Raw genomic sequence first — 72,089 nt, 5'->3', positions numbered from 1 at the left:
AATTTGGGTAGAGAATTCAGGATCACATCCTTCCCAAGCTGTTCGTGCAAGAGAAAGCCAAACTTACTTAGATGCTTGATCTGTTCGATCATGTACAATACATGATTGATGACCGATGCTCCCTCCCTCATCTGAGCATTGAAAATGGCACAACTGGTCTTGTGCCACTCAACATCATCGGGAGTACCAAAAGACTCTTTCAATATCTTAAGCATATTTTCTGACTGAGCTTCTTTAAACTTTCGGCTGAACTCGTCGTTCATGGTAGTCTGCATTATGTAATGCACTGTGGTCCGATCGTTGAGCCACTTCAAGTAAGTGTCTCGAACCACACCACGAGCATTAGGAGTAGGTTTCTCAACTGTCGGATCTATAATGACGTACAAGATTCGCTCGTGCTCTAGGACTATTTTTAATTTTTGATACCATTTATCAAAGTTGGATCTCGTCAACTTTTCACTGTTCAACAGTGATCGGAGTGACAAGATTAAGGTCATAACTGTACAAAAAAAAATCAAAACCTAATCAGTATATAAATTAATTAAGTCTAAAGATATAAACTTTAGTCTAAAGGTTCTCCTACTATTTTATACAAATTGATAGCCTCTACCTCTAATTTGAGAAATTACTTTAATTTCTTAGCGGGTACTAGAATCCACACAGACTGCACATGAGTCCGACTTTGGCTCGCTTACCCATGTGTATCCATGGGTAGGTTCTTTAACCAATTATTTCATCAATTAATTTTTAATAATTGATTTAGCTTCAGATAATTTTTCAGTTGACTTTGGTTGTCTCTGCAAGTCCTAGTTAGGTCCTACCATTAACATGATCATACATAAAAATTTAACTACCAAATGATCAAGCTCGATTTTGACCGACTAACCTGACCACTTGCTAGAGAGACTCGACTGAGTCATCATATTATGAATGATAATTTCAATAGCAGATAAGCACCAGGCCTTTGGGCCTCCAATGACCATCATACTATTGGACCCATTATCACCCAACTTAATGGGAAGCTATGATTTAGTTATCATCATAACTATCTCATTTTAGGAACCTATTAATTTAAAAAAATTTATTTATGAATTAAGAGAAGAGAAGAGATCAATCAGTAAATCATAATCCTCCTACTGACTTCACCAAGTCATTGAATTAGATTAAGATCATGCTGGTTGAAATGGTACCTAGATCAGTCACACTGATCAACCTTAACAACATGGGTCAACTCAAATTACTTAGCAATTTAATCAAGACATAATCTACTAAGCTTGCCTTAGACACCATCGAAATGGTCGGGTAAGCCGCTCTCAATTAAAAATCATCGATCGAAATGCCAAACTTACCTTAGATATCAATTGATTAATTAGTTTCAATTTGGCTAGTCTAATGATTCGGATTCAACCACTGAGCCATAATTAAGATCCATTTGATCTAATCAAAGATATGGATTTGACCATCTACAACTATTATACTGGTTCTAGAGAAATCTTAATTTAATCTAATTTAATATTTGATTAGATTTAATCAATTTCTCTCCATAATCTATTAACTCTTTGATTCTAACCTTAGGTCTAACCCAATTAAGAGGACTTATTTTGAGCTAATCCATATCCTCATATTTTATGTAATGTCATTAGATCTTAAATCATAATTCTAGATTTAATCGATTTTACACTTAATTCTTAATTAAGTTTCAGCATCAACGTGGGTTTAGATTAAGTTTTGAAACTATTTCTCATGTAAATTTTTTATATTAAATCATAAAATTTTTTAGATCACATCTAAATTTTTATAATTTTAAATCAAAATAATTTTGATTATTAAGATTAGATGTAATTATTTTTCTTTACAATTTATATCATATACAATAAATTCTAAGATTTTAAGATCTAGGATTTTGCAAAAAAATAAGTTCTTCATTTCACTTTCTTCTTCATGGAACCTCATAGTGGCACTCCGATATGCCATAAAAGCATCCTATTAAATGGGAGGAGAGGATCATGTAATCCTACTTGTTCTTATAACCGAACGGCTTGATGATTACCCAATCGAGTACTTTGCAACTCAGAGCATCTAATCTAATATGTACAGAACTAATCAAAAATCAGATCTGAAAATAAAACATATTTAGATCTAATCTAAATAATACATAATCAAATCTAAATATATAAGAAATCATATCATAATGAACAATGGCTTTGATATTAATTGAAGAAAATACTAGTAGTTCTGTGCATGCAATTTTAAAATTTTTGCAGTGGATCTTCTAAGATTACATACTTTAACCTATTTTATATGTATAAGATCTAATCTAAATTACCATACCAAGATCTATGATATGATTTAATATGAATTTAAGATCTAAAACTAAAAAATCTGCATCGATCTAATCGATGCTGTAGACTAGATCTAACCCTTAAATCTATCAAAACTAGTCTAACGAGTTCAAAACTCATTACTGAAGTATGGGTTGCTGATCTCTACAAATATCTCATGTGGGAAGGAGTTTCTTTAGGTTGCTTGCAGCCGCTCTAAGGAGTCCGGCCTTTATAGATCATCCATAAGAAGAATGGATGCTGATCAGGCTCCTTGGGAGTGCTAGCTCGCAAAGATCTTCGAAAACTGATCTTCTTCTTCTTTCTTTGATCTCTTGGACGCTCTAAAGTAGAAGAAGAATCTATGGAGGAAGGGAAGAAAGGAGAGAGATTTTGAGGAGAAACAAAATTCAACCAAGAAAACTTATGGGGAATCCAACTATTGGACCCCTCTTTAAATAGTCGGGCATCAGGGTTTTAGGTCAAGAGGGGGGCACCAAAAACTCCATGCCACATCCATATGTGGAGTCCCAATTTTTTTAATAATAGGTGATGGTGTGAGAAAGAAATTAAATCTTTCTTACGCTAGCAAACTCTTCAAAACAAATATAAAAAACTCATTTGGTGCCACCCTTCTTTCCGAACATAACAGATCTCTTTCCTTTTCATCTCCTTATCTCTAATTCGGATTGCATTCAAATTACGACGGAGATAAGGACCATGACTCATCATGCTTATCACCCACCCTATCTGCGCCCTCTCTTCTCACACCCAAAACTCTTATGCAAAAACCTTTTTGGCATTAAGAAGAAAGGTGTGGATCCAAGGTGGCACAACGGAGAGAGAGAGTCCCTGCTGGTAGGGACTCTTTATTTCTAATTTGATTCCAAATCAAATTAACTTTGATTTGAACCTAATGAGAGGAAAAAACCTAATCTAATTAGGAATCCTATCATCTCAATAAATTCTTAACCCAATTAGAAATTAACTGAGTCCAAGTCCTGATCAAATTAAGAATAAATTTTTCTCACAATTAGGCTTGATCAAATCAAACCCAATCTAAGTCAAACTGAATCCAATTTAGTTAGACTTGATCTAAAACTCTTTGCTCAATTAAATTGAGTTAATTAGAAATTTAATTACTAATAAATTCTTTATTAATAGTAGAGTTTTAGTCTAGTAGGACTCTCCCTCAGAGTCCCAATCTAGTGGGATTCTTCATCGGAGTCCCAATCCAATGGGATTCTTCAACCATGAGATCAGATCAAATCTTTTAATGTGTGTGACCCCATAGGTTCAAACCTAAGCCGGTAGCGTATGAATAAATTTTTATACTAATCGATGTAACCATCTAGCAATGGAACCCGACGTCCGGATAGGCCAAAAAATTGTAAAGCAATATTCTAGAACCTATTAGCGTGTGGTTATCATATAATTCATCTTCATGACCTAAATGCTCTAGGTGATTTAGGGTTTAACTGTTAATCCTAATATAGTTGACCACATTGTATTTCAACCTTTCAAATCTATCACATGGATTATCCTGATCAAGATTTTACTAAATTGAAATATACTGATGTATTAATTCTTATTTATTTAGAGGGATCAATCCTGTCTTGACTCACACACTGACTTGATAAGTACTTGACTGCATCCAGAAATCTTCCATCACTGAATTAGAAGTTCAGATGGTCTGACATCAAAGTACAGTGAGTTGCTTACAAGTTATCATGGTGATCTTAGATCGGAGAGACACTTATACCCATACCCTTCACGAGCTACTCTTGACAGCAGAATGCTCGATAAATAGTTACGTTCAGTGCGAATGTACTCCTACATTCCACTTGCATGTCATACCAGTGTCTCCATACTCCTTAGTTAAGAGGATAACCAACCCATATGGCACACAACAACCTATACTTGATATTGCTATCGTCCTCTTAATAGCATATCATTTGATCGTGAACATATTTTAAGGACTAAATGACAAATCCTCCTTTATTGATTAAATATAGTCCTAAAAACTTCATCACAGCGCAGGAGTTCAAATACAATGGACAAAATGTGATGAAAAAGTTAAATAATTTTTATTAATAAATATTTATATATAATTTATAACTATGAGCACAATCATCAACAGACTGACGAATGGCTTTAAGACATAATTTTCAACATGTAAAAAAATCAATGGAATAGAAAAAGTTACAGAAATATTTTCTTCTAGAGCTCCACTGTACCAACTCATTCTGTAGAAAGCTTTATTCTATATTTTCTTTTCTGATTTTTAACCAACAAAAATGGTATCAGAGCCATGGCTTCATTGTCAAACCAAAATAATAATGCTTCTTGCTTAATTATTCCAATTTTTTCTAGAGAAAATTAAGAGTTTTGAAAGATGAAAATGAGGGCACTTCTTCTATCAAAAGGGCTATGGAGTATTGTTACCAAGGGATTCAATGAACCAGAAAATGAAGATGAGTTATCAAAAAGAGAAGAAGAAAAACTTAAGTAGAATAGAATGAAAGATACCAAAGCTCTTTTTAGGATTCAAAATGGGGTCTCTTCTGCCATTTTTCTTAGGATTATTCAAGCACAAACATCCAAAGAGGTATGAGAGATTTTGCAAAGAGAGTTTCAAGACGATAATCAAGCTATAACTATTAAATTCGAAAATTTACGAAGAGAGTTTAAGAATCTGAAGATGGAGTCTGAGGCTGTCAAAGGCTATTTCTCAAGGATCATCGAAGTTGTAAATTAGATGAAAACTTATGAAAAGAATATATTAGATCAGAATGTGGTTGAGAAGATTCTGATCCACATGCCAGAAAAATATGATGTTAGACTGGCTACAATTGAAGAGTCAAAAGATCTCTCCACCTTGACAATTGAATAATTGATGGTTCTTTAGAATCTCATGAGTAGAGGAGGCTGAGACGAGAAGATCAAGTTGTGAAAAGTGCTTTCCAATCAAAACTTATGCTGAAGTAATACAAAAATTAAAAAAAAAGATGATCAAAAGAATGGAGACCAATAAAAGTGGAAGAAATTTGACTCAAACAATAAAAAAGATAGCAAGAGAGAAAAAAGTTTACCTTCTAACAGCTCAAAACTATTTTGCAAAATCTGTAAAAAGATAAATCGTGATACTTCGAGTTACTGACATCGTCGAATGCCTCAATGCTACAATTGTAAAAAATTTGGGCATGTTGGGAAAAATTGCAGATTCAAGGCTGAAAGTCATGCTAACTTTTTTAAGTAAAAAATTGAAGAAGATGCTGATGATGAAAATCTCTTCTATGCTAGCCAATTTGATTCATAACATGATGAAGATACTTGGTGCCTTGATAGTGGTTATAATAATCACATGTCAGAAAATGAAAAAATATTTCTTGACCTTGATACTACAATCACACCTAAGATATGGTTGGGAAATGGAGCAATAGTAGAATATAAAGGCATGAAAAGAGTTACTATCAAAATCAAGAAAAAATTAAGTTTATTTATGATGCTTTATTGGTTCGTGAATTAAATCAAAACCTATTGAGTGTTGCCCAGCTTATAGGGAAAGGATACCACTTTATTTTTGTAGAAAGCTACTACATAATTTATAATCAAGGAGACAAGAATTTGATGGTTACATCAGTGAAAATGAAGAAAAACAGAAATTTTTTTATGCAATTTAACCATGAAGCTATGTTGGCCTTGAACTCTATAATTATACACATTACTTGGTCATAGCACCAGAGGTTCTGTCATCTTAACTTGCATGGCTTGAAGCTACTTCAACAGAAAAATATGATGAAAGGACTACCTAAGATAAAATTTGATTTGGAGCCATGTAAAAGCTGCATTATAGGCAAACAGCATCGATTGTCATTTTCAAAGCATGGAATTTGGAGAGCAAAAGCACCTTTGGAGCTGATTCACACCAATATCTGTGGCCAAATAAAAACTACTTCTCTAAATCGGCATATATATTTTCTTACCTTTATTGATGATTATTCAAGGATGATATGAGTTTATTTTTTAAAGGAGAAGTCAGAAGCCTCTATAATTTTTAAAAATTTTAAAGCCTTTATAGAGGAGAAAAGTGGCCATAGCATTAAAACTATTCAAAATGACAGAGGATAATTCACTTCAGAAAAATTTAAAGAATTTTGTAAAGAAGAGAAAATTCTAAAGCAATTGACAGTGGCATATGGTTCACAACAGAATAGCATTGTAGAAAGAAAAAATTGAATGATTGTAGAGATGGCAAGGTCAATATTGAATGAAAAAGGATGGTCCAAAAGTTTTTGGATAGAGGCTATTCATATAGCTATATATATTTTCAATAGATGTCCTACGAAGGCTGTGAAGAATAGGACTCCATTTGAGATATAGACTTGTGTAAAACCTTCTGTGCAGCATATGAAAGTATTTGGCAGCATTTGTTATGCACATATTCCAGCTGAGAAAAGATCAAATCTCAATGAGAAAAGCATGAAATATGTGCTTGTTGGCTATAGCTCAGACTCAGAAGGCTATAGGCTATATGATGTTGAAGTTGAAAAATTGATAATCAGTAGAGAGATAATTTTTAATGAAGAACAGGTTTAGGATTGAAAAGAAAAGAAGGTACCAGAATCTTCTATTGTAATTTCTTAAGAGTTTTCAAGGTGATCAAGCGTTCAAAAAGATCCATCTCCTTCTTTATCTCCTACAAATGCTGGTTTAGAGTTGACACCATTTTTATCAGAGTCTCCTTCAAGAAAAATCAGAAAATTGAGTGAAATATTTACTTCATATAATTTTTCAGCAATTTAGAACTCATATAATTTTTCAACGATAGAATCAGAAACTTTTGAAGAAGCTCAAAGGGAGAAAGTGTAGATAAAAGTAATGGATGAGGAAATTCACATGATAGAAAGGAATAAGACTTGGGAGCTTATTGATTGGCCTAAAGCAAGGGAAGTTGTTAGTATGTAGTAGATTTACAAGACAAAGTTTCATCAAGATGGAGACATCCAAAAGCACAAAGCGAGGCTAGTTGCAAGAGGATTTACCCCAAAGCTTGGTGTTGATTTTTAAGAAACTTTTTCATCTATTACAAGGCTTGAGACTATAAGAACTCTAATTGTAGTTACTACTCAAAGGGGCCGAAAAATTTTTCAGCTTGATGTAAAATCAGCTTTTCTAAATGGAGTGCTAGAAGATGAAGTATATATGGAACAATCTCAAGATTATATAGTAGAAGAGGCAGAAAATAAGGCATACAAATTGAAAAAGACTCTTTATGGGCTGAAACAAGCACCTCATGCTTGGTCTGCTGAAATTAACAGGTATTTTATCACAAGAGGATTTCAAAGAAGCAATAGTGAGTCTATTCTTTATATTTAAAAAAAAATAGCTCAACTCTTATTATATCACTTTATGTAGATGATTTAATTTTTACCAACAATAATGAAGGTTTGATGCAGAGATTTCAAAGAGATATGATGGAGTCTTATGAAATGATTGATTTGGGCTCACTTCATTTTTTTCTTAAAATTGAAGTATCTCAAATAGAAGAAGGGATCTTTATTTCTTAAAAAAAATATGCTAAACATATTCTAAAGAAGTTTAATTTATTTGGATGCAAGCCTCTTGCTACTCCTCTTATTACAAATGAAAAGTTGAAGAAGAAAGATGGTACAAAGAAGACAGATGCAGCCAAGTATAGAACTTGATTAGCAGTTTTTTGTACCTTACAGCAATCCGACCTGAGATAATGTTTGCTGTAAGTTTATTATCTCGATATATGCAAGAACCTACAGATTCATTTTGCAATAGCAAAAGAGTATTGAGATATTTGTAAGAGATAATTGACTATGACATCATATACAAAAGTGCAGAATTTATGAACTTGGTGAGATATACAAATAGTGACTGGACTGGCTGTTTGGATGATACGAAGAGCACATCAGCTTATATTTTTTCTTTTGATTTAGGCATTGTTTCATGGGCTTCTAAGAAGCAAAAGTGTGTTGCTTAATCTTCTGCTGAAGCAGAATATATGGCAGCAGCAAAGGCAACTTTTTAAGATATATAGCTTCGAAAAATACTGGAGAAAATTAGAGAAAAACAAGAAAAAAGAATTATTTTGTATTGTGACAATAAGTTAGCCATTGCCATTGGAAAGAATCTAGTGAGTTATGATCATACAAAATAAATTGCCATCAAATATCATTTTATTAGAAAAGTTGTTGGATGTGGTGAAATTCAGCTTGAATATTATAGAACTGAGGAGCAGCTTGCAGATATTCTGGCCAAGGCACTTCCAAAGGAAAGGATCTACTATCTTAGAGAGTCTATTGGAGGTATAAAAAAAATGCATTAAGGGGGAGTGTTGAACATTAATGCATTTTCTATTATATTCTAGAATGTTACTTTGTCAAAGTTATTTACTGCTATAATTATTTTGCTATAGATTTTTTATGTTTAGAGTAGTTTTGTTGCTTTAATTTTCTAGACAAAATATTAATATTTAGGGTGTTATATATATAGTCAATTTTCTGTAACTTGAATGTGAAAAAAATTAGTGGTGTTGGGGCAATCGAATCTGCTTCTCCTGATTTAATATCAGCTTTCCGACTTATTATCGATCATCCTGATAATGGTTGGTGATAGACGATGGACCGTCAAAGTTAAGCCGTCAAAGAAGATCTGATTTGACTACAGCTTCTACGGGTCTCAACACCTAACTTTCTATCAGCATCAGAAAATAAATAGCCGACTATTAACTAACAAGTTGATCGACTGTTGATAATATTCGATCGACTTTCCTAACACATTCGACATAACGACTTGATCAACTGCATAACCATTAACCAGTTGGTATATCAGAGTTACTAACCAATAGTCAGTCGGAATATTAATAGCATGAATATACGGTCGGTACGTCATGCTTACTGACATACAGTCGGCATGTTAAAAATTGTCAGTGCAGAAAGTGCATAATGACTACATACCACGATCGTCAATAAGTATTAACTGTCCATCCTACGATCACATAGTATTGAAATAAGTGGGACCCACATGCCTAACCGTTATAAATGGTTATCAATAGTTCATCTATAAAAGATAGGTAAATGAACAGCATTGATAAGATACTTCTGAATAAATACTCTGCCACTTTCAATATTCAACTTACTATTCATCCACTTCCCCCTACTTAGGCATCGGAGGGTCTCCATTAGACACAATTCTGGCTAATAGATTTCTTTTTTGCAGGTGGCTCTTCACTAGCATCAGGTACTCTAGAGAATTGGCCACAACAAATTGACGTGCCAAGTAAGGGAGTGTGGTAAATAAATCGAATCATAACGAAAATAAGAGCTCAAAATAACTCCACCAACTCCGTCAGGCAATCTTCCCATCGGAAAGACCTCCCTCCTCCACCTTCAATGATAGAGCTTAATTTTTTGCATCCCGTTATCACTACAGACGTCCAACTCGCTACTTTAATGCAGCAGATGAAAGTACTGATGGAGACAGTGCACAGCCTCCAATGTTAGCAAATACAGTAGCAGCAATCGATGGTAGAAGAGTCGGAAGAACATATAGTGCCATCCAGGCACAGTCGTCATGCTCCACGATGACTCTCTCTCCATCTTTGGAACAACGACCGTCTCGACATTCTCATCATGTCGAACCACCACCTTCTTGGAACTCTCACCATGCCGTCCATCACTCACGGTGGTCTCCCTCTTATTCTCGACATCATAGCATTAAGAGGGGAAAGAGGCCACGCGCACCTTCGACTTCTTGATTCTCGAGTTCTTCAAGGGACTCTATCTCTGGATTCTCACAACAATGACAGCTCGACGATTACGAGTACAAGTTCAAAGAGATCGACCATCAACTAGCCCAACTTCAGGTAGATGGTCGAGGATCCTCCAACGATCTAGGCATCCACACCGCTCTGCCTTTCTCCCAGCGCATCTTGGATAAGCCGATTCCGTCAAGATTTAAGATGTCACAGATAGAGCCATATGACGGCTCCATCGATTTGATCGATCACCTGGAGAGCTACAAAGCTCTCATGATGATTCAGGGGGCAACAGATACCCTCCTATATATTAGCTTTCCGACCATCATTCGAAAAGCTGCTCGAGCCTGATATTCTGGACTTTAACTAGAGAGTAAAAACTCCTTTAAGTAGCTTGAACAGTTGTTTGTGGCCCACTTCAGTACCAGCTGAAAGATATTATGGACATTTGACAATTTTTTCTCCATCAAGTAGAATGAAGGAGAGACACTAAGAACCTTTGTGGTATGATTCAATACCGCCACACTTGAGGTCCGAGACCTCAATGAAGATATGGCCATCTCGACTATGAAAAAAGATATGAAGAGATTCGGGTTCACTTACTCTCTGGATAAGACTCTCTCTTGAACTTATATAGAACTTTTGGAGTGCACGTACAAGTACATTCATCTGGATGAAGGTGCTACTGACCAACGTCAAATAGAAAAAAAATATCAGAAGAAAAAATCAAAGAAGGGTGGAGCTCCAACCGAATCAAGTCGACCAGCAACTAATAAAGGAGCTTCACCCCACCAATGGAGTCCAAGGCCAAATAATATAGCAACAGGTATGACTCCTATACTTCTCTTTCTTCTCCTCGTGCATAGATTTTGATAGAGATCTAAGGTGAGGAATACCTCCATCATCCCCCATCGATGAAGGCACTACCGAGGAGTCGAGATAAGAAGAAGTATTATCGGTTCCATCATGATTATAGTCACGATACTGAATAGTGCATTCAACTCAGGGAAGAAATAAAAATTCTGATTCAATGAGGCTACCTCAAAAAATTTTAATGAGACCGTTCGACTCAACCTCCTACCAATCGACAACCTCAGCCATAATTTGAGAAAGTAATCGACAATCGACCAATGGTGGGAGTAATCAATATAATTTTTGGATGACCAAGAGACTAGAAGGTAACTTTTGAAGAAGAGTTGGCTAAAAAGCAATGACTCAATAATATAATCTCTTTTTCGAATGAAGATGTTTGAGAAATATAGACTCTCTATGATGATGCTGTGTCGTCTCCGTGATGATAATAAATTATGATATAAAAAAAATCTTAGTAGATAATGAAAGTTCAACAGATATTTTATTTTACTCGATTTTCTCTTGAATATGACTACCGACTGATCGACTCAGAAAAATCTCTACGCCCTTGGTTTGTTTCACTGGAGATACAATTAGTATAGAAGGAGAAATTACTCTCCCACTAACTGCGAAAATCGATCCACAGTAAAGCACTGTTCCCTTGATATTCATGATTGTTCGAGTTCCTTCGACCTACAATATCATATTTGGACGATCAAGATACAACACATTGAGAGCAGTGGTGCCGACTTACCATTTACTCATTTGATTTCCAATAAGGAGTGGAGTTGGAGAGATGTGAGATGTGAGGGGATCAGCAATTAACCTGATGCTGCTTCATAGTTTCTACCAAAACCAACAAGTCGGAAGACCCTCTGTCGATTGACAAATTAGATCAGAGAAAAAATGAAGAAAGAGGTGAACTGGTTGAACAATTGGTTTCTATCCCTTTGAGAGAAGATGACCCTACAAAGATAATTCAAATTGAGTTGCAACTACCTAATCCAGAGCGAAAACAACTGATAGACTTGCTGAGAGTAAATGTCGATATTTTTGCTTGATCGGCGATCGACATGCTAGGGATTCCTTCGAAAGTAATAACTCATCGATTAAACATCGATCCCAAAGTTAGACTGGTGAGACAGAAGATAAGACCTTCTAGCTTCGAAAGATAGAAGATCATTGATGAAGAAGTCGACAAGCTCCTCGCAGTTGGCTTCATCAAAAAAATCAATTATCCTGATTGGCTCGCCAATGTTGTAATGATGAAAAAAGTCAATAAAAAATGATGAATCTGCATTGACTATATCAATCTGAATGATGCATATCCGAAAGACAGCTTCTCCTTATCAAAGATTGACCAACTAGTCGATGTAACATCGGGGCACCGACTTTTGAGTTTTATGAATGCTTTAACAGATTACAATCAGATCTGGATGGCATTCGACGATGAGGAGCACACAGCCTTCATAACTAACAAAGATATTCATTGCTATAAAGTGATGCCATTCAGTTTAAAGAATACCGGAGTGACTTATCAACGATCGATCAACAAGGTGTTCAAGATATAAATCAAACATAACATGGAGGTTTACATCGATGATATACTAGTGAAAAGTATCGAAACTTATGATCATGTCCAGGACTTAGAAGAAGTCTTTGACACACTTCAACAATATCGGATAAAGCTAAATCCAATCAAATGTGCATTCAGAGTGACTGTCAAAATTTTTTTAAAAATTTTTATATCGCAACGAGGAATCGAAGCTAACCCAAAGAAGATAAGGGCCATCATCGATGTGAAGCATCCTAGCTTTAAGAAAGAGATACAACAACTCAATAGAAGGATTACCGCACTTAGCCGATTCATCTCGAAGTCGGTGGAAAGGTGCCTGTCTTTCTTCAAAACATTGCGACAGACGAAGGACTTCTCATGGTCAGATGAATATTGATAGTCTCTCAAAGATCTGAAGAAATATCTGATGTCTCCTCCACTACTTACGAAGCCAAAGGGAGGAGAGATGCTGTATCTCTACTTGGCAATTTCTGCAGAGGCAGTCAGTTTAGTACTTATCTGAGAGGATAAAAATCGGATTCAATGGCCTATCTACTACACCAACAAGATACTTCATAATACCAAAATAAGATATTCAAGGGCAAAAAAGATAATCTACACTCTGATTATATTAGTACAATGACTTCAATCGTACTTCCAAGAACATTCAATAATTATATTGACAGACCAACCTTTGAAGGTGATCTTACATCGATCAGATACTTTCGATCGATTGCGAAATGGGTGATCAAACTAAGTGAGTTCAATATACAATATCGTCCATGCCCATCAATGAAAGCTCAAGTCTTGACCGATTTTGTCATCGAATGTACTGTGCCCAACAACAAATCTAAGCACAAATCTGACGAGAAGTTGGAAGAAGTTAAAAGTGCCGAGGCCGAACCTGAATCGATATGGGTGCTTCATGTTGATGGAGCATCCAATGCCCAGAGGAGTGGGGTCAGTCTCATCCTTACCAATTTTGTGTTGTGAATGTGTGGTGCTCCCAAGCCTTGGGAGGTCATGAGAGGAGTCACAGCGATGGCTCTGGGAGGCTAAGATCGGGTATGGATCCTAGGGCTAAAATGAAAGAAGTCCTAGGAAGAAGATTTATTTCAGACAGCAGAGGAGCCGACTCATCTCTAGGTGGAGTCGCTCGGACTGAGTCGAGCCAGCTCGGGACCCTGAGAGAGCCAGCTCAGATGAGAAACAAAAAGTGAGATTCATTGGCATGCTCGGTGGCATCGCAGTCGAGTCAGCTTGCGGTCTGACTGAACTGGCTCGAGCTGGAAATAGAACGGTATGTGGATTCTGATTTTGACTAAGATTGATTTTGATCTTAAGGGTCTCGAGGCCTTATTTGGAAGATCTTGAGGGGGCTAACTCAAGGGCTTGGGCTGAGATTAAGTCCGAGAGGTGAGAGCATGTGAGATATGGATTAGACATGGTTCGGTAAGAGCCTTCATATATTGGGTTGAGCTAACTAGAGTTTTTGATCGGGCCTAATGACTATGTATAAATATACATAGATTGTATTAAGGTTTCATAATGTGATTAAGTGAATAAAGATCTTTTCTCTCTTAACATTCTCTCCCTCTCTGGTTCCAATGCCAAGCCCTAGCATTCATCTCTCTTCTTTGTCAATTGCTGGAGTAACATCCAGGTTCCACGCGAGGTACTGATGATCAGGTATGGAGGAAGTCATACCAGAGTTTTTGCTATAATTGGTATCGGAGTTTGATTACGTGGAGGAAAGAAGAAGATGTCGAAATCAACTTTCAGCCCGAATTTCTACCGCGCTCAGGTTTTCCTGATTTCTTTCTGTTAGATCCTTGATAGTGGTGATCTCCCAGTTAGGTGGAGGCATTTAGACACAAGAAAGGGTAGGAGGAAGGTGGAGGAGATTTGTTTTAGATCTAATATAATTTTAGGGTTGTGAGGCATGGTATTGTAGAAAAATTTAGGGCTGGCTGGTTGTTTGAAGGGTGCGATGGCTTCAAACAGGTTTAAAGTGGAGTTCGAAAAGTTTGATGGCAAGAAAAACTTTACTTTGTGACAGCAGTGGATGAAAGATTTGTTGGTACAGCAGCGGATCTATAAGGCCTTGGTATGAGAAAGATCGAAAAAGATCTCTGCTGAGGATTGGGAGGAGCTAAAAGAGATTGCCTTCAGCACGATCAGGATGTGCTTGATGGATCAGGTGTTATCGGAGGTCAGCATAGAGACTACGGTGAGAGATCTTTAGGAGAAGCTAGAGAAGATGTACATGAAAAAAATTATGACAAATAAACTCCGGCTGAAGAAGCAGTTGTACAGCTTATGGATATTTGAGGGAGGCGATCTGGTTGGTCACATCCAGAGGTTCAATTAGGTGTGTTCTAATTTGTTGAATATGGATGTGAAGATCGAGAAAGAAGATTGGACGTTGTTGTTGCTGTGCTCACTCCCATCAGCGTATGATGGTCTGATCACAATCTTGATATACAGCAAGGAGTCCTTGGAGTATGAGGAGGTTGTGAGTGCCCTGAGATCAAACGAGCAGCGAAAAAAGATCTGCAAGAGAGACTCTACTTTAGAGGCATTCACTGTTCATGAGAGGTGAGGAAGGCCTGAGAAGAGAGGAAAATTCAGGGATGGATCGAAGAAGGTTCTGAAGTGTTACAGGTGCCACAAGACTGGACACTTCAAGAAAGATTGTTTGTTGTGAAAGAAAGAAGGAGAAGAGAGGAACTCAATCGGGACAGTCACTGAAAGTGAAGGGATAGATGATCTCTTGGTAGTTTCAGAGGAGTTCGTGGGGTGCGGAGGGTTTGAGATGGCTTCAGAGAGATCTACGGAGTGCGGAGGGTTCGAAGGAGCAGTGACAGAGGTCGAGGCATAGTTGAGACACAAGCAGTTGCGGGTCACGACAGAGAACGATCGAAGATAGGCGATTGTTGAGTCACGGCATGGATAAAGTTAGGACATCCGGGACACAGGCAACTGCATGGAGTGGCACAGAGGCAGCTAGGAGATAGGCAGCTGCAGACCACAGGGATGGCTCAGAGGCAGCTGAGAGATAGACAGCTGCAGACCAAAAGAGCAGCATGGAGACAGCTGGAGGACAAACAGTTGCAAACCACAGGACGGATGCAGCCAGGATACAGGTGGTGGCATGGGGCTGCAACACAGATACGGCTTGAGAGAGGCAGCTGTGGAGCTGCAGCAAGGACACAGTTATGGAGATAGGCAGTTGTGGACTGTGGCACAGGCATAGCTGGGGAGACAGGTGGCTATGGAGTCGCGGTAGGGCACAGCCGGATACATGCAGTTATGGGATAGATGCGCATCTGGACTACATGCACATGTGGGATTCTGGGATCCATGTGGAGGTTGTGGAGTATCGAAATCGAGGAGGATACTTTGAAGGGTGCAAACTTTGAGTTTCTTGATGGTGGAGGCATGCAGGGTGTAGGGACGATGCATAGGATGTGGTGCACAGGAGATCCACTATGGTGGTAGTGGATGTGGATGCATCAGACGCATGAGCATGGAGTACTGGTGGACAATAGGACATTGGAGGGTACCAAGAGACAAGAAAGGCAGAAGGATTGTGTAGGTGGATTGTGCGGGGTTTGCCAAAGCTTAGGACATCAGGGTGGAGATTGTTGTGAATGTGTGGTGATCCCAAGTCTTGGGAGGCTATGAGAGGACTCACGACAATGACTCCAAAAGGCTAGGATTAGGTACAGATCTTAGGGCTAGGATGGGAGAAGTCTTAGAAAGAAAGTCTGTTTCAGACAGCAAAGGAGCTGACTCATCTCTGGGTGGAGTCGACTCGAACTGACTCGAGCCGGCTCGAGACCCTGAGAGAGCCGGCTCAGATGAGAAACAGAAAGCGGGACTCACTGGCATGCTCAGTGGCACGGTAGTCGAGCTGGTTTGAGCTAAGAACAAAATGGTGTGTGGATTCTGGTTTCGGCTAGGATTAGTTTTGATCCTAGGGATCCTAAGGCCTTGTTTGGGAGGTCATGAAGGGGCTAACTCAAGGGCTTGGACTGGAATTAAGTCCAAGGGGTGAGAGTATGTGAGACATGAATTAGATATGGCTCGATGAGTGCTTTCATGTATTGAGTTAAGCCAAAGAGAATTTTTGATCGGGCTTAATGACTATGTATAAATATACATAGGTTGTATTAAGGTTTCATAATGTGATTGAGTGAATAAAGATCTTTTCTCCCTAACTTTCTCTTCCTCTCTGATTCCAACGCCAAACCCTAGCATCCTTCTTTTTTCTTTGTCGATTGTTGGAGTAACATTCAGGTTCCACACGAGATATTTACGATCAGGTATGGAAGAGGTCGTACCAAAATTTTTGCTGTATTCTGAAAGAACTATAACTGAATATGCCCTTCAGTTTGATTTTAAAGCATCGAATAATCAAGCCGAATATGAAGCCTTGCTAGCTAGTTTGAAGATTGCCAAGGAGCTCGGCATAGACATCCTAAAAGTCTTCACCAGCTCACAACTAATTATGGGACAAATCAAGGGTGAATTTGAAGATCGAGATCTGACTATGATGAAGTAACTTCTGAAGGTGAAAGATCTCATACAAACTTTCAAGTATTTTGAGATCTCCCACAATTCGAGAATAGAAAATGCACGAGCTGATGCACTCTTTCGATTAGCAATTACTTCTTCCAATCTACTCGATCGAACATTCATCGATATCTAGAATAATCAAGTATTAACAAGATCGATGAAGTATTGCAAATAAATGATGAACCAAGTTGGATGGATCCAATCATCCAGTACTTGATCGATGGAATTTTATCCGAGGATCTCTTAGAAGCCAAACGACTAAGATGGATGGCTTCGTAGTATGTTTTGATGAACAGACAGCTGTACAAGAGATCATTCTCACTTCCACTGCTAAAGTGTTTGAATCCTACTGATGCTGACTATGCTCTCCGAAAAGTTCATGAAAGAATTTACGAAAATTACTTGGGGGGCAAGTCATTGGCTTACAAAGTTCTACAACAGAGGTATTACTGATCCACCATAAAGAAAGATATAGTTGAGCTTGTTCGGAGGTGCGAATCATGTCAGAAATCTATCAATATACAGCATCAATCGGTTAGTCAGTTGACATCGATTATTGCATCATGGCCATTCACGCAATAGAGAATTGATATACTCGGTCCCTTCCCTCTGGCATCTGGTCAGAGAAAATTTTTGATGGTTGTAGTAGACTACTTTACCAAATAGATGAAAGCCGAACCCTTGACATAGATCACTAAAGGCAAGATGGAAGACTTCATTCAGAAGTCAATCATATGCATATTCGGATTGTCATATACCATCATCACCAATAATGATCGATAATTCGATAATCAAAACTTTAGAAAATTTTATGTAAAACTACATATTACACACAAACTTACTTCTATCGACCATCTACAATCTAATGGTGAGATGAAGGTTACAAATCGAACAATTCTATATGACCTCAAAACCTGACTGAATGAAGTCAAAGACTTCTGGATGGAAGAATTATATCCGATCTTATGGGCATATCGGACTTCTCACATCCCAACAGAAAAATCATCATTCAACCTAGCCTATGGAACGAAGGTAGTGATCACAGTGGAGATTGGATTTCCATCAATGAGAGTTGAATAGTATGCAGAGTCAAGTAACTCTGAATGTCGAAAAGCCGATTTGGACTTGCTCCCGGAGATTTAGCAGAAAGCTCAAATCTAGATGGCTGCATACCGATAAAAAGTCATCTGATATTACAACACGAGGGTCAAGCCCAAGGTTTTTCTTCTAGGAGACTTGGTCTCAAAGAAGATAAAAATTTTAAAACTTTTGGATCAAAAAAAATTATCTCCAAACTAGGAAGGACCCTACAGGGTAACCGAGACCCTTCGTTCGAGCGCATGCCGACTAGAGACTCTCGATGGAACGACTATTTCTTGGATGTGGAATGCTGATAATTTGAAAATATATTATTAATGAAGTTGTCCACATATATGATACTTCTAAAATGAAATGATCAGATGTTATTTTTTTTGGATGTTCAACTATCTATAAAATGATATCTGACCAATGATTAGTCGGTCAAAACATATCGATTCTAGATGCCAACTCTAATCAATTGAATTTACATGCTGACTTACTATAGTCGAGCAAAATAATATACCAACTTTGATCAAATAATTGTATATGCCGACTCGACTACGATCGAGCAAAATACTATGCCGACTTGACTCTGATCAAGTTGGAAGTATACTGACTCAACTCCAATTGATCGAAGGATATTCGGCTTATCTCCGTATATCAAATACTTAAAAAAAATTATGCCTAAAGTTTAGTCTGCTGATACCTGGCTAACAGACAAAATTCAATGACTATGACTTCTGATTGTCATTCAGCACACTGATTGATAGTCGGCTATCTCATAAATACTCGACTGCATTAACAATGATCATCTATGATGAACGACACATCCAAAGAGGCAACATGCAAGGAGTTCAATACCTAGAAAGTTTTCAACACTTAGAAAAAATTTTCATTTATCAGCAAAAGAGTACAAGACTAGACCCAAAGTTTGTTTACAAAAAGAAAGTCGGATTATCATCCGATAACAAAAAGAAAAATCTATGATAACTATATCGATCGCCCTGCCTCCTCCTCAATTGTGTCGGTAGCCACCGCAACTCTGATTTCGTAGCCTTCGACTGTGGTCGATTCTACTCCGACTGACTTTGGTGCGGCTTCCTCTGCAGTTGGAACAGATCATGGTCGGTGTAGCTTCCTCAGTCGAGGCAGCCCCTTCAACAACTTCTTCTTCAGTCGGGGCTGTTGCTTCATCGATTGATTCCTCTTCTGCCCCTCCAATTGGGACAATGATGTGGATCAGGTTGAGATTCGGATAAAATTTTTCAATGGCATCTCTGCCATCTTCATATCTAGTCCAATAGGCCGTGTTACCACCCTCAAGGATTTCATTCTTGAAATCCTTAGATGCTTTGTGCTCATCGATGGCCTGCTTTCGTGCCTGACTGAGTGTCTCCGGGACCGACTTCGCTTCCTCTTTGATGAAAGCTAATTCTGCATCGACCAATGCCAACCTCTCCTCAGTGGCCCGATGCCTTCTCTGTTCCTTTTCTAGCTCCTTGATGCAGCCATCATATTTCCTCTAGAACCGATTGATCGAGTGCTTCTTGCTCTTGATTCGGAACTCCTGGGACTTAATAATCTGCTGGGCCGACTCTAATTTGGCTTTAGCTGACTCCAACTCAGCCTTAATGTGGAAGATTTTCTCTTAGAGTTCTTTCCCCTACTCAACCACCACCTTCTCCCATTTAGTTACCGCCTGAAGACACTCGATGGCAGCAGCTTTTTCTGCATTGGTGGCCTCAACTTTTTCGATCTACATTCAGTGGAAGTTTGTGATCTTCGGATAACCACTCTCCAGCATCGACATATCATGTGCTAACTAAAAAGAAGAGAGAACAAGTTAGAAAAGGCAAATGGAAAGTAAAATATCGACTTACACTGAGGATCATCGGGTAGAAGAATGAGAACATTTCGGACACCATTTGACTTTTTCTATTCTTCTTGTCAGTCGAGAAGAGTGCAGCTTCGACAAGCCATTTGGCCAACCTTAGGTTTGCCAAGGCCGACTCACTGACAGGAATCCGAATGTCAAAAAGCTCCATAGAGTCTGTCGGAAGTTCACTACCAACAGAGGTCGTAGGCGCCTTCCCTTGCCTCTAGGTTGATGGCTGCCCAGCTAGAGCCGACATCCACTTGGGCGTGGGAGGCATTCGAGATATAGTCGACCCCTCATTGGCCGATCCCAATTCGAGCATTGGAGTAGCTCGAGATATCATCAGCTCCACATTGGTGGTTGGCACTTCGGCGACCATGACATCGTCACGATCGCCTGGCTCCTCAATTATCGAAGGGATTTCTGATGGTGGAAGCACCATCGGGACTGACAATGTGATGACTGGCTCAACCCGAACCTCTGCGACGACTACCGACATAATGTCGGTCTGGCTCATTATTGCCGAAGGAGTGTCGACCCGACTCTTCTTTGGAGCTTAGGAAGGGCCTGCAGTTGTAGTAGGCCTCTTCCTGATGGCAAACCATCGGACTTCATCTACCGAAGGTCGAGCTACACGCCGCATAGCTACAAACAAAAAATAAAATGACTTAGTTACAAATTCGAAGCCACAAAAAAAAAAAAAAAGAAAATGAAAGGTTAGCTATGTTATACCTATAGCAAGCATCGAACTCGTAGAGAGACTGCTCCGTCAACAGCTCCCATGGTGAAGGAACTTTCATATCCTTCAGTCGAAGGAAGTCTTTCCGATCGATCTCATCAACCCAGCTGTGTTCATTCGGGCTAGTTCTCGGATTCCCTCAAGTGGAAGGAAAGCTCCAAGGCGAAGAAGAGGAAAAAAAGAAAAATTACGTCTTCCAATCATGGATAAAAGATGGGAGACCGGTAATGAAAGACAGACCCTTCCTCGAGATGAAGAACCACCAGCCTTCGGATGAGGGCGAAGAACCAAGAAAGTACGAAAAAGGGAAGGTCTAGATTTGATCGGTATCATATGACATAACAAAGCAAAAATAATGAGAAACTGAATGGAATTCAGTGCAAGTTGGATCGGGCAGAGTCGGTAATAATCAAGAATGTTCCAAATGAACTCCAGAATCGGGAATTGAAGTCCAGCCCGAAGGTATTCAACATAAAAGGCAACCTGATCTGGAAGAGAAAAAATCATCTGACCATCCGGACCAGGCATGAACAGCTGAAACTACTTTAGGATGCAGTACTGCTCCCAAAGATGAACGACAGCAGACTTGATCAGAGAAGAAACTTCTACTGCCAAGCCCAAAAGAGAGTCACTAACTGAACCAGTCAGTCGTCTATCCTGAGAAGGCCGAGAGTTGGGTGCTCTACTTGTAGATCTATCATCCTCTACCCTAGCCTTACCCTTCCTACTACTATTAGCCATCAGAAATGACAAAAAATCGAAAAAAGCAAATGAAGGAAGGAGAAGTCTAACCTGAAGGCTAAAGAGAGACCTGAAAATCTTGAAAAGATGAGCTCTTGACTTCTCCTGAAACTCAATAGAACCCTCAACACCTACAAGAAGAACCTTCGAACTCTCAGAATGCAATAGAAAATTCAAAAGAAAATGACATTACATATATAGAATCCCTCAACGGTCGAGATAAACTCGTTCAAAACGAGATTGCCTTGGATTTTGACACGTGGCTACATCAAAATCGACCATTGATCGGATGATTCGATACACCTACCGCCTGATCGTGCCACATCACCACTATCCGCGTGAACTATTAAGGGTTAATAATAACTGGATGCATGGCGGCAACCGATTAATCAGAATCAAATCAATCGGATCGTCCAACCGTCTAACCGTCTTTTCGAATCGACATCCCAATGATGGTTGCACGATCATCGAAATGACAAAACAGTTAGAAACCTTACAATTTTCAAAGAAATCATTAATACCTGCAGCCGAATCGATTACAGAATCGGAGCTCGAGATGACACATGATAACTCCCATCATCCAACGTGTCCGGCCACATGTCAAGTCATGTGACGAGCCACCTTAGACTTGGGAGTAGGAGGTAACTGTTGAGGCAATCGAATCTGCTTTTCCAATTTAATATCAGCTTTCCGACTTATTGTCGGTCATCCCGATAATGGTTTGGTGACAGACGATGGACTGTCAAAGCCAAGCTGCCAAAGGAGGTCCAATTCAACTACAGTTTCTACGGATCTCAACACCCGACTTTCTATCGGCATCAGGAAACAAATAGCTGACTATTAATCGGCAAACTAACCGACTATCGGTAACATTTGATCGACTTCCCTGGTAGATACAACATAACGACTTGATTAACTGCATAACCACTAATTAGTCGATATATCGGAGTTATTAATCGATGGTCCATCAGAATATCAATAGCACCGATATACGATCGGTGCGCCATGCTTACCGGCATACAGTCGGTATATTAGACTGTTAGTCAGAAAGCACATAATGGCTACATACCACGATCGTCAGTGGGTATTAACTGTCCATCCTATGATCATATAGTACCGGAATAAGTAGGACCCATTTATCTAACTATTACAAACAATTACCAACAGTTTGTCTATAAAAAAGGAAGTAAACGAATAGCATTGGTAAGACACTTTTGGACAAATACTCTGTCACTTTCAATATTCAATTTACTGTTCGTCCACTCTCTACTGACTCAGGTATCGAAGAGTCTCCATCGGATACAATTCCGGCCAGTGAACTTCTTTTTTGTAGATAACTCTTCATCGGTGCTAGGCATTTCAGGAGATTGGCCACAACAAATGGAATACAAAATTATAAAAAACTTTTCTTTTAAAGCTCTGCTGTAGCAATTCATTTTGTAGAAAATTTTATTCCATTTTTTTTTTTTTTTCTGACTTTTAACCAACAGTAGAAGCTGCATGGAAGAGGAGATGACGTCTAGAGGCCAGAAACAAACTTTACGAAAGACTAGCTTAAGACGTGGCACCTATACGTCTCTGGACCTACTTTGTATTGATCAGCATACAACCTTTTTCTCTCCGTTGACTACAGTTGAATCTAAATTGGACTAAGATTACATGGCCTGTAGGCCATGATGGTGTGCATCAGATAGCACCTTCTAACACCATGCACATCCATCTGGAGCTTTACCATGCATAGATACTATGCACTATTGACATTTGCGACAGTTATGCATGCATCATAGACTATTATTACAAGTCTTCATACTAAGCCTACAATCCATCAATCCCACATCCAAATCAAACATCAAAATCAAAACAATTGATGCTACTACTTCCCTTATATATGCAGTTGCACCATCACCTTGCTTCAGCTATTAGGCTATTTCAATTAGGATATGTTTGGTTCGTATTTGAAATTGGAATCTGAATGATTGAAATAGGAATCAGAATGGTTATTTCTTCGGTATATTTTTTCATAATCTGAAGTGAAATGAAATTTGAGTATTATGGAAGAGTTGGAATTGAGTTTTGGAGGATTAGAGGATTGGAGGATTGCTATTTTTTTGAAAATCAGAATGAGAATGAAACTCCCATAAATCAAACAATTGTAATTGGAGTCACTCATTTCTATTTCCATTCCAAAATCCAATTCTCCCCTAAGTGCTGAGTTGTGCTCAACTTATGCAAATACTCCCTTATTTCATTTTATGTCTCTGGCTTTTTGGTTTTTAATCATCTATCCGACAAAAAAAAAATGGAGCATAATCGTTGAATTAAGAATGTATTTTTTGGAAGTAATACAAATTAACCCCGTAAGCAAGTGCCGGTGGTAATTAATAATACGTGATAGATATATAGACAACTTAAGCTACCATACCAAGGGGATGCATCATCAGTTACTGCCAGCTTTTTGAGATTCTTTTTCACAACTTTACCCATGCAATTTGAGACTTTCCTTCTTCAGTAGCCTTGCGATACCCAAGACCCCTTTCTTAGTTTCAATTGAAACTGAGAGAACCATGAGGCCAGTTCTATTGCTTGTTAAAGTTTAAACAAAAAAAAAAAAATCCTGAAAACCAAATGCTATAGAATACTCACACACTAACCTTGGCTTCTCGTCCTACCTTATCTTTTGGGTTTTAGTTTCCGTTCTAATCATGCATTGTGAGGTTCATGGATGTATGCGAATCTAGTATCGATGGAAATATTCTCTCTTTAGAGAATGCTGACTCTTCCCAAGGAAAAACGAAGTTTCATAAACCATATTTAAATAACTTCTTTGGAGCAAAATGATATCATATTTAGCTATTGCACCATGCATATGTTGAGATTTATTATCAGGTCCTACTCAGTTTGGAGTTTGTATTTTAGTGATTTTTGATTTTTAAGTTCAAACATGAGTTAAATGCTTCTTTAGTATCTCCTTTGGGAATAAAAGAGTACAAAAAAATAGAAAAAGATACGAGAAGAAAGAAGAAGGAGAAATTATTTTTGTATGAAGATTTTTTTATGAAATATCTTTATAAGTTTTAACCTTTACTTTTTTTTAATAAAATTAATTTTTTCCCTCAAATTTTTTTTTATAATTATTTTTTTCATAATTTTTTATAGATATTTTTTTATATTTGATGTTTGTTTTGGATCTTAAGGCGGAACTTCACTCTACTCTGCATAATATACCGTTCCACAGTATAAGTATCTTATGAAATGCTGCAAAAGTTGTCGTGGATACTTTGAAACTCCCTTCTCATCGTTCAGAATGCACTGTGTGACCACCACGAGAATTCTGCGGCTATGCAACAAATCCAATAGGATAATATAAACCACAAGCTAGACCACCTCTTCTAAATAGAGCCAGCATCGGAACTTGTTAAACCAACCATAATATACATCTAATTCCAAATACTTAGCAACGAAAAAAAAAAAAAATTGCGCATGGCATTAACGACATAACAAAAATGACTTAGGCCAATTGCAGAATGATGCGTGTAAAGTACCATGGGTTGTGAGCCAGCTAACTGGCCCCGGTGAGTTGCTTACACCTTGGGAGCCTTTTCACCTGGTCCGCACCTCCATACCCCACACCCCCCTACTTTCTTTTTTTCCCCTATTTCTTTTCTTTCCTTCCCATTCCCTTCCCTTTTTATGAGGAGAGTCATTCTAGCCTATTTTTGTGAAAAGGTGGCGCGTGGCACTATTTTTTTTAATTAGAAAAAAAATTGCCAAATACAATAAAACTAACAAAATTATTTATCAAAAAAAAAAATACTATTCTAGATTCTTGTCTGACGTTTAGATACTTTTCTTTCATGAATGAAAGACCGATATCCGTGGATCCGATTTGAGATTCGTGGATACTAATGAGCATCATCTAATTGAGAGTACAATTCTGTGGGCTGAGCTGCGGATAGTCTACGTTAGTATTTTTTTTTATTAGATCGAGATTCAAAATTGAGAGATTGATAGTGGAAGAAGATTCTGCTACCATAATCGTTTGGCTTTGATAGTATTCGTCTGAAACGGATGCACATCCTATCTTTCATGATATTTAATATTTGACGAGAAATTACGCTTCCTGCGATCTTTGCCACATCCATTGCAAAATCAATACTAATGCTGATTGGATGGCCTCTTACATAGCTAAGCATCTAAGAAGACTGTATGAACTGATGTGGGGATATCACAGAGAAATTTTTGAAAATTCTTTCGATTTTTTTTTTTTAAACATATTCATATTAAAACTATATGAGCATTCCATTTTATTAAAAAAAAGAAAAAAAAAAAAACCGACTGATATTATTAGCCGGACTCAAACAAGTAGTACAAATCAAAAACAATTTCACAATCAGGAGCCCATAAAAGACAATAACCATACTTGCAAATCATGGCCTTTGTTAGCCACTCTATACTTACGCATGACATACATCCACCATAACATTTGCTCTGTTTTTAATAAGGATTTGACCATCGGATACAGAGATAGATCTCGCTCCAATATCTACGAGAACAATAACAGAAACCAACCATATTCTACAAGCAGAACAAATACATAAAAAATTCACATCAGAAGCCTTCTACAACAGCATTCTTTGCAGTAATAACCAGTTTCATATATATTATCGGCTAAAAAGATTCAAACTTTATGAGCTAAACGGCAAAAAAATCCGGCCTTGGCCTCATTTCTAGTACCCGCCGCCCCTGGCGTTGTCGTCTTCGACCACCCGGTCGGTGAGGTAGACCCTGGGGAAGTCGGCGGGGCCGAAGGTCTTCTCGGCCATCATCTTCTCGACGTCGGGCTTCCGGAGGACGGTGCGGCGGGGCTGGGGACGGTTGCGGCGGGGGTCGCGGGAGTAGTATTGGATGTGGAAGACGTGGGCGGGGTCGGCGGTGGGGATGGAGGGCTGGGCCGGGGGAGTGGCGGGGCAGAAGCGGCGGTACTCGAGGGCGCTGGGGAGGGCGCTCCGATATTCTGGATCGGAGCAGGGACCGGTGATCTCCCACGGCTTCTTGAAGAACCTCTTGAGAGAGTGGAACAAGGATTTGGCCGCCAAGAAAGGGGAGGAGGCCATGGCGACGAGAGAGAGAGAGAGTAGCTAATGGCGAGAGAACCGGAAGGGCACGAGAAAAGCTCGCACATGAAGAATGGAGAGGAGAATATATGAGGATTCTTTTTATTTTTCTGTAGTTTGGTCGAGGAGTTTCTAGATTGAGATAGGACGCACATGAAAGGACTAAGGCTTGTCCACACGTGTGTGTATGGTTCGCACGATCACCAGGCATTTCACCTAGATATGATATGATTACTTACATCACTTGAACGATGGTTTGAAATACTACAAATGATTTTTTACCCAAAAAAAAATACTACAAATGATTAACAATCATGTTCTGCGGCGCATAAGCTGTTTTAGTAATGTACGGTCGTGGACGGCTGGCATCATCAAAGAATATATACTGTTGAGATTCATTATTAAATCCTACTTTAATGAGAATTTTATTTTTATTTATTTATTAATTTTAATCACTTCAAGATTTTATTTAATTATTTCTTATATATCTTATTTTTAATAAAATTTTATTTTTAAAATTATTTTATTTAATTTAAAATTTATAATTTAATAAATTTTGATTTTTGAGTACAAATTGGGATCAAATTTTCACCCATGTGATGCTTTATTTTAATAGATTTTTGTTGTCTCCTCTGTGGAAGAGTGGAGATAAGTATGTGAGAAGAAAGAAGGAGAAGAGATTATTTTTTCATATAGAGATTTTTTTATTATTTATTTTTATAAATTTTGATTTTTATTTTTTTTAAATATATTTATTTTTTTTTCTAAAATTTTTTCTTCCATAATTTTTTTTGATGGTTCTCTGTAAATATTTATTTTTCGATTTAGTATTTATTTTGAATCTTGGACTGACATGATCGATTTACTCCAAATAGTATGCCATTCTACATGTATTTATAGATCGTATTATTTGATGGCTATCCATCTTCTGATAGTGTTCATCCACCGCTACACAACACTTTGTGATGTGCAACTATGCTCGATGATTAAATTCTAGAAAAAACTATAAACTCGATGATTGGTTAGTTGATAATATTATTTAAATTAAATTGTAGGTGCATATAATTGTGGCAACATTTAGGTTTGAAACCCAAACCCTCCATGGATCTAATCCCTTCAAGTTCTATAAATTCAGATTGGTCTCTTGCATGTGATTTTTTTTTTCTTTTTAATCTTGACTGGATCATGTGCATCTTGTACTGGTTACTCCCCTTAAGGAATGTTTGGTTTACAATCGGAATCGAAATCGAAATTGATTTGAATCGAAATTGGAACAACCAAATCCCTCAAAGCGTTTGATTTGTGATCGAAATCTGAATAAAAATCTGAATCCTTAGAGGAGAATAGGGTTGAGTTTTAGATGGATTGAATCCTTTCTATTTCATCTCGGAATCGGAATGGAGCTCCTCCCAATCAAACACTTGGAATGAGAGTTATTCATTCCCATTCCGATTCCAGACCCCAACTTCTCCCAACTAAACATCTCTTTAAAAATTATGAAGCGATTTAATTAGTACTTTTGATCATTTATGAAGAACAAGATAAACATATGTAGATGCTTATGAGGTAGGATGTCATAAGGTGTAATATATGTTGCAAAAATTGCCAGCAAGCTAAATGTGTTAGTCACTAAAGGGATTTGGTCATATAAAAATTTTTATTAACTTTTAATGATATTATGTCAATATTTTTGAAATTGCACAAGAATGATGCTGAAATTGTGCTTGGAAATAGTGTCGACAGGTAGATAAGGACATGGTATATGTATCATAGGGAATAATTCTTTTTCTTTTTCATTTTTTAGAAGATGATTAGGGAAAGGAACCTAGTTACTTTCTTTCACAAAGAGAAGTGTTTCTATCCTCTAAAAAAGAGAATATCATTGAAATTATAATGTATATTATCAGCTAATGTTGAGAAAAGCATATGGAGTGTCATAGTATTCATATTTAATTACACTAAGAATGCCAGCTTTCAGTCAAAATTATGTGTATTATTTATTTTAATAGTTATCTAGCGTGAATACATGCAAGAAGAAAGTACTATAATTTGTATGATGCAAAAGTGTCAACATTTAAGGCTAGTAAGGATTTATGGCCTGAAAATCCTTGTGACTTATTTTAGATAAATTGATGAGATTTTTTAAGAAAATGAATTTCATATATTGATTTTCTTAGAGTTTTTTTTTCTTTTTTCTTTTGATCAAGAATATTTTATAAAGTTAATGGACGGAATCCTACAAAGGATAGTTAAAAATTCAAAATTCTCTTTTCATAATATAATAAAAAAATAACAAGTTGCACTTATTATTCTTAATAAAAGGAAATGAATGCGTAAATCAAAGCTTAAAATCAAAATAATTTACATATATTATTCTGCCTTCTCACTCACACCTCCCTCACAAAAGAACAAAAAGAAGAGAAAATAAGGGTGTCGTCGCACCAAACTAAATAATACATAACTTTGCACGGTCGGTCATATAGAACCATGGACAACTTATTCGAAACTTTTACTTACAAAGGTCCTAATAAAAGCATGTTGCTTTAAATGTTTAATAGTTTGAAATCAAGACCTCGTACGTGAAGAGATGGGTGTGAACCAAGCTACCAAATACCAACTATTGATATATGCATTATCTTCTATATACAAATTGTAGGCAGTTTTTGTAGGCAACAGATGCTAGATGAACTAAAAGATCGTTTTAGTAAGAGCTAGAATATAGAAGAATATTTTTGAGAAAATAGGATAAATATGTCAATAAAAGTACACTCAGCAATATTTTTTAATATCAACTAATATAATGAAAATAGATCAGTATATATTAATGTTTCAACAAAAATTTCAACTGAGATGAGAACTATGTGCTGCCTCATAATAAACTCTTAGGGTTCATTTAATTGGGGGTAATCTGGCATGAAAAAAATAAGTTTCATGTCAGATTATTATGTTTGGTATGAAAAAAAAAAAAGAGATGGTAAAAAAATGATAGACCCCATGCTTATTTTTAGAAAAGAGAAGATAAAATAAATACCATAGGAGATTGGTATTTGATGAATTTTTTAGTGGTGGTAATCCATACTTAACAAAAATATCTCTTATAAAATTGTATATATAATTATTAAATTTATTTGATACTTTTTCAAATTTATTTAATAAAAAAAATTTATAAAAAAAAAATGAAGATGGCGTCATATAAAGGTCTATGTGATTATAATCATTATATAAAAACTAATTACAGATAATAATATTATCATAATATTAAAAAAATTATATCAAAAGATATATTTATAAATTTGATCATATTCTTATATAAATTTACCTCCAATCAAACATAGTAATCTTTTTTTAATATCATTTATCGGAATGATTTTTTCATCAACCAAATATAATAAAAATTATTTTTTTCTCCAATCATTTTTTCAGATAAATAATTTTTAAGAAGTATCAAAGTACCTCTGTAATCTGACATATCTCAACCAAATAGATCTTTAGAGTATCTATATTATACACAAAGACTTTCACACATAGTTTCGAAACCTATCATTTAGTTTGAGAATATTAAAAAGATAAATGATATATTAATATACATCAAGTCAAATGTAAATTTTCTATAACCCTACTCATACAAAATTCTGATAATGAGGACACAAAATAATAATTTATCGTATCCAATTTACCTAGGAAATTGTTTTTAACTTAAAGGAAAAATAAATAAATAGTTTTTATTTTTTGGTAAAATATAGTTCTTTTTCATTGAAAGGGATTTTCTTTGACTTGGATTATAGCACTGCATGGGGAATACTTAACCCAAGGAGAATCGATGTGCAAGACTCACATGGAACCCATGTTCGTTCACAGTAAAACCCAAAACCCATAGTCGCTACCAAGCCACTTCCCCTTTTAAAAGCGCTCTCTCTCTCTCTCTGCGGCGCTGTCTTTGCTCTCCGCTCCTATTCGCTTCCGTCCTCCCTCCGCGGTCTCTTCTCCTTCCCTCTCGATTCCCGGGCTCCGATCGAAGCGGAGCTCCACTGCCTCCGCGCCGCCTCTCGACGAGGGTAAGCTTTCTCTCCGCCCTCCTCGATTCATACGTTTGCTCCCATTCTTCGGTTCTGATGCACCCTCCATTTCTTCCCTGAAATTTTACTTTTCTCCCCCTTTTTCTGATGGGATTTCGTTTCTAAGAGATTTGTTTTCACCGATAAGCCCAAGATCGTCCCCATCGCCTCCTGGTCTTTGAGTGGTTCTAGTTTTCTAGACCACTTGCCTGCTTGATTGTTTTGTCTCTTGATTTGTTTATTTATATTTACAGGCAGCTGAGATTTTTTGGTTTAGGGTTTTATCTTGCTTGTTGTGTGTCTTCTCTTTTTTTGAGCTAGGGTTTTGGTGCTCACTCGAGGTTCTTTTGGTATATCGGAGATGTAGATTATGCTGAGTGGAGACGAATGTGATTCATGGTTTGGGTTTAATTTTGGGTATGATTGGTTGCGAATATCCTGTTTTGTGGCGTTTGAGCGAGGTTTTTCCGTATTACAAAAATGGCCTTTGAGTAGAATTTTTCCTTGGGCATTTGAGTACCTTTTTTTTCTTGCTTTTCAGTTGGTTCTTTTATTGCTATATATATACATATATATGTTTATATTTGTTGTTTTCAGGTGATTTCTTTGTAGGGATGCTTAACTTTAACCCTGGCAGTAAGAATTTTTAGGTTTAGTGTTTTTCTGGCTTGCTTGTGTGCCTATCAATTTCTTTTCTAGTAGGTCTTGTTTCTCTAGGTTTTGCAGCATCCTGGAGGACTAAATTATTCTGGATGATAAAGACTGTACTTGATCATCTTGGCCTTGACTGGCTGCGTTCATTTTAGATTTTTAGGGTTTCTCTTATTTGTCGCTAATAGTTTGTAAATGTTTTAGCTACATGGAGGAACCAAATTAGTTATTGTAGCTTGGTTTTCGCAAAATTGAAATTTCCACTTTGTACATATTCTTTGCCTTACTCTATGTTGAGGGTTTTTATTGTTTTACAAGGTTTTCTTTTTTTTTTTTTTTTTTTAATGGATTGAGTTTGTGTTATTATATTGGATTTTGTGGTCTTGGTTCTTTGGATTTCTTTGATCATTTTTGTGATAGAGGAATTTCTTATTCAAGTTGTGCTGACATTGAATTTATTTGCTGCAACCCAAAAGATTTCGATCTATTTTCAGGGTTTTATGTTGAGTCCATTCGTTTAGTAGGAAGGGTGTTGGTGGCATTGAGAATTGAATATGTTTGATATTCTTGGATTCTTTTTGGTTCATGCATTTGAGGCTGTTGAATAGCTTGTAGGGTGCTTGCTTCATAAATCAATTTGGTATCTCTGGGTCATCTCTCTATCTAAAGCTTTTGGAGTATGTATCTCGGAATATCTGTAGAGTATCTTGTCCTCCAATATGTGGCTAGCTGCAGCTTTGTTCTATGACTGACATGCCTTTTCTAATCACTTTCATTTTTTCAATTGCTAAAGGTCAGGAAAGTACTTTGTTTCTTAATCTTGCTTATGTTGTAATAGTTTTATAATTTGTTTTCCAAGTATTGCAACTTGCTATTGAGACCTTACAGCATTACAGAAGGTTTTTCTTGGAAACTGCATCTTCCTTTTGAGTTTAAGTTTGTATTGAATTTCAACCTGTATACCTTTATAGATTCCTAGGTTTCTCTTATTTTTCAAAGGAAAAGTTACTTAGACACCCCCTCCTCTTCCAACACCTCCTCCTCCTCCTCCTTTCTAAACACCACTGCAATCCTTGTCCCTCCTCTCCATCTAACTTGGTTCCACTTGAGCACCACCATCTCCTTCTATTCGAACTTCTCTCTGAACTCTGTCACTGCCCTTATCCCTTATCTCTATCTACCTTGGTCCCGAGCCCAATCTACTTCCTACAACCTCCTTTTCCAGCACCTCCTCCTTGTCCTCTCTAAATTGTCCTGCTGTCCTTGTCCCTCCTTTACATTCCTCTTCTCCATCTAATGTGGTCCCGAGCTCCACTTGCTTCCCTTCTGATCCTTCTCCTCATGGACCTCCTCCTCATTTCCTCCTTCCCCTCCCTCCCGTCTTGCCTCTCCGACCTCCTCTTCTCCTCAACCTGCTGCCATTTTCAACCTCGTCTACGACACCCCCTGACTACCCTCCTCATTGCTGCCATCCTTTCTATCTTCCACTCCGTTCCTATGTTATGCATTGCATGGAGATCAAGGACCACACCACTGCCTTTCACCCCACTACCTTCGTCCATAGCACCATTAGGCAGTGCTGCCAAAAAAGAGTATTTCGGTCTTAAAAGTCACTGGACTATCATATGATGGAATCATTTGAGTCCAAATAAATGAAGATGGATGGCAAGACCATATTGAACCACTTAACAAATTCAGGGATCATTTGAATTTTTTTAAACTCGAGGTATACTAAGTGAAACTGACCCTAAGTTGATGAGGTGTCAAAGTAATTTTTACTTTTTTGAATCCAGCAATCTTTGACACTAGAGCTGGATCTTGGCACCTTGGTTTGCATTTTTCTCTACTTAGACCATGGTCTAGAGTTTGTTTTGATATCTTTTTTTACGTGAATGTACATGCATATAGACATATGTACGTGCATAAATGTGTGTGTGTGTGTATATTAAAATGGAGGCATCAGCTTCTGTTTGACATGTGTCTATTTTTCAGTTTGACACGTGCTAGAGGCTATCCTGATCGTAAGTTTCACCTCCATTTTTCTTCTTCCTTTGCCCCGTAGCAGCACCCTGTGCAAGGCATAAATTTTCTTCTTCTTCTTTCCCAAGAAAAGGGGTAAAAAAATCCCCTCTCCCAACACCCCTGCCCTAACCTTCTCCTCCTCCTCGCGGGTTGGCGTGCTGCAATGCATCTGATTTGCAGTCCACAATTACTTCTTTGACTTTTTCCCCCTTCTTGCTTTCTTGCATCCATGTGCTTGATCGATGCCGTATTCTCTTGATTTCTAAGATGACGTTACGTATGCTTCCTTGGAACCACTGTCTTCCATTCAAATGGTTCTGTATCTGTTGGATCTGCATGCCCGCTTTTCCAAACGAGAAAAATTTTGAGCACATCTCCGTAGCAGGAGATGTTAAATGTTTGATGGATGACCTTTCATAATTTTACTTTTATTAACCTCTGTTGCCATTGGATGGTAGACCTGTTATAGTGTTATTATCAAATTATTCTGACCCTTCGAATAGACCTTCTGTTTCCTCTTGTGAGGGGGTACATCTCTAGTCTCTTCATACAACATATAGCTTAAGTGCTGTTGCATAGTCATGTTTACCTGATTTCTATATCCACAGTCATGGGTGCAATATAAACGAATTGAATTGGGAGTTTTTTTTAGCTTCTCTTTGGATCCACGACCTTTTTTTCCAGAAAAAAATGGTCAAATTGATGATATATTTGTTAGATATGTTCATAAAAAAAAACAATTATTAGATATCACTGTATTAATGTTTTATGTTTGCTGTGATAGAAATTTTCATGTTTGGAATGGGATCATGAATAGGTCTATCGACATCAATATGAACTCTACATGTAACATGACATTTTTTACGCCGATTTATCAGATGTTGAACGACCTTACTTTGCACAAATCAAACAACACTTGCAGATCAGAATCATCAATAACAGACATTGACGTAGTTTACACAATGACACATGCACTCATGAGTTTCAGAAAGATGGCTTAAAAAATTTCAGATTTTGCCATTAAATGTTACATGAGATGGTATTCATGTTGATTTCTCATCTATTAAAAATGCAATATCCTAATTCAATAAGCATTATATTTTGTAGGGTTTGGGGATTTTTGATTGAAAGGATTCTTCTTTGGCTACAAAATTTTCAATTATGGATTTCTGTTCTCATGATAATGTGAATATGATACAAATCCATGGTGTAAGACTTGTACTAGGCCTAAGTTACACCTTTCTGAACTGTCATGTGGATACATGAGGATGGTGAACTTTGGGCGATTTGCTATTAGGCAATCAAGTTCTAGCCTTTGTTCCATATATGTCTTTTCATTTCCTTTTCCCTCCTTTTTCCGTCTCTTTTGGAATAATGCTTTGCATACAGAGGATCAACAAAGTGTGGGGTGAGTCTCTCCTTCTTTGATGATCAGAGAAGACAAGCTTGGAGGATGGCTTGGGTTTTGTGTTGGGTATTTATCGTATGTTTTCCCCTCAGTTTTTCCTCTATTTTTTCGATCCTCAACCTTTTCAATCGGATGGAGGCTTGGGTTTAAATTGCATCCTGCGCATCGCGCAGGTTATATGCTAGTATATGAAGTAGACATAAATATACACATACATAAATATATACAGATGTAAATATACACATAAGTATATACATACATACATATGCATAAGCATTCATAAATATATGTAGTTAAGCAAATAAGTTTTTTCAGTATAATGTTTGTGTATTTGTGCATACTGGCATACAAAGATTTGTTTTTTATGTCTTTGCATGTGCCTCTATATACAGTTGTCAGTGTACCATATTGTATTGTTAGGGTCTAGCAATTAGAATTCCCTTGTACTTTGGGACCTTTCTTTTATTCTCCAAAAGGAACTTTCTTTGCATTCCTTTTGTGTCATCAGATGTTTAGCATCTCTCACTTTTCTTCCTTTAATTCTATTGATTGCATAAAAGTTTGTTTGTTTGCAAATTTTGAGTTCCTTTTGCATTGTTGGATGTGTAGCATCTCTATGTTTTTCTCTCTTGAGTCTTGATTCTATTGATTGCATGATAATTTGTCTGACTCCTTTACAAATTTTGAGTTGTGTGCGTTTGTATACATGTTTTCATTGTCATCATTAATTAGAATTTCCTACTACTTCTTTGGAACTCTTTTCTTTATTTCTATGTGTAGCATCTCTCTTTTTCTTCCCTTTATTCTGTTGACTTCATGCTAGATTGTTTGTTCACAAACTTGAGTTGCATCTCGTGTATGTGTAGTTTTGTTTGTTAACAAGATGCCTGTCTTAATTGATGTTTCTTATGGGATCTAACTGATGCTTAAGTCATTACAGACATGGCATTGCCAACTGGAACTCCTGTTCCTCTGCCAAGTCCGCAAGTGGTATATATTTATTCTTTCACTCCCTTTTTCATAGTTTTTATATTTTCTGCCATGTATCTAATATGACTGTAATTGCTTCTACAGGTTGGCAGTGCGTTTGTTCACCAATATTATCACATTCTTCATCAAACACCAGAACAGGTTTTTAGGTTTTATCAGGATTCAAGCATTCTTAGTCGCCCAGATTCTGATGGCATGATGACTTCAGTAACAACACTGCAAGTATGATTCAAAATAGTGCAAAATATACTCTTCTGATTTCTTTTTTTTTTGTAAAATATCACCTTAAGATTCTAAGAATGATTTTTATTTTTTCAAAATCTCTCAACTAAGTTTTAAAAAAGTTCCTTGCTTTTCTTTATTTTGCTTTTGTTAATTCTATGTGAACTAGTGCTTTTGGAATGCTTGATCATGAGATACTCATGAAGTGGCTTGGATAAAAATTTGTGTAATTTTCTTATGTCATGGGTGCATATATTATACAATAATTCTTTGTTTTACTTCTCCCAGTTTACCTCTCTTGTAGCGGATTTACGGTTGAGAATCGTTATGTGTTTTACAATGTTTGCTTACTTGTGACCATCTCACGAAAATGTTGCTCTACAATTGAACAGTTATGCATGGAGAATGTGCTTGGATTTAAAATATATGTATAGTTTTTAATGTCTATAGGATCTATATCAGATCAAACATCTGGAATTTTGATGGTCTACAAAAATCACAATCTCTTTGCCTCAGGAATAGCAGGAAGCATTGGTTTGAAAAGGGCATCATAATTACTATTTGATTGATTAGTAGTGATATTTAAATTAAATGGTATAATTTACTATATTCTAATCAATTGTGCATCGGCTGGTTGCTTTTTTTTTTTTAGGGGGCACACTTTTTTTTTTTATTGTACTTAAGATATACTTCAGGTAGATGTCTCCATATCCGTTTATAACCAAGGAGTGTATTTCCATCTGTTCTGATGTTGTTTTTCACAAATGCATTTCCACTACTCCAAAAGATTGATTGAGTATATGTTCATTTATCTTTTAATGCTGTTCCAGGCTATCAATGACAAGATTATGTCGTTAGACTTCAAGGACTATTTTACGAAGATAGAGACTGTAGATTCTCAGATGTCCTACAAGAATGGTGTGTTTATTGTTGTTACTGGGTCTTTGACCGGGCTAGATAATGTTTGGCGCAAATTTGCCCAGTCATTCTTCCTTGCTCCACAGGAAAATGGAGGTTATTTTGTCCTAAATGACGTTTTTAGATTTGTGAATGAAAACAAACCAGCGGAAATGAATCAGCCATTAGCAAATGGTACCAGCAGTGATGCCCCTAAAACTCCTCTAACTGCTGAACCAGGTATAAGACATTTTCCATGTGCAATCTTTTTCTAACTTCACTTCTGAACTATTTTAACTATTTCACTTCTTCACAGAACCAGCTTCGATTCAGGAACGTCATGTGGCAGAGCTTGCAACTCCTCTCTCAGAGGGGGATGCTGACAATGGCGAGGAAGTTTTTAACCCATCAGAGAATGGTGGTTCGGGAGTTGAAGATGAGGTTGTTGTGGATCCACCAGTCCATGAGAGTCACAACGATGCTCAACCAGGTTCTGAGACTACTGCTTCTGTGGCCCATGAGGACGCACCTAAGAAGTCTTATGCATCAATTGTGAGCATTTATGTTTACTGTGAAGACTATTTTGTATGTTTAGAAATAATAGATGGTCTGTAATTTTACTATTGGCAATGTTTCCTGGCATTTTTTTTTTATGCATTATTGAAATTTTGCTTTCTATCATTGTCATGAAATGCTCTTTAGGCGATCATTCCATTGCAGAATTGAAATTTTAAAATTTTTATTTGATGTTTCTGAAAATTATTTATTCGTTTTATACATCTTTATTTTAAAGTAAACATGTCCTTTAAGTGCCAAAATGGAGTTTTGTCCTCAACATAGCAATGTTGTAGACCAAGATCTGGTGCCATTATTTATTTTGCTTCTTTTCCTTTTACCTAATTTTAATGAGCTGGCAGGTCAAGGTTATGAAGGGGAGCCCATCACCAAAACCAGTATACGTGCCTACTGCTAAGACAAAGCCATCTCCTGCTAAGCCTGAGAAACCTGCAGTTGTATCCACAGCACCTGCTCATGCCTCCGAAACTCCAGTTCCTAATAGCACTGTCCCTGAGAATAACTCTCATGAAGGTGTGCTCAGCATTTTGCTGTGAGATAGTATATTCTCCTAAAATTGTACTTTCTTACATTCCCCCTTAATATTAGACTTTTCTCACTCTGCAGTGGAGGGTCATTCCATCTACATCCGCAACCTGCCTTTGAATGCAACAGCTGAACAAGTTGAGGAAGAGTTTAAAAAATTTGGACCTATTAAGCCTGGTGGTGTCCAAGTTAGAAGCCATAAGGTTGCTAGATCTTCTTGTGATTTTGCATTATCTCTGTTTCAGTGGATTCACATCATCCTTAATCTTACAGATTGAGCGCTTTTGTTTTGGCTTTGTTGAGTTTGAGTCACTAAAATCCATGCAAGATGCAATCAAGGTATGGTGTTTGGACTTTCTGATTTACTTCCAAAAAATATTTTCAAGAGTCTTTGATTAGAGTTTGAGATTACTTGAAATGTATTAAACTTTGAAAGAAATAGGTTATATCAGTGAAATAATCACACAGATTATCTCTTGCTGGAGGGTTAGAGATTTCTTGCAATAACTCAATATGGGGCCTGTGAATAAGCCTCTTTGGCTAATTTTAGGACCTCTTCTTGGTAAATGAGCCTTAACAGCTGGATACCAGGCCCTACTGTACTTGGTCACTTGGCCCAACCAAAATTAGTTGATGGAACTTCCAAGTCATGCACATTGCATCGCAAACACCTCTGATAGTTTCATAATTCCAAGAACTTGAGGACTTGATTGTACCATATTTCTTGGATTGTTATATATGGTTCTATTTTCATATTACATCAAATGGAACTCATGAGCTTGTATGCTTTTGCTTGGCATAGTCAAGTAACCATTTGCAGCTAAATTTAGTGGCAACATCTTGTTTTATTTGGGGCATCATTTAGTCCTTGTGAGCCATCCCTTGATGTCAGTGCCTGTACGATCAGTGGTTTATTGCTTCGGTGTTTCATAAAATAGATCTGTCTTTGTAAAAATCTTAAGCATTCTTACCTAGTTAGTATTTGAACATCTTGCCAAAGGACCAGGACAAATAGATATAATCTTAATTTGTTTTAAAATAAACCCCACATAACTATTTCTGTACCAACATCTCACACCCTTTTATTTTTAATGCTAGCAAGGGCTTCAATGACAATTCCTTTGTTGTTGTATTGTGTCAATATTATTCCCATAGCAGTGTTATAGATTGGCATGGGATAATTTTCTATTACAATGGACTCCAGACTGACCAACAACTATTTGCCAGTCAAGTTCATGAGGGAGTAATGTGAAGCTCAAAACTTGAATCTTGGCATTCTTTCATTTATACTTCATGATTGGGAGGCAAACATCACATTAATTAGGAAGCAACTGGATTTCTTCTACATCTATTCGGCCATATTACACACAACTCTAAAAGGAGGTGCTTTGGTGAAGTACTTTGCTCTCCATTGACTCTTTCACATGTGATTATGCTACATTAAATTAAGAAGCAACCAGATTTATTCTACATCGAAATCTTACTAACCAGCTTGTTGTACACTGTTGGGCCATTGGAGAGCCATAATTTGATGTGTTAAAATCTTGTTTGTAATTTTATATTCTGTGTTTGTATAAGGGTCAGGATTTCTGGTTCCATTTGGGGGATAAATCTCCATGCATTTAAAAGATTTTAAAAAATGATAAAGCTTGTCCAGTCCTTTTGTTGCAGTGGTACCGTTCTTTTCTGTATCAATTTTCAATTTCTTATGTTAGACCTCACCAATGCCTGACAAGGGGTTTCAACATTGTTTGCAGAGTGGAATCCAACTTACCTTGACCCTTGATAGTGTTTTTGTTCTAATTTTTTACCATCGACTTTAAAATATCTTCGGAGCACTTTATTTATTTGCTGAAATAGATAATGTTTTTATTTATTCCATGTCCTTACAATGTGACAATGGTGAGGTCTCAAATGTCGGTGGGACTTCTCATGGGACATCGGGATAGGATATTGTCTTGAGTGTTGGGATAGGATATTGTCCTGTCATTGTCTCAGCATTCTGATCGGCACGTCTTGGGACATCTCCTGTCTCAAGTGTTAGGATGGGATTCGATAGTGGCATGTTGCATTTCATGGGCAAATTGGGATAGCCTCATCCCATGGGTTTTAAAACCTTATATAATGGGTTATAATATTAGGACTCGTGTGGTTCGCGGGAAGTAGAAGGGGGAAGTGGCAATTCCCGGAAAGTGAAGAAGAGTCCTCTTATTTTGTTGGACTTTTAAGATGAGAGAGAATGGAAAAAGCTCTTTCCATAGGAAGACTTTCCATGTTTCTTGAAAAATGGAAACCCATAAGAGAGATAGGTTTTGAGACTTTCGATGGGATGAGAATTGATGGTCCTTTTTTTTTTCAAAAATATTTTTTTAAGATTTATGGCTGAAATTTTACAAAATATAAATGGATGTTTAAGATGAAATACTGAAAAGTGATATATGCCCAAATCTTTATTTTCTCCTCTTTATAAAATTCATATAATATTATATTAATATTATCCTAATATTTATATTAATATGATATTTATTTTGATATATATATATTATAGTATTTATAATATATCAATATTATTTTGTTATTTATACTAATATAATATTTTTATTAATATTAATATAATATTTACATTAATATATTAATATTATATTTATATCTATATTAATAAATTTATTATATTAAAATATTAATATATATTAGTATTATATTAATATAATAAATTATTATAATCTAATATTATATTATAATATAATATTGTTATATTAATATTAATATAATATAATATTATTATTTATATAAAATTTGTGAGCAAAAAGATATGATCTAATATTTATTAAGGGTATAATAATATTTTACATAATTTTTCTAAAAAAGTGGATGCTCAACCAAACATAAGCTATTCTATAATAAACCACTTTTCCATAGTCAACTAAACATGCAAAAATCATATTTGTAGGAAGTAACTTCCCAAGAAATTACTTCCCAAAAAATTACTTCCTAGGAAGTTGATTTTTGGGAAGAAAAGTTCTTCCCATAAACCAAATGAATCCTTATTAGTTGCAAGTGTGATGGCTGTATATTGAAACCACTATTTCAGGTTTACCCCATAACTTTTTTTGGAGCCTAACTTGTTTTCAAGGTGTTTTTTTTTGGGTTACACTGGGATCAAATTGTCTTGTTGAAATACTGAACACTTATCGATTTCTGATCTAAGATTGAATCCTTGCTGGCTTATCATGTACTTTCAGTCATTAACTAACTTAGGTTATAGGTCATAAGTTTGTGCACAGTTTTCCCCTCCATAAGCCTTATTTTTTATATATTTGTATATTAAGTTGCTTATCTATTCATGGCTCATTGTGGATTCCCTTTTCTGAATTTTTAGGCATCACCAATCATGATTGGAGGCCGTCAAGCTTATGTGGAGGAGAAGAGAACCACAACACGGGGTAGGTGTCTTTTTTGCTCCTCTTCTTCACTGGAGTATTTGCAGAATTATTTGTCATGATAATTGTAATTTGATGACTTGGTGAGAAGACTTCAATATTGTTCAAGTTTAGTATATATGATATCATGGGAATTTTGGAATTAGTTTAAGTATCTATAAATATTCATGGGCATGAAGTTGTATGTTGAGGTTTTATATGTTTATTTGATGGCAATGGGCAGTCAGTTGAAACTTGCAAGTGTTATAGGATGGGTCTGTTGTCTGTTAACCTTTCAAAATATTCGATATGGCAATTTTTTCTTCATAGCTTGAGAATATTAAAATATAACAACCCTTTTCCTCCCCAAAAACCCAAAATATGAAAAATATAATAAGAGAAGAAATTCTGCTAGTCCGATCATCTTGGTTCATAAACTAGACTTATAAATCACAATTTGCAGTGGGCTGTGTGGATACTTCATGGCTTCATGATGTTTGCTTATCAAGGACCTTTCCCTCAGTCCATGCATGATCTTCCCTTTTTAAAGGATTATTTTGATGTGAGGTATATTGCAGTTGTTAGGTCCTGAATCTCTTTCCTGAGCCTTGATTCTAAGTCAAGTTTGCATTTTTACTTTGGCTGATATCTTTATTTGAATATGCCCACACTAATATCAATTTGTTCTTTTCTTGTTATTCTGGATATGAGTGTTGGAACTTAAAAAATATAGCTTTTGTAGGTGGCTGATTTTCAACCCACATGTAATGTTGTTGTTAGATGTCAACTGTGACCATGCGTCAGTTACTATCTTGAATTTCTTGGCAGGGAGCTTCAACCAAGTTCAATAGCTATCCAAACTAAAATTGCATGATATTATCAGTTTGCTATTATATTTTATCACTGGAGCACTAGTTTATTTAACTCAACATGTATGTTTTGATTGATTGGTGGCAGATGAGTTTGCTTTTGCCAAGATATTCACACTGATGCTAATGCTTTTTCAATCTGCAGTTGTTAATGGTGTCGTTACCAATAGTGGCAATGGTAGTGGTGGGAGAGGGCGCTTCCTGTCAGGAAGGGGTAGTTTTCGAAATGACAGTTTTAGGGGACGTGGAGGCTTTGGAGGCAACATGGGCTACAGGAGGAATGAATTCAGGAACCGAGGTGAGTACACGGGCCGGGGTCGGGGCCAAGCAGCCCGTATTGGTGATGGTTATCAGCAGCGGGTCTTTCAGAATGGGAATGGCAGGATTGGCCAGCCAATGAGCTGAAGCAGACTGCAGTTTCTGCATGAAAGTTTTGAATGAAGGGGAACCTTCCTTGGTGATGACCAGAACCAGTGACTTTTGTCCTTCTTAACAGAGTAGTTGTCTGTTCTTCAGTGAACAATGTGATATATGATTACGAAAACATGCCAAGGAAACCATTTTTGACTTGGTTGTTAACAACTGGTGATAAAAATTTCATTTTTTTGAATGAGGGCATCCTTATTCTTTTCTGATTAAGATCTAGGTTTGGTGCAAGCATAAATGTGGTTGAGTTTGGGGTTGCATAGAGGTTCTTGAGACCAAATCAGCTGCTACCAAATTATTACTGTGCATCAGCTCATCTTGTGTGGTTTGAAAGATATTCTCAGATAATTGATGGTTTTCTAGCACTGTGACTGGCAAAATCTTGCCCTAGTTTAACTTGGGAAATGTGAAAGCCCGACTGGTAAGCAACTTATGCAGCAGACATTGACATGTTCACATTAATTGGATCATGTGTACATGGCATTGATTTTCTTAATTGTGATATACTTTCCCCAGTTCTTTTGAATAATTTGCTCGAGTTATTAATGAAGCAAGAGGCTTGCTAGGTGACTAATTTCTAGTTGAAGGTTCTGAATGATTTCGGGTATCCTATGGCATGGAATGTATGTATGCTTCTCTGACTCCATTCATGGAAGTTGATTCCTTGTACTGTCTTTACAGACATTGGAGTTCGTTTTTAAGCACTTTGCACTGGAGAAAGAGATGCTCGCACTGTCTAAATTCAGTCTTTTTTTGGTGAAATATGATTTTCTGTTCATGAATCTTATTGTGACGGTAATTTTAACCCTTGCTATTTGTTCAGTCAACTATCAGTATGGTGGAAATATTATCAACCACTAGTTAGACATAGCAGTTGAGAAAGACGATCAGGTGTGGAAATAGCGCTCTTTTGATGGTTAGTTTTCTCGTCATTTTACCTTGAATTGGTTGCAGCTTACTGATACTTTTTGACAGAGCATTGGGGTATCCAAAATCTTTTCTTTCCCTTATGCCTATACTTAGATGCATTTTGGGTTAAGTTTTGGCCCACTTCACAAATATATTTTGTCTTATTTCTTCTAGGAGGCAAGAAGCATGTTTTTTAGGTTCCATCCCTCATTTCTAGTCTCCGGTTTTGAATGTGAAGTGTAGTGATTCATTTCACTTATTTTTAGAATATTCATATAGTGTCATAATATTGTGTTTTTGGCTTGATCTTGCGTTATTATTGGTTTCTTCTGCCTGTAAGCAAATAAAATATTCCAATATCATTCCCCAGCTTGCCATTTGTGGATGAAAATCTATGAACTAGAGGCCAGGAATCACTTGGGAGGAAAGAGAATCAGCAGGTCTACATTTTTTCTTTCAATCACCAGGTTTATATTTTGTGCCAGCTCTCCTAAAAACAAAGGGACTCGAGCAAGATCTTTATGTCAAAGTTTATTGCAGTCGAAGAAATGTGGAGGCGTAGCCGCAGTTTGAGCAGCATGAGACTTTGTCACTGGAAATTGGGTCCGTTTCACCTAATTATTTCCCTTCTTCACCAGTCCTTGTAACCTAAGACATCATTTGATCTTATTCTACAGAACTCAGTCCATTCTTATCTCAATTTATTAAAGTTTTTAATAGCTTTTCAAATAAGCTGAATCTATGGTTCTGCACTTTTAGTTCATGAATAGCTTACTTTTACTTGCTTTTAAACAAAACTGTGGAATAATAATGGTTGCAAGGAGAATTCTTTCATTGGAGTTGTATTCTGTTCTACATTCTCAGGAGACATTTTCTGCCCTCTGTAGCTGTTGCTAGATTTTCTTTTTGGATTGTTCAGATGATCTTTGCATCACAAAACTCACACTACAAAGTAGGAAATCCATAAGCTATGATTTGGGTTTAGAATAAAATGAATTTGTTAAGAATTTTGAAGGCTTGAGACAAGCATAATATTGGATTCTTGGACTAGATCATTGGAAAGTGGTTCATTGGCCCTTTGTTAGCGAACACGGGCCGCGTTTGATACAAACTTGTACGAACTATTAGACATGAGTCCACAAGTGTTGTATTGAGGTTTCCTTATGCTCACCTCGCTGTGATATTGTGAATTCATGAAATGAAGAATGCTGGAGATCAAATACTGCATCTTTCTCGGATTAAAAAACCATGCTGAATTAATTATAAAAACAATGTTTTTGATTTAACCAGATAATAGGAATGGTATACTAATTATTGGTTACACAATAATAATAATAATTGTGATTATGACATCATCTTTCTTTATTTGCATGCCCGAGTTGATAAATTTAATATAAAATGTCCAATTTTTTATCTGATCTTGTTAAGGAGTTTTAAGATGGCATTTTCTCCCCCTCAAGTGAAAGCACAAATATCCTAAATAAATACTGGGCTTGTCTAAAATTTGTATGCCTGGTCCTTTCTTTGCTTACCATTTGACAATTAACCGTAGCCGTTATGTTTACTCCAAACCAGGCTCAGCCATGTGGATGCCACATATATTGGGCCAAGTTCAAAATCAGCCCAAATATTCCCATCATATTTGTAATTTTAAAATTTGTCTAGCATCTGGAAGAGATACTTAAATACGCTCAAGATAAAGTTATTTATTACATCAACAAAATTGTGTCTTAAAAGTATCAACATAAAAAAATGCTGATCTTTAAAGCGTGTAGATATTCTAAACAAAATGTCTTGATTAAAATATTAAGTTTATTAGTCAAATATGAGAAATATTTGTATCTTAATATAAGGATATCCAAGAGTATTACGCTATATTTAGGACTGCCTGCTTCTTATCTAGGGTGGCAATTTTTGATATCACCCACGAATCCGCACGAACCCGACATGCAATTAAGCGATTTCGGGTTGGGCTTACATGGATCGGGTAGAAAACAGGTCGATCTGATTATGATCCATACAATTTCGTGTCATTCGTGGGTTGACCCACGAATCTGAATACGACCTGTATAATCTATTTTATATTTTTATAAATTTATTAAAAAAATAAAATTATTTTTATCAAGTTTATAACAACTCTAAATCCTAACGACATCTAATCTCAATCTAACCCTCACCCCAAAGATTCACAGCCGCACCCCACTCTCTGCTTCTTCTATTCTTAGTTTCTCTGTAGTCTCTCTCTCTCTCGCGCCAAGTGGACCAAGTGTGACCTTTGCAGCTTTGCCAATTACTACTCCTATTTATCATCCTAACATCAATAAGGGAAGAAAAAAAAAATTATGATTAATAATAATAGCTATAAATTTAAGGTACTGCACACCTAAGTAAATAACTATTATAAGCTTACTCTTTCAACAATTTTTTTTAATTTATTATTATTTTTTTAAAGTTATTATAGTTTAATATTTATTATATTTGTACTTGATACAATGTAAAAGTCATTTTTGTTTATAGGTGTTTGTGTAGGATGTGTTCCTTGTATTTCGCTAGATTGATTCGATGTTAAAATTTCGTTGATTTGTGAAATTTAAGTATAGATATATTAGTGGTATGATTCAATTACTGTTACATTGAAATGGATTTTTATTTATGATTGATGCTAGTTTTTATATATATATTTAGTAGGTTTGTTGTATCATCACTATGAGTTTTTGTTGGATCTTGTTTGATTTCTTTAAAGATTTTATTATTTTTTCAAAATTTATATATTAATTTATTAATTATGTCATAAACAGATTATACGAGTAATCCGCTTAAAAAGTTATCTATGTATGGATTATGAATCTCAACCTATTTAATAAACATGTCGGATTTGGATTTATGTTATATGGGTTGGGTCATAGATGGGTCAACCCATTTATGACCCGTCAACCCATTTTGCCACCCCTAGGACCTATCATATTAACAACTTTACTATATACAACACATGCGAGAGATGCGCATGCCACGGGGTTTTTATATCTTTTCTAATACTAGCATATTGGCACATGTAAATAAATATTTAGAAACAAAAACTTTTGAGATTTATCTATGATCTAATTGAACTGGTGTCGTAAAATTCCAAATAAGATAAGGTTGATTAGATTTAGTCAAAGAGAGGTAGTTAAGCAAGAACACAATTTTTTAGGATTTGAATTAATAAACTATTTACTCCTTTTAATTAAGATTTATTTAAAAATTAATAAAATTTTTAAGTAAAAAATTTGATATATCCATGCATCCAACTCCCTTTTGTGATTTGTAAGCAATCTTCTTCTTTATTTCTTTCTCTCTTCTTGAGAGAGAGAGAGAGAGAGAGAGAGATCCTCATGTCTAGATTTTTCTTGGAGAGAGAGAGAGAGAGAATGGGAGGGAGATCCTCATGTCTAGATTTTTCTTGGAGATGTACCATCCAAACTAGGACTTTTAGTAGCCAAGCAAAGAGATGTGACCAATAGCGCAAGCCCGATTGGCTGCGCATGCAAGACACTTTATCCTATCAATTCAGAGTTGATTTTGTGGTCAAATTTTGCAGGCTTCCAATCGTTAACACAGAGGGGAGGCTGCAATGAGAGGACTTTCAGAATACAAGAGGTGAGATGCATTATAGTTACCTGATATTTACTAAATCATGAACGAATTGCAAAATATTATGAATTGAACAGGTTCTGGATATAGTTGGTCCAATATACAATGGGGAAAAAAGCTTTATTAGATATGTTCTATATGAAAAAGATATGATTAATTCATTCAATCTCTACTTATTGCCTTCTTACTGTCTACTGAAAAGACATAATTGATTCAAATCATTTTATCAAAAGACTTTCTATAACTTAAAACAAAATTCGATAATTAATTATATAAATTGTAAAAAGGAAGTTTTCTCATCCTAGTCTAAACAAATCCATTTTGTTAGGAAGGCAAATTGCAAGTTCTGAACTGAATCCTAAACCACCGAAATATACAACTATTAGATGCATTCTTCCAAATAGATATGGTCATGTTGCATCATGGTTAACACTCACATGAAGTGATATGATCATTAAAATTAAATGTTTTCATTGAAGAATCCGAACACTATCCAGTTTGCTATTGTTAAAATATTTGCACCTGTTTGCTGAAACATGCTTTTAATGCATTCCTATTCATTTTCCAGTTGTAGAACACTTGGGTCGCTTTCATGTAATATGAACTAGAGCTTGCCTCTCATGTGGTCGCCTTATTAAATTCATACAGGCACATTCATTGAGAGGGACAAGAATAAAAATCCTCTGATGCACACACCAAAGAAGATTATCCGGAGCCAGCCTCCATTTTGCCATGTATCCCATTACAACCATCTTCAAATGAAAAGCAAAAAATTAAAGCAGCATGGGACTCCTAACAAAGTCCATCCATCCCATGACTTTAAAGAAAAAAATGCATATGTGAAGCATCCGTTCTGCCCATATCTCTTCTTTCTGACAAGTTATTCGTCTGTGAGACCTTCTTTCTTCCTGAGTCCCTTTCGAATATGTATCATTTAGATGTAAATTTTATACTTGTGAATATCATATTCTAAAAATTGTATATCAATTTATCTAGAAATGTATATTAAATTACTGGATGATTGATTTAGTAATTTAATTTTGTTCAAGGGGCAAGATGTGGATTTTTTTTTCTTTTTCCTTCGAGTGTGGTTCAAGACCGTTGATAAACACAAATGTCGAGCAATGACCTTGTCTCTTATATTTTCCAAAATGATGAAAGCAAATCCTTAAAGCATAAGGGGTCTCTTTGAACCATGAAGTCACTGTTTTAATCCATCTCTTTACCCCATGGGTGAAGGTCCCTCTAGTTTGCAATATGGACTTTGTATTCACCCTACCTGCTGATCTTTGAAGCTGCATTTTTTTTTTCTTAATTTAATCTTAGGTGGGACCTCTCCTTATTTTTATCATGGAAAAAAAGAGAAATGCAGGCAAATCATCAAGTCCTTGAGCGGTCATTTTTCCTGCACCTACAGGTACAGCAAGATCTGCAGTAGATTAGCATGGCAAATTGAGAAACAAGCAGCAGTTCGATGGCTTGGCATGAATCTTAGTTTATTATCATATGAGAGAAGAATATGGTACATGAAAGCGAAAGATGATCCATGATGACTCTCATCTTTTACTTCCAAGAAATATATAAAACATTGCTATGAGAACAACAAGCTTCATAAATAGAACTTGGCATGTTCAAGTCCGTGATAGGCAAAAGTTGCGGATCTCGTATGTGTAGGAGATATTTCTACATTAGTTATCATAAAAAAAGAAGATATTTTCATATTATTTTTTGAGAGACATGGTGAGAATTTGCTGCATTATTTGTCTAGGAGTACTTAATGCTAAATGATAAATTTTGATAAAATTATGAACCTTCTTTACTAAGCATGATCTAAACATTTTATACCGTGATAATTCCATTTCATTATGTTTATAGCATATATTCTCGCATATTTCTTTCTTTAGTTATATCTATTTCGTTCAAAATATTATGAAATACTTGATTTTGTCTTATTTTATGTATTATTTTAGGATTTTTTTCATGTCATATTCAACATTTAATCAAAAGTATATATAATACCTTATCGTACTGCTATTTACAAATTGATCTATAAAATATCTATCTAAATTGCAAATATGGCTTTTTATTAACTTTCCATCATCCTAAACTAACCTGGTCCCTAGTTATGCGAACCAAGATCAGTAAATAATTATTTTATTCTTGGATACTCAACTTAGGTTAATAAATATTAAAATCTTTCTCGTCTTATGTTATAAGGACTCGTGTGATCGTGTATTTAGTCCTATATTAATTATGCACGGAATAGATTTTGAGTACTTAGAGGACCGATGAATCAACATAATACATTTCGATTAATCTTTTTTGTTGAGGTTCTAGATTGCTATAAATAATATCAAAATAAACTCAATTCAATGTTTATATAAATGAGGGATATTGCAGCATAGGTCTGTTCGGACTGATCTTAAATTGATTATAATGTTTGTTGATTGAATTTGTAGTATTTGTTATTAGATTTAAATGGATTTGAACTTTTTGTCTAACGAAGATGCCAAAATTTAAAAGGGAGAAGTATATAAAGACTTATACGAATATGTGTTTAGTTCTATATTGATTATGGACTAGATAATTTTAGATATTTGTATAGAATCAAAAATTTAAATAATATTTTATGGCTAATTTTTCTATAGATGAGATCCTGAGTTGCTACATATATCATTTTTAAATAAGAAAAAACTTTCCTCTTATTGTTTTTCCCTCATTGTCTTTTGTACAGAGTTATATATATTCGGATTTGAAGTGGATTTTACCCTTATTCAGATGGATTAAATATTGAAGGTGATATGTCCCATATGCCCTACCTCCCCCCCCACCCCAACCCAACACCACACAAAAAAATCTTCTTAGTTTAACAGTCCATTCCATTGTCCCATCCGTTATTTGTCCTCTTCTTTTTGAGTAGAGATCCGTCATTTGTCATCGATCCCACCTCTGCTGCACCATTTCAAACTTTTTGTTCTCTCTTCCTCTCGGTTGTTTCTAAAACTGCTCTTCTACAAGGTTGCTGCCAAATCCTCAAGGCAGCCACTTTGGTGTTCCTGTATCCTTTTTGATCTAAACATGATAAAAGTTTGGTGATTAACACATCCCTTTGCATCAAAAAAAAAAAAAAAATCTTCCATCTGCTTACGTCTTAATCTAAAGATATTCTTGATAGTGATGTCGATATATGGGTCAATATAGAAAGCATGGCATGAACATTAGTGTCTTGGTCCATGATAGAGGCATGAGAAGGATACCTACTCTGAAAGAGTGGAAAAACCCTGGTAGCAAATGATGTAACAAGCCAAGTGGATTTCTGCTGCGATATTATCATAAAACTAGAACATTTTTGCCCCGACCAAACTTGAAAAATTATAGATGAATTCTTCGTTTCTGGGACCAATTATATAAAGCCTCCTTTTATACAGTTAATATTAAGTAATGCATGTATTTATATTAACTAATTTTTTGCACACTTCTGCAAATTTAATAATATAGAAAATTTGTAATATTAAGTAATGCTATGGAACTTTATATTATTTATCCAACTTGTGCAAGTTTATTTTCAGAAAAGACAGCACTAGTAGAAATACAAGCCTCTAACATTGATAGTTGTTCCACATGCTAGCATGTTAAGGATTAGAAAAATAGAAATGTTACAAGTTCAGAAAAGAAAATTTAGATTAAAACATTCATTTAAATATGGATATCGGTTAGGATTATCCACAGGCACTCCATACCTCCAATGACATATTTATAACTTTTTGCTTGCTAGTTGTTAGGTATGTTAGACGCCCATGCAATTTTCAAAGGTTTAAGTGTTAAAAAATATCAAAGGATTAAACAAGTTGAAGAGAGTGAAAGGAGAGTCCTTATCATTTGATTGCCAAAAAAGATTAGGCAACCATAAATATGGTGGGGCAGATCATACTTTGTGCCTTGGGTTCTAACAGTGCAAGAAATAGGTGTGGTGTTGAAGATCTCAAGAAAATGGACCCTACCTACAACCTCCCCATTTGTTCTGCCCCCCACCATTCCTCTCCTTTAACATAAAGCTAAAGCAATTGTGCCTACTGTAACCCTCCACCCTTCGATCATATCGGGATGCATGCCCATGTCCATGATCATGTACGAGCACACATGCCAATGTATACAAGTAACAAATGATTGTCAGAATTAGATCTATTACATAAAACCATTACTTGAAGCATGCAGCATAATCAGCCGGAGATTTATACTTAAACTATTACCATTTGCTTGGTGGCCTAACAATACTTTAATTACCACTTGGTTTGTTGCAAGATAATGTAGACAATCTGTTGCCCAATTATCTATTTCCTTTTTCGCAAGCTTATTTGGTGTGGTTGATGCATGATGTTGCAACTTGTGTGATAGAGTCCAGTGGTTTCAACCCTGAGAAACCAATATCCCAAGTGATGCATGCATTATGTATTTCAGCAGTTCTCAATATATATATTTTTTAATTTTTGAGTAAATTATAAAAGTTCTTTCCAAGATTAAAAGTAAACTATACTAACATGCAATAATTTTAAATATTTATATTTATTCCTCTAAGATTTATTTTTATCTAACACTTTAACTCGTAACTTAGCAGAATGTTAGTCAAATCGTTAATCTTAAATTGAACCTAAATATCATATTGGAAAAAAAAAATCAAAAATAACCAAAATAACCTTAAGTAAGGATATAAGAAAACTTGAGTATTATCCTCTTCATTTAAAAATAATTTCATTTTTTTATATAAAATAAATGATTTTACTTATATTGTTAATTTAATAAATATAAATATCAAAGAGATTTTTTGTAATTTACTCCTTATTTTCGAGGCAATTTCCATGCAATCTCAGGTTAACAACTCTCTCCCTGAGTACAGTCGGTCCATAAGCTTTATATTGTTGTCTGATAGTCATCGTATTATTGCAGTCATAATCAAATTAGAGTAAGTGCACGACTTTGGCACCTAAAGTAAACGAATAAAGCAGAATGACAAATAGTATATTGGTTTGAAGGAATAAGTGGGTTGGCTAAACAACTGGATCTTACGCATACGTGACTATTAACTTCAAAACCAAACCATATCTAAAATTTAAATTCATGAGTTAGATAATTCCATTCAAGAGTAGATCTTTAAGAGATTGGACCCACCCTACCATGATGAGAAACCAAATAGACTTACTTTATTGGATGTAACAACAGTAGATTCCTTTAATCTAAATCTTGACCCAATCTAATGTGAGCCAAAAGATATCAAGGAATGTGTTAGATTTCAATCTAATCTTTGAACCCCGATGAATCTAGACAGAGTTGGACTTGAACCCGACATGATCTACTAGTTGTGCGCTGTATGGATCCAAAAAAGATTAGCAACATATGTGTGCAGGATGGCACAAGGCAAGTCATTTTCTAAGAGTTGATGCAAATGGGGCAATTTGAAGATTGAGATGGGTGCAAGTTCCAGCTTGCTACAGCCTTTTGGACTCAAGTAAGAGCGCATGCAAGCGGATCCATCAATCAGCTGTCACACATAAGATAAAGAGACCAATCATATAAGCATGAAAGATGCCACGTGGCATCCATCCCATCTTGCATGTCAGGGGAAACATGCACCAACTGCGTTGTACCAATTTAATTAAAACATTGGTATATGGAGAGGGACCATCTAAGAATATGAGAGTATATTCCAAGGATTTTATTGAGACATCTCATCGTCAAAGTGATCCAGTGGACATCCTACGGCTCATGATGAGGTTACGTTCGGCCTACCTTTCTGACGAAGATGCCCCTACCATTAGACTCCCCCCTTCAGCGGGACACGTGGCGGTGATCGCCCGGATTCCAGTCACCTGACCGGGACGTTTGAGGCGGGGCGCGTATTGTTTGAAACGTGGCGCGACGAGGAGGTCGCTTTCCGTCCTCCCACGTCAGCAGCAATGACGTGTCCGGCAGGCTATCTGAAGAAGATCTCGTGGCGACATCGTGCGCGGGCGGCGACAAAAACTGGGTGACGTCACGGGATGTCCTTGCGGATCGAGAGCTCGACACGTATCAGTCAGCGGGCAAGTTGCCCTTTCGGATGAGCTGTTGTGGGGTCCGCGGGGCTGGAAATACACGTGTCCAGAGGCGCCCTGTCTGTACACGTGGCAGCAGATGCTGCACCCTCGCGCCTTTAAAGTCGGCCGGTGGGCCCCGCTTCGTGTCAGAAAAGATAAAGTAGTACGTGTTCGGCCTTACGACCGCTCTCCCGCCCTCTAAATCCTTGCCGATCTCCCCGGTTTTTGGTCCCGACCTACTCGGCGACTCAGGGCGCGACTCGCCCAGACCGCTCAAAACTCGGCAACTGGATCTTTTCCTGTCAGTCCACCGCACCGAATGCCTGACAACGTCCTTAAAGAAGCAATATTATACTGCACAACAAGTTAGTAATGTCGCTATTTTTTATATCATCTTTTCTAGTATTTGTACGGCATTTGGGTCTTTTAGTAGCATTTATTTTGCTGAGGAGATAACGTTTCGGATATAACAGTTGCAGGGGGAATGGCTGCGTTATTGAAACGTTAAACCTTAGATGATCAAGTTTCTATACTGAGCAAACGGTGTGGGAATCCAAAATGCTTCCCAACGCGTGATCTGGCGACGAGGAGTGCCAGCATAGACAATTTTGTACGGTAGCAAGCGCATCCGTCCACGTTTCATGATGGACTGACGGGAGAAAATCCGACGGTGATCCTTCTACCGCATAGAAATTGTTATGGGTTGTGAAAAGGCAAGATTTGAATTAATTCGTGATGGAAGACAGCTAGGCTTTTTAAAAGAGAGAGCGAAACGTCGCCACTTTGCGACGCCGATCGGATAAAAGAGCGACACGTGTGCGGCGGAGCGAGGCCTCTGCCGTGGCGACACGTGTCCGGCGATGGCCGATGCCCGCTCGCGAGCTCGAAGCATGGCGCCGCTTGTTCGGCGACAACTCCGGCTATTGGCTCCGCCACGTGTCCACCCTCTCGCCCTCCAACCCGACACGTGGCGTAGGATAGCAAACGCAGGCTACGAGGATGGGTATTTCGGGAATCCCACAAAATTTCCCAGGGGCGCTAAGAGAGGAGCTCTCCCCCTCTCTCTCCCTCCAATTCCATCTATGTTCCAATCTTTCATCGTTCTCCCAACTCTTTAATGGCTTCTCTCTTCGATTCCTCTTTTCGATATTGCTTTCCCGTTCTCTTCGATCGATAGGAGAACTCTTGATCTTTTTTCTCTTTCTCTCTCTCTTTTTCTCTCGTCTCATGGCTTCTATGCTCTGTTTCGCGATTTTTCTTCATTTTTCTTCAAATATCCCGTAAAATCATGAATCAAAGCCGAATCTGGAATCACGAATTCTTATATTTCGGTGAAATGGTTAAACCTGTGGGAAAAAGGCAATATTTTTGGGTAGAAATCGTGTAGTTTCTTCTGTGGTTGAAGAAATCGTGCAGGTTTTTCGCTTTTTTTCCTTGTTTTTTATTTGTTAGTTCTTTAGTTCCTTGTGTTGTTGTTCTGGTTCAATGAAGGAAGAGACGACAGAGGGGGAAATACAGCGGATTTGTTCGCGGAATGAGAGCTATTCGAGAGATTTCTTGAAACGATTCTCCGGGAATATATTAGCCGAAGAGCAGCCGGAGGCCACCGGCGGGGACTCCGACGAGATCGAGCTCAGCCTCGGGCTCTCCCTCGGCGGGTGCTTCGGTGCCGACCACAAAGGGAAGAAGCTGGTCCGCTCCTCCTCGATCGCCTCCTTCTCGTCGTCACCGAGAGAGCCCGAGTTCCCGGTGATCACCGCCCTCTCCAGGACGAGCTCTCTTCCAACTGAGACGGAGGAGGAGAGGAGAAAGAGAAAGGAACTCCAGAGCTTAAAGAGGATGGAGGCGAAGAGGAAAAGGTTGGAGAAGAGGAATTCTTTGAAACAGGGGAGGAGAGTGGATGAAGAAGGGGAGAAAAGGCGGAGCTTGGCAGCGCCGGTGGTGATGAAGGTGGGGAAGTTTGAGGGTGCACTCAATGGGTGCCATGGATTTTCCGGTGGCGGTCACTTTGGAGGGTTGATGAATGGGGCCGCTCCTCCGGGGACGCCTGGGTGGGCGCCGGGCTCCGGCAGGGTGGTTTCTCGGCAGATGTCGCAGGGATCGATTGGTTCGCAGGGGAGCAGCTCTTCCGGCATGTCCGAGTACGATAGCCGGCCGATGCAAGGTGCAAGATCTTGTCTTGCTTCAAAATTTATGTTCATGGTATCATTCTTGAGTTATTGCTGAATTGCTTAAGAAGAAATGGTTCTTTTTCTCTTGAATTTTGTTGGTAGTGAATAATTGTGAAGCATCACTGTTAGTTAATTGGTCGTTGTTTGAGGTTGGCACGGTCGGAATTTTAAGGTACGTGGGTCTACTGTTTAATTAGGTACTGGGGTTGGGGAGAAAAACATTGCTTGATGGCTTTATTTCCCACTACATGTAGAATTATATAGGAGGGTGATTAGGTCGAGCCATAATGGTTAATGTGAAATGTTTTTTTTTTTTGAGTGCTTTATGTTAAAATGATTTTGTTCTTGATTTGTAAAATGTATAATTAATTATCTTTGAGAGGGTTTTACTTTTTACTACTTCCCTCTTCCACAATTCTTTCAACTATTTTTCTTTTGTTAAATTGGTTTTTTTTTTAGTATAGAATGCGCTAGTTATCAACCTTTTTTTCTTAGGAAATTATTTATTGATGGAAGGAGGATGGGTCTCTTTTTCGTTGTTTCAGTATTCTGATCTTTTTATTCTACTTTTTGGCTGCTAGCAGATGTTTACGTTTCTGTAACTTTTTCAGTGACTCGTTATATTTGATTCTTATTTGGTTTGGTATAATTTTATGGATCACTTGAATCCACAAGAGATTGGAAGGGAAAATTTTCAAGTTATTTAACTGATCTGATACCCAAGTGGGAATCACTGGAAGCTTCAAATATTTGCCTGTTGTCTAGCAGAAACTGTGCTTAATTTCGTAAGAAGTTGAGAGTTTATATGCTTTCCTTATGGCGGATTCTTTGCTATGACTGTAAGGCCTTACTCTTCTTATCCATCTGATGGAATTATACAGCAAGCTCTGGTGGATAATGATCTACCAGACCTCCATGTCGCATTCACGACAAATTTCCGACAGATATGTGACTTTTGCAATACCATTATACGAGGATCCAATGGAGATTGAGATTGGTAGACTGAAACCGTCGGTCAACGCCAGGCATCCTGTGTCAATGCCCTCTGTCCAATTATACCTGTAACCTATCTTCAAATCCTATTATCCAAATGCATTTGATGATTAGCAGAGTTTCTTTCCATTTCATGTTCATATCGGTGCCGAAGTACTAGCCACAAATGCCAAGAGTGTTGCATCTAGTATTCACTTCTAACTTACTATTTACCTAATAGAAACTACTTGATATAGGGAATATTCTTAGCAACTTGGGATGACATGTTTAGAAGTATCTCCATAATAATAAGGATAGCTTTTTTCCTTTTCTTTTCTTTTGAGGACATACAAGCATGAGGATGTTGGAGTGGCCTTATAAATACATATGGTATGAGCATATCTGTTCCTATATTTGACAGTTTGATCCCTTTCATTCATAAATTGATGGAGCATTTGTGCTCTAATCAGCAATTAAGCAAACCTCCAAAATGGATTCCTTTTTCGAATGGTGCCGTAACTTACCCCACTTGAGAGCAAGTGTTGGACAATTTTATTGAAATGTGTTGCTTTCTTCGTTTCAGTCAATTTCTGGTCACTTTTATGTTTTATGTTTTGCCAAATTTACCTGAAGACAAGGGGATTTATCCACATCTATGATGTTTATATTTCAATTGCCAATGACATAAGCCTCCATTGTATTTGTTTCGCAGGGTTCGACATCTCTGGGTTCAGCAGTTGCACTGAAGCCAGGAGTTCCTTAACAATCCGGTCATTGCCAGAAAATTCCAATCATAAAATGGCAGCCACCCCTCCAACAGCAATTGTTGGAAAAGCTGTCGGCTCTGTCGGAGGAGGGGAGGAGGATCCTCCAAAGAAGATCGCAAGGAGGGCCAGCGGGATGAAAGAGGTGGAGAGAAACATGATGGAAGAGATGCCTTGTGTGTCTACCAGGGGAGAGGGTCCTAATGGGAGAAGAATTGAAGGCTTCCTCTACAAATACAAGAAGGGAGAAGAGGTGCGAATAGTTTGTGTGTGCCATGGCAGCTTCCTCACCCCTGCCGAGTTTGTCAGACATGCCGGAGGCGGCGACGTCGCCCACCCTCTCAGGCATATTGTTGTGAACCCCTCACCACCTGCCTTCTTGTGATAATGTTTCCCTAATATGTCGACCCAAAAAGAAGTTTTATTTTTTCTCCTTTGTTTTTTGTTTGGTTCTTTTTCCTTCTTTGGCATGGAAGAGTGGAGGTTTCTCCTTGTGGATGAAGGGTGCTTTTATTCAAGGGGAAAGAAAAAAAAGGTAAATGAAGAGATTCTCGCATCCATCTTGACTCATGGGTTCTGTGTCTTTCTCCCTTTTACTGGATCTTTTAATGGTCTAAAGGAAGGGTTAATCAAGGATGTGTATATGGAGAAGAGTATCCTTAGTGTAGGGTGGTTTGATCAATAGGTTTCTTTGTTCCTTTGGTAGTTACTAGTTAGCAAACTGATTGGTAATGTGTTGGTTTAAGGACAGGTTATCTGTCCAAAAGCTACTTAACCAGATTAAATTTATTTCAGGGTGGAAAAAAGTCAATTATCAGAGTTTTCTTTTGCTTCTTTAAATAGTTTATCTCATTAATTATTGGAAATGTCGTTGAAGAAATGGATAATTTTAATGATGGTTACCGATGGTTTGTGAATAATTGAAATGCACTTTGAAATGGTTCATAAGCCAAGGGCCAGTTGGTCTATATACCACCTATGAGGTTGGTGAGGGTCATGTGAATGGCTTTAGTGTCTTGATACTTTAACGGTCTTAAAGTTGGTCCTCCTATTTGGAGTCTATTAGAATGGTTACAAGCATGGCAAGTGACACAAGGCTCCTGGTTAGGCAATATTTCTCTGACCACCATATTGAATTGGATGAAGAGGACTACCCTGCACCAATAGGTGTAGATTGCTGTGGTCTGAGCTTGCTTGATTTTAAAATATGATTTGAGGAAAATGTTTAGTTTTTCACTAACTTGGTTGCCTGATAAACAGTTACATTCTTCTTTTCATTAGCCATTCCAAGCTAATAAAAATTATAGTAATCGATTTGAACTGGGTTGGACAGGCTAAACTAAGCCCTCTGGTAAAACCTCTACTGTTTAAACGACCTGTTATATTGACAGCACTAAACAAGTTTTGAAGAATATTGTTTCTTCCAACAAAGGTTTTGAAGAGCATCGTTACGAGTATTACAGATAACAAAACAAGGAAGCTCTAGTATTAGGAATATTCAACACAACTAACCCTTTTAAGATTCATATAGAAGGCAAGAAAAGAGTGAAGCAAGCCAAAGCTTCAGGGGGAAAGAGATTAAAGCAGTAGAGGATGGGTTCTCTTTATAAGCCAAAAAACACAAATTCTTCTTTAAATCCTTCACTTTCCAGTATGTTTTCTATTTTAGAGTAGTCCCTTCTTTGGAGTATCAGTATATAGAAGTTCCATCTTAATGGCTATATTGTTTATTGCTTAATGGCTATATTGTTTATTCTATCTTTTCCTGTGCCACGGCTCACAATATATGTAACGCTGATTTCTTTGCCATTCCATTTGTTGGGTTCCATATGACCTTTGCCTGATACATTGCAGGCTCTGTCACTATGCTCCTGTTGTCAATTGCCAGTGTTTCTGTTGGAAGGCCTTTATATGATTACCCAAGTCTGAAACCAAAGCAACCTTTTGCAAACGTTTCGTCCTTTTAATATTGCATGGTGTGGATCGGATGGCGAATTTCCTGAATAAACTGCTGCAGGTTAATATCCTGAATAAATTGCACATTATACTTCATTTTCCTTTGAATCACTAGATCCAATTTTGAGAAGTTCTACTTGCTCAACGAGGTATTTTTTGTCTATAATAATGCACCTATAAGACTAAGGGCCATCGCATCATAATTGTATCCTATATGGATCGAGGAGATTAGCTTCTGATAAGTTTGTTGCACCTTTGCAAAGAGCCATCGAAGAAGGCACAGACTTCATACAATCCGATATACTTGCCACTAAAGATGAAACTCATTTGTATGCATGATGTTACCCTTCATGCTCCAACCGATGTAGCCGAGGGCAAAGCTTGCCAATTGTAAGAGGACTGAAAAAGGTCCAGGGAGTGAACATTATCAGATGGTTTCATGGTATTTGAACACTTGTTTGCATGGTTGTTGTTGGGTTTTTTCAAAATAAAGGAAGGAAAGGTTTTGTTTTAAATTAAAATAGCCAACAGTTGTGGTGGCTAGTTGGCTGGCCCCTTCCAAAAGATTGCTCTCCTGTCTGTAATTAAAGATTGTTCCTGTCTATAATTAAAGAATGTTCCTTTGTATTTTTGTTGTTTTGCAGGTTCACCCTTGCATACAGGGATGAGAATTCATTCTTAAATTTTGATTTCAACAAAGGACCATATGACAAGCATAACTACTAGATAAACTAGAGGTTCTCAAGGATTGCTTACGGATTTTCCGGGGAACCTCCATCGCTTCCAACAATTATCTATGTCCAATTCTTGTTTCTTGGGGGCCTTGGACATGATTGAGGAGGTGATTAATACCTACAAAGACCAGTGAAGAGAGCACATATTTATCTAGAATCTAGTGTTCATGCTGTAGCCTGGTCCAGTTGGTTTGGAGAAATGTTACTTCTATAATCTATAGAGCCAACTAGGTGTTCCATTTCCAATTATTTTGGTTCATTGTATAATTTTTAGCATTCATTGCGACATTGGCAAAATTCAGCATTGTGGATGAGTCTACAGATACAAAAGAATCTCGAATGAAGATCCTCTTTTTCTACTTCATGTTGGTCCAGTATCAGTTATTTCATACAGTAGTTTATTTGAAAAGTCTCAGCTTATTTTCTCTTTTTTTCTGTGGGTAAAAGAGAACTATTTACCAGTGGAGTTGCCAGCCATAGCAACTCAGTTCGAGTTAGCAAGGAGTGCTTTGTTCACCTCTGATATCTGCAGAAAAGAGAAGCACCAACCAATGCCATCGATGTGGTATCCAGATTCACCATAATGCTTCCTGTTTGTGAAACTGTTGAAGAGATTGCAACTAAAAACGGTTTATGGATCGAAAACTTCAGCTTCTGCGTTATCTGGTTTGGTAAACCCTCTCCAAAAGTTAATCAGGAAAAGTTTTTTTTTTTTTTTTTAATTTTGGATAACGTTTGTCTGAATGCTGCGCAGATGTTAAGGAAGCCTTGATTCTGTTTAAAGAGAGCTTTCGATAGAAACCACAATTTTGACCCACATGCCCTGTCCTGATTATTCCAACACAGCTTATTTGGCATTCATCTAGGCTACAACTAATGTGGATTCCTACAGTGAGAAAATCTCTACATTGTTCCACCTGAAAATTTACAACTTCGAGTAAAACAATAGCTCACATGAATTCAAGCAAGAATTTACAAACAAATAGCAATGCGTTTGTGTTTTCGCAACATGCATTCCTCCTAACTTTTATGAAACCAGATCATGATGACCAGTCAAGTCATGAGCTCTGAATGCTAAGAACCAGAATCGCCATGCTCTGTCCCAATTTTAATTAAAAGCAAATAAGATGCTTCAAAGACATCAATAAACTCATGTTTCTCAACTAAACTGACATATACACAACTTCACTGTTTATACATATAATAGAGGTGTTAAGCAGCTATCTTCACCAATAACAAGTCTCGAGCGTCAAAACACTAAGAGAACACGAGATGATAAAAGCATGGTGTTGTAAAGAATGATGTCAATATGCCTGACAGGATGAACAAAACCATATGAAATGTGCTCAGTACCTTTGAGTGTTCGAAAAAACCTCAGAAAATCAGTTGCAGACCACATTCATTTCATCATAACAAAGCAAAGAGTCTTTAAATGGCTCTTTATCTTAAATCAGGCCCTTAAGCATCACCTCGGGAGAACCAGCTGCTTCTCATTGCCAATCAGAGTCTCCAATGCAGAACATAACGGCAGATTGGCGACGAATCAATGTCTCCAGTGTCATCCACAAGCTTAATGGTGCCTGCTGGAACAAATAATAGTGATATTTGCTGAATTTACCAAGTCGAGGCAGACCACACCTTTTTGGATGCCTTCCATGTGGCTGCAAGGTGGTGACTACAACCTTTTTTACGTTCCTTTGTGAGCTGCAAGCTGACATCCAAAACAATAACTAAGAAAAAAGAGTTACAAGCTGACATGAACCATCTTGCGTGTTGCCTGCACATAGAATAGCATATTTGAACAAATTATGATAAGGGCGTGGGTGACAGAAACTAAGTTTTGTTATTCACCTAAATATTAAATGGTGAGTCTGTTTTATTATTTTCAGCCTTTTGGGAATATTGACTTACAATTATAGCTGTATCATTGTTCTGGAACGCTGCAACTCAAAATATCAAATCTGGAGGTTTTGAAAATAGAGAAACTGAGAATCTCTTAATATCTGGAAAAGGATCAAGAAATTAGGTGGTGAAATAATGTGGATGAATCCTATCCACTCATAGGATATACAAAGTTGTGGAAGTCGTGGAATTCAGAATAATCTCATGGACAAAATGTTAATACTCCTAAGGAAGAAGTTGCAATCAGAACTACCACACTGTGTTATCAGGGAATCAGTTGTCCATATGGACAATCATACTAGAAATCCCAAAGTGCTGGTAACCATCTGTAGAAGTGGAAAATAAGACTTTTTTCTCCATTTGATGTCAAAACCTCCATAAAAGTGACGTCAAATCTTCTTAAAAAAGTTTCTGAAATTTAGGAGATAAGTTCAAATCAAGAATGGATGGCAACTATCCTCAAATCGTAAAGCTGTATTTTGGAACTGTGAAACAGCTTCTAGATGCTAAGACCACTGACCATGCCAGGGTACTTCTCTCTCAAGTTTCGTGTCATTACCAAACTTTATTGTTTATATGAAAATGCTCATATTTCAAACAATAGAAGAATAAGCTAGGCAGAGGGTGCGATTTGGGACAACGATAAGCTTGTTCTATCGTGACCTTAATGTCCGGTATTCGAAACATGGAAACAACCTCTCCACATAGGAAGGTTAAGGCATACATGTGACCCTCCCAGACCCCGCAGTGGCAGAAGCCTCATGCACTAGATGCAGAAAGGAAATGCATATAGACCATGGAAATGAACAGATGACAATGATACATCATGCTGTGTCATTTTTCAGCATGTGTGCTGCAAAATATGCATATAGCCTAGAATAGAAGGCTCAATCCACCAACTCAACCCTAGAGGTCAAGAAGTTTATGCGGATGGCCAACAGGCTATCTAGACTATTCCATAATCCAAGAGATTTGTATCCAATAACCAACTTTCTCTGTCCACGCACCAAACCCATATAATTATTTTCCAAGCAATAATGTTGCTTGCATCAGGCCACGAGAAAATATGTCATTTATCAAAATAATTTACAAGAAAATATTTATACTACATAGGCAAGCATATACATGTCTACATTATAAACACAGTATGTGTTTATATGTTTGTATACACAGGTTTCTATAATCATGCAATTAAATGTATACATGGACATTCATGCATTTATAGATACACAATCAGTGCATCTATATATATATATATATATATAAAGGAAATTACTGTATGTACTTGTGTAGATGGTCCAAGTTATGCTCACCTGGGCTTTCTGAGGCGTGTCTGTAATCCCGGCGATAATTCCAGCAACCAGGTGAACTCTCGTAACCTCAACCTCGCATTCAAATTTAAATAGTCATTGCTGACCCATCTCTGGTCAATTCGCACGTTTCAGTTCCATAAATTTGCATCAAATTCTAGAAATCACATACATTGAATTAGGCTAGACATCAATAGCCACTCTGTGTTGGGCTAGTGCCAGCATTGGGCACAGTCAGTGCAAGTATCAAGTAACCCTTTGGTATTTCAAGGTATCAACAGATACCAAGCCATGTTCATTCATTCAATATGGCTTGGTCATGCTCAAAAATGAGACTAGGAGGCTGTTGGACCTTTTCTCCAACCATTTAAATAGTTGGAGGTAGGTGTAAGTTCAGATGAGACTTATGATTCAGTAAGCAAACAAACCTCATTTACATGAATATCATTTATGTCAATGTTCCCTTAGATTTTCAATTAAAAAAATGAAATTGCTTAAGATGTGCCATGCAAATAAGGAACAGATTCGATTTCAATAAAAGTAGTTTATATTCAGATTCCACCAAAATAAGAAGGTCACAATTCAAGAACAAACTCCAGATTTTGGAATCTCCATTTTTTAATTGTGTTGGGTTAAATCTACCAAAGCAACGCAGATTTTTTGGTGGTCTCAATATGGAAACCTTTAAATGGTAGGAATATTCTTGAATCTTAGAAGTTCATAAATTCTATTATATATTTAGATATTCTTAAGAACCCAGAGGTCCAGTAAGATAAGTCATATAACTTAGTCTCCAAACTTTTTTTTATCTGATATGACAATAATGACACACAGCACTTCAAAACACATATATGCCTTATTTTCTTTCAATCCTAGTCTCCAAATACTTTTACATCCCAATTTTTATGAATTAATCTGCTTATTTCAATCCATAATTGTCATTAAAACAATGTTATGCATTACTAGGATGTTATAATAGCTTAAAAGACATATCCACAGCATTCAGCAGCATTCATAGCAACATTCTTGATTTATGATAATATATAGCTTTTTAAAATATTCAATGCACAAAAAACCTTGTAACTGAACTAAGAATAAATTTAAACTATAAAACTTTTAGAAGAAACCCAAAAAATATCCCATTCTCTTGCTATTTTTAGAATGCCAACACATTATATCGATGCCTACATGAGGTTACCAAACTTGTGTGCTAAGCTCTGACTTGTACTAGCAAGAAAACCTAATTTAAGGCATTGTTTATGAATTGTCTGACAGTGTCAAATATCTAGATACTTAGACTTTACAAGCAGGAATTGACCTCAATCTTATTTGGCATGGATCAAAATTTCTTTCTTATAAGGAGGATATCTGTTTTGGATTTTGCACAATTGATATTTATGAATGCACTTTCCATATAAGCATTTTAAGTGACTGTATAAATATGCATATCCAAATAGTCTATATTTTTTCCTAATTTCTATTTGGTTTATGGGAACACTTTGGCCTTCTTTTCTTATACTTTCTAGTAGGCTATATTCTTTAGAAAATCTAATCCACTATACATGTATGCATGCATGTATGCATGTGTGTGTGCATATGTATATGGTTGTCTTTTAGCCCATTAGTTCTATTAGAACCATGGGATATGGGCAACCAAGATAGTCTAGAGCAAGGATCACCGACTCAGAGCCAAACCCCACGCCGGCCGGCAGGCGATACGAGTTGGTATGCCCCCGTATCGGGCCTGAACTGATACGAAAACGGGGATGAACCGAGGAGGAAAAGAGAAAGCAAGAGAGAGGAAGAGAGAGAGTGAGAGGGAGGGAAGGAACGAATGGCTGACGAAGACCTCTGCAGTGGCCACCGGAGGGCCGTCGAGGCCTCCCGAATTTTGCAGTCTTCCGCAAGAGAAACTGAGAAGGGAGAGAGATATATAAAAAGTGGAATGGAGGGGAGATGAGGGAGGGGAAGGCGATAGGGAGGCCGTCAGAGGGCAAAACCCCTCTCTCTCTATCTCTCTCTTTTCTCGATCTTTTGTGGAAGACTGCGGAGACCCGGATCTTGACAGCCTTCCAGCAGCCTCAGCAGGCCACCGCCAGCCTTTCACCCTTTCCCTCTCCTTCTCTCCCCTCCCCTCTTTCCTTCTCCCTAGTTTCGTTTTCACCGGCATTTTGAATTCAACAAACAAACTGCATCGGTTAGCCGTCGGTACGATTCAACATCCCCCGAACCATCCGGTTTGGGCCAGTTCGACAAACCATAGGGCACTCGATATTATACTCATAATATAGGGCTGAAACACAATGTGTTTCAAAACATTTTCTATCTCCTTTTCTCATATATATATGCCCCAAGTTTAGTGTCGGTTAATGCCCCAAATCTTTCCATTCAAATGAAAAATCTCTCTTTTTGCATTTTCAATTCCATGACCACCAACATAACCAAGGAAACACACTAAAACCATATTGAATTGAATCTGTACTTCCATCTCCAATAGCTTTTATACATTGCTCAGCAACTATAAGGCCCATGACTGATTCAAGAGGAAAGAATATATGATTAATTTTTGTAATCCCATCAATGGATGAAAGATATCTTACTTTTACGCATGGTGTGCACGACAAAATTAAAGATGAAGTATCGAATTGACAACTTGGATTCCAACCATGAAAGAAAAGTTTTAATGTCAGCGCTGAAAGCTCATCCCAAACAAGTGAGGAAAATACTTTGTGAACAGTCAGATCCCATCCAATGATAAAACATCACACTCCATGTGCAATACATGTGGCTGCTTGAAGACAATGCAGAATGGACACCTGTGAATTGTGATCCTGTCAAACGGTGAAATGTCACTTGGCATCTGATGCAGATAAAAAATCAACAAAAAGGAATATCTTGGGATGTTTCCTATTCCATTGACCAAACAAATGTTACTTGGCACATGCCATGTAGATCACTAATTCAACAGTATGAAATCTGAAACCAAAACTGTCGCTTGATATTGGGGGATAACAGCAGTCCATCAAATGTATTTGTAAAGCTGAATGCAAAACCCCGACCAGCAACCCTGGTGGGAAAATGAAGAACATCACTGACATGACCACATAAAGCTGAACCTATGAAGGACCTCTTTTGCCCATTTCTGGACCATTCTTAAGCACCTACATAGTTAGGCAGCAGCTTCACCCCCGACTTCCAAGTTACATGTAGCAGCGAACATAGTTTGAAAGTAATATCCTATTCTCTCCTCACATGTTCACATGTGAAAGATTGTTCAGCACCCTAAACTCCCCATCCAATAAGAAACTTCCCCTTTCTATCTTCTTTCTTCCCTTCCATTTCCATGAAAGCTAATATCATCAAACTGGAAAACCTTATGTTGATAGGCATCATTTGATCCAAATATCTTTAACAATTTTTCCTATATTTCCATTTTTATGTTTTTTCTTTTTTAACTTACATATGTTGTTTTCATTTTCCTTTAAAAAAAAAAAAAAAAAAAAAAAACTTCCATGAAATTAGACTCAAACCAGAGAGATTCCATCCATAGGGACAAGTAAAATTGCTAACTAAAATTTGCACTGGAAGTAGATTTTACACCATGGTATTATAGTGACAGGAAAATGCCAGAACTCCAAGTTTGCCAGTCCTACAATGAAAATGGAAACTAAATAGTTATCATTTCTCGTTTTGGAATGGGTGTCAAATGAAAACATGCCGGGTTGGTTTTGGAATAACACGATATGGTTCAAACCTCTGATTCGGATATATTCCAACATAGAGGTTTTAGACCATAGGTTCTCCATAAGTAAACATCCTTGACTAGAAAAACTATAGAGTTAAAAATAGCAGTATATACTTATTTACACGTTCCATATCATCTACATGAGTCAACTTAAATAGAAATGTATTAGCATTATATGCAGCTCATGTGTTATGATGCTAAAAAGAAAATTAAGCCTTGTGTAGAATGCCTTATCAAATTGTAACAAATATATGCAACAAAATTAACTTATAAATACTACAACAAATTTGATATCATTGTTTCAGATGAAAAAGCGCATTAACTTTGTCAAAGCTGATCCGCCATAATATAAGAGAACGGTGCTGTTGTATCTCCAACAGATGAGATATGTCATGTGTGCCACATATGATTGTCATTTCTGTAAAGAGCATGCAGGCATTTTATGACTACTTGTCAATTTTTGCTTCTGTAGTTAAGCACAAAGAATCAAGATAACGACCATGTACTTCCCATACCCGTATAACCAATAACTGACAATGTACTTATTTTTAAGTATTTAATTAAGACATTATAAGCTATATAAGCTATTATGGAATCAAAGTTGTGCCCATGTACATACTATATAAGCTATTATGGAATCTCAAAATGAATAAAATGAGATAGAGACTGAATGCAATGGTAACTAATCCTTAATGTAGTAATACATACATAAACATGCAAATTAAAATAAAACATGGGGGAAATATAGATGATGTTCATATAACTACTTAGTATGCATGTGAGACTAAAGTCTTATTCTATCTCATTTACCCGCTTTGGAACAAGCAAAATTTAACGAGCACATAGCTGCATTGCCTGCACCCGTACATTCAAAACTTCAATGTTGTCATCTGATGGAGATATTTCATTTCTTAATTTAAAAGAAAAAAACTAGAGAAATACAATGTCCGCATAAAGTGGCACATAATACCTCCCATGTCATTCAAAACTTGTTCATGATGTGGAAAATGGAACAAATGGCATATCCAAAGGAAGCACAAGCTCCTCGAATAGTATAGCAGGTCCAAAATACATAGAACCTTCAATTCTTCCAAACATAGAAAGGATGCCTTCATAGATTTACTTTGAACAGCATGCCTCTGACTCTTATAGAATAATCTTGAGGGAAAAAAAAAAATCAAACATTAATTAATTTCTTTACTGGCTCTCTTGACAAGTGCATGATGGACCATGTCTCCAAACTTCTTTACCAAAGCAGTTACTCTTCTAAATACATAACCTAGCAACATGATTTTTACGTGACATTTTACCATATTTCCTGAAAAATAAAGAATCTCTAGCAAACTTTATCGTATAACAAATGCCCTTCACATGCAATTGAAAAAAGAAAAAGAAAAAAAAAAAAGAGTGAAAGCAGAATTCTACAAAAGGAATCAATCATAATCTTCAAAAACTACTCAGGAGTTCAAAGGATAAATATAAGTCTAAATGGAATAAAATTTACATAAATACATGTAAAGACATATTTTTAAGCTGATCTGGTTAAGATACATCTGCATTTTCTTTCCTTTGCAGATACATCCATAGGTAAGCCACCCCAGCGAGGAACATGGGGGTAAAAGAAGACGTTCTATAATACAAAGACAATGACTATAACTAAGAGTTAAGTCTAAGGGGTGATCAGAAAAATTGACTAAATGGAATACAAATTACAACTCATTATACCCTTGCCAAGGATGAATGGGTTAATCATGCTTGTGATATCGATGCTAGCAGGTTGGGGGTTGAAGCTGCTTTAGCCGTAGTACAACTTGCTTCATTGAGGGCCTGACTGAAAGTGTATCAACAGTACACATGACAGCCAAGTGCAATGTCTCTACCAAATCATCATGTGGAGCTATATCCCACAGCCCCTCAGTGAAGAACTCACGAGCACGGCCCTGGCGAAGCAGCATACATGCCCATGCAACAATATTGAAACCATTTCCATAAGGAGAGAATGAGGGATCCAAGGCTTTCTTATCTGAAATCAGCTCCATCAGCACTACACCATAGCTGTATACATCAGCCTTGTCAGAAACACGACAAGTCATTGCATACTCTGGGGCAACATACCCAAAAGTCCCAGCAACACCAGTAGTTGCATGGGTTTCAGAATTCCCAAGAAGCCTTGCCAAACCAAAATCCGAGAGATAAGCATTATAATCATTGTCCAATAAAATGTTGCTTGGCTTAACATCCCGATGTAGGATACGAGGTATGCAATGGTCATGCAGGTAAGCAAGTGCGCATGCAATGTCTAAAGCAATTTTATGGAGCATCCTCCAATCAACAGGTCTTTTAGCCCTCTCCTGTATAAATCTCTCAAGATTTCCTCCAGGCAAATAATTATATATGAGAAACATCTCTGCCTCACTGACATGATAGCCTATTAAAGTAACAAGATTTGGGTGGCGCCACCTCCCAAGGGTTTTAATCTCTGCATGGAACTGCTGAATACCTTGGAGCCTCCCTACTGAGAGTCTCTTTATAGCCACCACAACTCCAGGTGAAATCTCAGCCTTGTATGTGGCTCCAAAGCCTCCACTTCCAATGCAGTTGCTTGTATTAAAATTCCCAGTGGCTCGCACAACACTCTCATAAGTTATAGGAACCCCGATGTCGATGAAAATCATGACTTCTCTTCTTCTTGAAGACTGACCTGCAAATCTTGGCGCACATTTTCTGGTGTATATGTAGAGGGCAATCAGTGCTAAAAGGACTGAAACAATGGCTGCTGCTGATGCTATGGAAGCAATCTCAATAGAATTGAACCCTCTGTTGCTGCTATCACTTGGTGGGCTTCCAGGTGGTGAATCATTAGATGCTTGTGAATCCCCAGCATCCCCCTGATTGTCAGATGGAGGAACAGAGAGAGTAGATACATGACAAGACTGGAGCAAAGGGTTTCCAAGAACACTATCACATTGAATGGTGCTATCATTCAAAGGTAATGGCCCTGACAAATTATTGAATGACAAATTAAACATCGAGAGCGATGTTATGTTAGCAAAACCAGAAGGAATATTTCCGGAGAGTTTATTATTATTAAGAAGAAGGACAGTGAGACTCTTCAAATTGGCAAGACCACCAGGAATCTCTCCTAAGATAGAGTTGGAGGAAAGATCCAGCACCTTGAGAGCATACAACTGACCCAAGCCAGCAGGGATGAAACCACCGAGGTTGTTTTTGGCCAAGGACAGAACCTGCAAATGTTTCAAATTCTCCAAACTTGCTGGCATCTCACCCTGAATATGGTTCCTGCTCAAGTCCAATCCAACAAGACCGCTCAACGATCCAATACTCTGAGGAATCACACCTGTAATTCGGTTCCCAGCAATATCAAACACTACAAGAGATTTGCACATGGACCCAATTTCTGTTGGAATTGCACCAGAAATGAAGTTGTTGCTGAAGTCAATGATCAATCCATTCAAATCCTTGCATGTATTGAAAGGAACATCTGCTAATGTCCCGACAAGATTATTATCATCAGCCAGAAAGGCATAAACCATCGACTTTCCCAATCTGTCAGCTTGAAGTGGTAGAGATGCTAGATTACCGGTAAAATTGTTCCCACCAAAATTATGATATACTGTGATTTCACCATCGAATTCATACGTAAGCAAGGAGATTCCAGCTTGACTCCAATATGAAAAATACGAAAAGTATGCGGAGAACAGATCATCAAGCCGGAACTGGGATGACGAGCATGCTTTTGGGACAAACCTCGTAATGGAGCCAGACAACTGATTCCCACTAATATCAAAGATATCCATGCAAGGCACAGGAAGCTCCTCACTCAGCCAGCCAGTCAACTTGTTTGAGCTCAAGTTAAGAACTTTAAGATTGTGGCACTGCCCAAACACTTTTGGGATCCGCCCAGTGAAGATATTTTCACCTAAGTTAACCATTTCTAAGCTATCACAAGTACCCCAACTGTTGGGAATCTCACCTTCCAGTGTCGCCCTTGGAGCCCAGAGGATCCTAAGCTTCGATAGGGTCGTAATGCTCTCAGAAATTCCACCTTGAAAATAGTTGAAATCATCGATATCAGCATAGCTCGAGTTATCAAAACTGGTCATCGGATAGTATGGATTAGAAAGAACAAGAACAGATAATTCGACACAGCCTCCCAGCTCCACAGGTACAGAGCCACTCAAGCTGTTCCTTGAAACATCCAAAACTTGAAGCTTTGTCAACCGGCCAAGGTCTAAAGGAATAACATCATCTAACAAATTGGAAAATAGCAACAGGGACCGAAGCTCATTGCAATTCCCCAAGCCACCAGGAATGCTACCAGCTAGAAGATTCGCCGACAGGTCAAGATGCTCCAGACTCTGGCAACCAGCTCCAAGCTCATCAGGAATCGCACCAGTGAACCGGTTAAAAGACAGAGATAGCTCTCTCAGCTTGGGAAAGTCACCAAGGAACCCAGGGATCGTGCCATTGAACTGGTTGCTGGAGAGGTCTAGGGTTTCTAAACGCGTGCAGCTTGAGAGCGAGCGTGGAATCTCACCTTGGAGCAGATTGGAGGCCAGATTGAGCACACGCAAGCCGCGCATGAATCGGGAGGGAAGGCAGCCGGACAGCGAGTTCCCCTCAAGATCGAGGACCTCCAAGTTCTCCAGTTCCCAGATCTCACCGGGTATCTCACCATCAAAGCCATGGAAAGGAAGCGAAAGAACCCTCAACTCCACCAACTTCCCCAGTGCGGGGCTCAGCTTTCCGGCCAGCCTCCGTGCGAGATCCGGGCAACTCTTCCACAGCGGCCCCGACCGGCCGCAAGAAGGGAAAAAGGCGCCACCTTTGGCCGATATATTGAGCCCCACTACCCTGGATCCAGCGTCGCAGGAGACGCCGGGCCAGGAGCAAGCGTCGGAGCCGGGGGAGACGTCGGACCATCCACGGAGGAATCCGGCGGGGTCGGAGGAGACGGCGGCCTTGAACTGGAGAAGAGCCTGCCTCTCGGAGGCGCGCGCGTCCTCCGCCACCGCGACGACAAGGAAGAGGAGGGCAAAGACTAGAGCTCCCGCAGCCACCTCCCGGCGGCGTTCCATCGCCGACGGGCAGCGCATTACGAAGGAGAGAAACCCTAACCCAAACAAGCTAAGGTCACAGGAGATGGAGGACTAGCCCACGAGCTCGAAAACCTTGAGAAAGAGAGGAGAGAGAGGA

General features: G+C 37.4%; 4 protein-coding genes across 4 annotated transcripts in view; 2 read left to right on the top strand and 2 right to left on the bottom strand.

The window, feature by feature from the left end:
- Positions 1–25,986: 25,986 nt before the first annotated feature.
- LOC105058093 (uncharacterized) lies at positions 25,987–26,700 on the bottom strand. The gene has a single exon (XM_010940886.3). It carries the CDS (start codon positions 26,646–26,648, stop codon positions 26,262–26,264), a length of 387 nt encoding a protein of 128 aa, XP_010939188.3. The 5' UTR covers positions 26,649–26,700; the 3' UTR covers positions 25,987–26,261.
- Positions 26,701–30,544: 3,844 nt separating this feature from the next.
- LOC105058092 (nuclear transport factor 2) lies at positions 30,545–42,892 on the top strand. Its single transcript, XM_010940883.2, is given in 11 exon segments — positions 30,545–30,703; positions 35,725–35,774; positions 35,859–35,996; positions 36,827–37,133; positions 37,210–37,445; positions 37,811–37,982; positions 38,076–38,197; positions 38,268–38,333; positions 41,374–41,437; positions 42,428–42,679; positions 42,682–42,892. Coding segments are annotated over 10 exon segments (1,434 nt in total). The 5' UTR covers positions 30,545–30,703; positions 35,725–35,726; the 3' UTR covers positions 42,711–42,892.
- Positions 42,893–54,346: 11,454 nt separating this feature from the next.
- LOC105058091 (ninja-family protein AFP3) lies at positions 54,347–57,795 on the top strand. The gene is made up of 2 exons (XM_010940882.4): positions 54,347–55,482; positions 57,174–57,795. Exons 1-2 carry the CDS (start codon positions 54,804–54,806, stop codon positions 57,608–57,610), a joined length of 1,116 nt encoding a protein of 371 aa, XP_010939184.1. The 5' UTR covers positions 54,347–54,803; the 3' UTR covers positions 57,611–57,795.
- Positions 57,796–66,647: 8,852 nt separating this feature from the next.
- Positions 66,648–72,089, bottom strand: part of LOC105058090 (LRR receptor-like serine/threonine-protein kinase RPK2) — a 5,652-nt gene continuing 210 nt past the window's right edge. Inside the window, exon 1 of the mRNA XM_073249391.1 lies at positions 66,648–72,089. This exon is cut by the window's right edge and continues 210 nt beyond it. Within this exon, the coding sequence (XP_073105492.1) occupies positions 68,642–71,989 (3,348 nt within the window). The 5' untranslated portion in view covers positions 71,990–72,089 and the 3' untranslated portion in view covers positions 66,648–68,641.

This window comes from Elaeis guineensis, chromosome 15, assembly GCF_000442705.2.
Source record: "Elaeis guineensis isolate ETL-2024a chromosome 15, EG11, whole genome shotgun sequence".
In the NCBI taxonomy this organism is placed as follows: domain Eukaryota; kingdom Viridiplantae; phylum Streptophyta; class Magnoliopsida; order Arecales; family Arecaceae; genus Elaeis; species Elaeis guineensis.
Note: the sequence above shows the minus strand (reverse complement) of the source record. Positions and strands in the feature narration are given on the sequence as shown.

Coding starts and splice junctions, on each gene's coding strand:
- LOC105058093 (XM_010940886.3), bottom strand. CDS start 26,648: ATGGCCTCCTCCCCTTTCTTGGCGGCCAAATCCTTGTTCCACTCTCTC.
- LOC105058091 (XM_010940882.4), top strand. CDS start 54,804: ATGAAGGAAGAGACGACAGAGGGGGAAATACAGCGGATTTGTTCGCGG. Junction 55,483..57,173: donor CGATAGCCGGCCGATGCAAG/GTGCAAGATCTT, acceptor TTTGTTTCGCAG/GGTTCGACATCTCTGGGTTC.